Genomic DNA, 68,532 nt, shown 5'->3' on the forward strand with positions numbered 1-68,532 from the left:
CCGGCTTCACCCTGCTCCTGAGCCCGGCTGCCCCAAAACCCCAATCCCAAAAGGGCTGTGAGGATGGGGGCAGCCCCTCGCAAAGCCCCCTCCGCACGCGGCTGTGACAGCCCAGCGCCGGGCACGCTGCCCGCCCGGACCCCCGCACCCACACAGCCCCAATGCCCGCGAGGCCCCTTTCCCCCCCCCGCAAGCACGGGTGTCACCGTGCCACCTCGCTCCCCCCCATGGGGACGCGATGGGCCGGGCAGCTCCCGCCAGCATCCCGCTCCCGCAGAAGAGAGGAGCGTTTTCCCCGCATCCCAGGGGCAGGATGTGTCCCCCCCTGCCCGGGCATGGCGAGGGGGGGCAAAGCACACGGGCAGCTGCCAGCGCTGCCTTCACGGCCACCGGCAGGACCCCCGACCCAACTCCTTCCCCCCGCACTGGGACGGACGGACACATCACCACCCAGGAGCTGTGACAGCCCCAACACTGCCGCGGGCCACCCCCTATGCAGACCCCCCCCCCGCACCAGGGGAGCCCCCGCATCCCCTGCAAAGCATCCCCCAACCCCAAACAGGGTGCGACACCCGGCGTCTCCGGCACACGGTTCTCACCCGGCGGCACTTCTCGCTACGGGGACGCGCGTGGCCGTGTCGGGGGGTCGGGGGCCAGCGGTGCTCCGGGGCGGCGAGGTGCCGGCGCAGGCTGCTCAGCCAGATGCAGCGGGGCTCGGGCGAGCTGCAGTCCACCCCGACGGCGCGCTCCAAACGCCAGCCCTTGCCGGCGCGCTCCACGCTCCACAGCCCTTTGCTCACCACCACCATGGGACTGGGGGCCGGTGAGGGCCGGGGGGGGACCCGCAGCACCCGCCGGGACCCCCACTCCCCTCCACCAACGCTCTCCTCCAGCATGCGGCCGTGGTCCGGGTCCGGCTTCGGCGAGCGCGGTGCAGCGGTTGGGGCTCTCAGCCGGCGGCCGGCACGGCCATGGGCTCACCACCTCCTTCGCCGGCTTCGGCCCCCGAGTTGGGCAGCGCGGCGGCGGGGGCCGGCTGCCGGGGGCGGCACGGGGCCAGCTGCGCCGTCTCGCATGGCTCGGGTGATGTGCGGCGCTCCCAGCCCGGCGATGCTGCACGCACACTCGCTCGCACGCTCGCTCACACCCCCCGCGAGCAACACAACCCCGGTGCCACCGGCGGCAGCCGGCCCCCACCCTGCCACCCGCACCGCGCCGGGATGGACGGAGGGTGGGATGGACAGAGGGGTGGATGGAGGGTGGGATGGATGGATGGGGGTTGGATGGAGGGGTGGATAGAGGGTGGGATGGACAGAGGGTGGGATGGACAGAGGGGTGGACGGAGGGAGGGAGGGATGGAGGGAGGGGTGGATGGATGGAGGGTGGGGTGGACAGAGGGTGGGATGGACGGACAGAGGGAGGGAGGGACGGATGGACGGACTGGGGCCCCAGCTGCTGGCAGGGATCAGCGCGCCCAACCCACCGCCCCCCGCGCCGAGCCAGCCCCCCACCGCCTGCGGTGTCACTTTGCCCGGACTTTCCCCTTTTTTTTTTTTTCTTTCTTTCTTTCTTTCTTTTTTTTAATCCACCCACTTCTTCCTCCATCACCCCGGGCAGCATCCCACCCTCCCCGCTTCCTCCTCTCTCTCCTCCCGGCCCCTTCCTTCCTTCCTTCCTCCCTTCGCTCTCCGCAGGGCACCGGGCGATACCGGGGACAGGAGCTGGGGGGGGCCGCCAGTGTCACCCCTGCTCAGCCAGGACATGGGCCACCACGGGGCTCTGTGTGGGGCTCTGTGGGGGCTCCGGGACACCCCCCATCCCCTCTCTGCCCCCAGCACCCAGCAGAGCCCACGCAGTGGGGACACGTATCCGGCCCCAGGCTCTGCTGTCACAGCCCCCCGGGGACTGACACAGCCCCCCGCCCCCCCTGCTCAGTGCCTGTGGCACCTCCGAGGACATTTCCCACCAGAAGCCAAAACCAAAAGCCCCCCCCATCCCCATCTCCCATTTTGGGGAACACCCCAGGCCACGGGCACGGCGGGTCCCTAATGTCCCCCAGGCACGGAGCACCCCCAGCCCCCCCCCCCCCAGTTCAATCCTGCCCACAGACAAGACAGCCAACCGCCCTCAGGGGCTCCCGCTGCTCGGGGGGGGGACAAATCACCCTTCCCCACAGCCCCCCTTCGTGCCTCCCGAGCCGCTCGCCACCGTGGCGGCCAAAACATGGGAATACGGAAAAGAGGAGCGCCTTGGTGAGCCCGGCACCCGCGGGCGCCCGAGCCAGGCAGGGGCTGGGGGTGGGCAGCGTCCCCCTGCCCGGCCTGTCCCCATCCCAGCTTGGGGGGGGGGGGCGGGGGGGTCCCACGCCGCATTCCTGCCATGCTGGAGGCCGAGGAGAGAGGCACGTGCGGCCACGCCGGGGAAATGCCGGGCATTGCTGGGATTGCTGCCCGCAGCCTCGGCCGGCCGCCCCGCTGGCCGCAGCCCCCTCCTCTCCTCTGCCCCCCCTCCACCCCACCGGAGCGGGACCAGCCCGTCCGTCCCGATGCCACCCAACCTCCCGCAGCCACCAGCCGGGGACAGCAGTGAGGGGACAGTCGCCAGGGGGGGGGATGCCACACAGCCCCCCCTGCCCGCTGGCAGTGCTTTGGCGCTCAGCATGTCTACCCCCACCGCCGTGCCCCGGCTCTGCCCCAAAACGGCCCCAGCGCCTGCCCTCAGCCCTGCCAAGGCGGGGGGGGGGGGGGGGTGGCTCGACTGGCTCGGTGGCAACCGTGTCCCCAAGGGACCTGGCTGTGCACCCCCAGTGCGCCCCAGGACACCATCCCGCTGCCCCCCGCGCCGGCAGCCTGGGGAGGAATTGGGATGGAGACACCCAAATCCCTGCCATCACCTTCCTCCCCGGGTCACCACCCCGGGGGAGGGCACCCTGATGTCACCCGCTGCATGTGCCGGGGGTCTTCCCCACGGGAGCCACCCCAGGGGGAAGCCCCATGCCCCCCCCCCCTCGCCTGGGGACAGCAGCCCGCGGAGCTGGTGGCACGTCCCGGCAAGCAGAGCCGCTCAGCCACGGCAGCGAGACAGGGATGGCACAGCTGTCGGTGCGAGCAGCGCCCGGGGGGGGAGTTCAGGGAGGGGGCGGGGGGGGGAGAGCAGCGTGCGGTGGTGGGTTGGCTCCAGCCGGGGGTCCCGGGGCGGCTGGAGGAGCACCGGCTGCCCTGGGGACGGTGGGACTGATCCTGCCACCTCCGCTCACGCCTCTCCTGGTAGGGCTGGGCGAGCAGGCAGGAGCTGCCCCAGCAGCTTGGGGGGATGGAAAAGGGGTCCCCGGCCCCCCGGGGGTTGGGGGGGGGGACGGCGAGGGTGGGGGTGTCAAGGGGAGGAGGGGCCCCAGGATCGTTCCCCCCACAGCCCAAAGCAGGAAAGGTCAGGCGGCGTTCGCAGCGGGGCAGATTCCACCCGGAGGAATGCGAGCGCGCCTGGACGCCTTCCAAAATACTGGTGTTTTGCACAGGAGTGTCCTAAATACGCAGCCAAACAGGAGCAAGGGGGAAGGCAGCGCGCTCCCGGCATGCATCGCCGCCACCGCCGCCACCGCCACCGCCACGCCGGGGCAGGCGCGCAGGCGTGGGGACGTGCGCCCGCGCTGCCGCCATCGCCTCCCTGCCTGCACCCCCCCAGCCCAACCTGCTGGGAAACTGAGGCACGGAGGAGCCGTCTCAAGGCAGCGCTGCCGTTACTGGAAGGGGGGAGGTCTCCATGTTCCGCACCGATGTCACCCCCCTGCCCCATAGCTGCTGCTCCCGGAGCGCTCCCACCCTGCTCGGACCCCGGTGACACCCCCAGGACGGACCTGGTGGTCCTGGATGGGGAAGAAGGAGGTGACACCCGCCACCTCCCACCATGTCCTGGCCCCACCAGCTGCGGCCGTGGGTCCCGGCCAGCGCGGCCAGCACAACCCCTGGCACGCGGCGAGGATAACGTCACGCTTGGGGCAGGAACAGAGGACAGAGGGACAGGCAGCTGCCCGTCCTGCCGCCACCACGGCGTGCCGGGTTCAGCCCTCGCCTCCCTCCTCCGGCACCGTTTGCCGCGCGGCAAGGAGGTTTCTGCGGCACGGAGCCGGCAGCGCAGAGAGCCAGGGGGCTGCGGCGGGGGGGGGGCAAACACTAATCCCTCCCGAACGGCCAGCTGAGATTAGGGTCAGAAAAATGAGGTTTTAATAGGATTTTCAGGGAGGAGAAAGCCATGTTGAGACAATAACCGATTTCCAGCCCTTATATGGCAAAGCCGCTGCCTGCTCCCACCTGCGGCAGGTCCCGGAGGGGATGGGGGTCCCACCGGCCCCCCTCGCTCCAGGCCAGCTCAGGCAGCATTTGGGGAGGCAGCACCCCCAAAGAGAGTCGAGAGCGACACTTCCCTGTGGGCAGGGGCTGCCTGCACCCACCCACCGGTCACGGGCGAAGGGGGGATGCTCCGGCAGCACGACCTGGCCCGGGGGACGTGGTGGCAGGAGACGGTGGGGGGACAACGCACAGGTGATGGCACCGGGAACCGCTCGCCCGGCTGTGCCCCCGCCTGCGGGATTACCGCCCCGCAGGAGAAAGCATTTTAATTCTCTTTAACCCAAACCAGAGCTGAGGAGCTTTGCAGCTCAGCGGGGATTTGGGGGCTCACTTGCACACAGCCGGCGCGTGGCACCCCCACCGCCCGGGACACCCCGGCACGGCACGGCACGGCTGCATCCCCCGGGGGAGCCGGAGGGAGGTGATGCACATCCCACGCGGGAGCAGCGGCACCGGGAGCCGGGAGGCAGCAACACCTCGGTGACGGAGAGAAACCCCCCCCAGGTGCCCCCCCAGTAACCTCCCGGGCTGCCAGCAGCCCCCGTGCCACATCCCAGCCTGGGCAGGGACTTACCGGGATGGATGAACCACCCGTAGGCATGGTGGGAAGCCCAGGGATGGCTTTTGGCTCAGGGATGGACAGAGTTTGCTCTGAGCATCCACTACGATGCCCGACAGTCTCCTCCGTCCCCAGTGGCCTCGGGACCACCCCGCTGCCAGCAGCACCCACACCCAGCCACTCGCAGCCCCGCTGTGCGGCACGCCTCGCAGGGGAACCGGGCACAGCCACCGGGGCCCACGGCTGCCGTGCGGGGAGTGGGGCTCCCCATCCTCACGGCCGGGGCCGGCGCAGGACAGGGGTGCCGCGGGAGGCGCAGCGCTGGCAGCACCCAGTGGTCGGCCAGGCGCTGCCAAGAGCGCAGGGACCGGCCGGGGACCCCCACCCGCATCCCCATCACCCGATGCGGCCAGGAGGAGGGTGACGCCACCCCGGTGACACCGAGCCAAGCACCAAAGAGCGGCAAGGAGGCCGGAGGAGCCGCAAACTGGCTCTCTGACATTCCTCCCGCTCCGGTTTGGGTGTTAACGCGGGGAAGGAAATCGCCTTGTTCCTTCCCAACGCCAACTTTTATCTTGACAGCGTCTCCTTCGCAGCCCCGTCCTCAGCCCACACCGGGTCCCCGCTTGGCTCCATCCCCTCCCGGCCACACCGTGACCAAACCGAGCTCCCTCCCGGCAGCCGCCACGCCGGGGACACCAGCTCCGGCTCCGCGGGGCTCTCGTTCCTGCCGTGTCTCAAAGCGGCAGCTCCGGAGGGCTCCGGCTTGCCCGGACGGTGGTCCCTGGTGCCCCATGGAGAGAAATTCAGAGACCCTCATCCCATTTCCTATCCTCTCCTCGCCCGGCTGCCAGCCCTGGTGCCCACCGCAGCTCTCCGGCCACGTGGCTGCGCCTGCGCTGGTCCCCCCTGGTTGCTGGCGTCCCTGGTTGAGCTCCCGGGGCAGCAGCGGCATCCCCGTTCGCAGCCGTACCAGTAGCTGATGCCACCGCATCAGTGCGAGCCTGTACACGCGCAGCCTGCCCACGCTGCCGGCTCACGTGCCACCTCGGCTCACGGCCCCGCACCACCATGCCCGGGCAGGATGCGGCTCTGCCCGCGAGAAGCCCGCCACAGCACCTCCGCCCCGCAGCGCAGCCACCCGGGGGGGACAGACCTGCGGGGCCAAGGGGATGCTCGTGGCTTCCCAGGGCCACATCCCGGGGGACCTCTGCCAGCGCGGGACAGCGGGAGGTGGGGTTGGGGACACGGTGGCCCCCTGTGGCACTGCTGGTGCCACCGCCCTGCGGCGAAGCCCCGCGGCATCCCCTGCCCCAGCCCCCTCCCTCCCGGGTGCTGCGGGTCCCCAGCCGGCACGGCTCGTCCCGATCACACGGTGCCGGCGCAGAAGGTGGCTCCGAGGAGGGGACGAGGACTGGGGACACACGCCGGAGCCACACCAGGTCCGAGCTCAGCAGGGATGTGCCCGATGGCCGCGGCGCTGGCTCGCCAGAGAGGCCGGGAAAGCCCGACCCAGCGCGACAGCGAGGGGGAGGTTTATCGCCCAGCCCACGGGGAAGCGAGACGGAGCCTCGGGGCAGGGGGGACGAGGGCTCGCTGCCTTCATCCCCAGCTCCTCCTCCTCATTCTCTACCCTGTCCCAAAAACGGCGTTATCAGCAGCGAGCCCTAGAAAAGTAACAGGATTCCGTTTCCTGTTTTTCCCATGGAAACCCTCAAATAGAAGCTGGCCTCATTATTGCAATTTTTTGGGTCTTTTTTTTTTTTTTTTTTTTTTTTTTTTTTTCCAGCAGGGCTAACAATGAGCCATTTCCTCCGGCGGCTCCGAGAGGCACCTTGCGCTCCGCTCCCGCTTCTCCGCGGCGGAAAAAAAATCCTACCCGGGGAGGTCAGGGGAAGGCTGCCTGCTCCTTCCAGCCCCTGCCTCGCTCAAGGCCGGGGGGCCCGGGGTGGGGGCCGTGGCCGTGAACCCCTCCCACACGCGGGGGACCCCCCTCGCACCTCCATGGGGTGCTGCCCAGGGACAAGGGCCAGCCCGAGGGCTGGGAGGGAGCACAGGGGTGGGGGATGCTCGGATGGGGTGGGGATGCACACGAGTGCCAAATCCTGCATCCCTCGCCGGGCGGTAAAGATAAAAAATACGAGCGGGGTCCTGAGCCACCCTCCAGCCACAGAAAGGACGGCAGGGCAGCTTTGGGGACGTGGCTTTGGGGACAGCCGTGCTCCGGCAGCACCTCCTGCCCCGCTGGAGCTCCAGCGCCGACACCTCATGGCTTTTTACAACATTTTTTACGCAGCCCAAATGCATCCATAAGCCAAATGGCCACCCGGGGACATCAGCGTCCCGGTACTGGTGCCATACCAGTCACCGCCAGCCCCGGCACGGACCACGCTTCACCCCGAAAGCACTGGCACCGCAGCCCGGCCCCCCGCCTCGCACGGCAAAAAGAAAAAGAAAAAAAAAAAAAAAAAAAAAGAGCCCACTATGTGCCACAATAGCGCGATTGTCCCCCAGAGCCACCGGGCTCCGTCCCACCCGCCCCGGGGCTGCCCCACGCGCTCGGCCCCATCAAGGGACCCACTGTTGCCGTCGGGGTGGCTGGGCGGCGGGTCGGGGGGGGGCGATGCCTGCTGTGGGCACCCCCACGCCTGCACCCCGGGGTGCGCGGCCGCAGCTCTGCGGGTGCTGTGCCGGCAGTGCCACTGGCGGTGGGTATTTTAAGGCAGAGCCAGTCCTGCCCCACGGGTGGCAGGGAAGGGGGGGGGGAACCAGGACCCCAGGACCTCCCTGGCTGCCCGTGGAGGGGGCAACCCGGCCCCCCCGGGGGCTGTGCCGGTGGCCGGACTCGGGGATTACGGCAGGAACCCACTCCCTACACCGGCTCCGGCGCAGCTCACGGCAGCCCCGGCTCCCCCCTGCCGCACCGGGGTCTCAAGCGAGCAACGGGTCCCAGAGCAAGAGCAGCATCGGTCCCCCATGTTTCATTTTGGCCACTTTGCGATGACTCCCAGCCCGGGTTTCCACCTCCTTTTCCCCGGGGAGAGCCCAGCTCCGGCTCTCCCCTGTAGCTCCCAAGCTTCTTCCCAGTACGGTTGGGGAGCAGGATCGATCCCCCCTCCCCCCCCAAATCCCACCATCCTCCCACCCTGGGAAACCAGCTTGCTCCAGGAACTGGGGACCCCGCGGCTTCGCACGGCGCAGACCAAACCCCACCGGGCACGCGGCCGGTTCCCAGCGAGGCGGCGGCACCGACCGACCCGCCGGACCGCGACGCCGTGGGCCTTGCGACACCGCAGCCGCGTCGGCGGAGGAGTGCGCGCGGCGGCGTGGCCCGAGAAGGCAATTAGGGAAGACTTAATGAAATCCTGGGGATAAGCAGCCGCGGAAAAGGAGTCAGCCGCTTCGGGTGCTCTGAGCCAGCGCCGGAGACGGTTTGGGATGCGGCCAGGAGGTCGGCGGCAGGTTTGAAGCAGCCACCGCGGTTTGCAACCTGGGGCATCCCAAGGCGGGATGGCTCCTGGAAAGCCGGACGGGTTTTGGGAGCGGGCGGCGCGGCACGGCACAGCTCGCGCAGCCGGCCCCGCCGCTGGCGGCCTGGAGGCAGCCAGGTCGATATTTTCCAACTTGAGAGCTTAAAATAGGTCATCTATCTCCATTCCTTTTTAAATCAGGTCTTGCTGCCTGCTGAAGACAAACTTGGTTTATTAATGGGATGGCACCGACTTGAAACCTAATCTTTTTTTTTTTTTTTTTTTTTTTTTTTTCCTCCCCTTTAATGAGTATAAAAGGCCGTCCCTGGTGGGGCTCGGTGGCTTCCCAGCATCACCCCCCCGTCCCTCCGTGTTTTCTTCCAGCGAGTGGCTCCGCACGAACCGGGGAGAAGCCCTGACCGACGGTGCCACGCACTCCCGGTACCCGGTCACGGAGCACCCGCACGGACCCCGGTGGCACCCACGTGAGCCAGCCCCCCCGCTCCCAACCCAAACCGAGAGCTGTCACCAAATCACACATCCCCCCCCGCACCATCAAACCCCCAAAGACTGCAGTCCCCGAGCCCTAAATAATGCCCGGCGGCGGTTCCTTGGCATTCGGCGCTGCCGATGATGGCGCCCAGGCAGCGCTGCCAGCTCCGGGGTGGGGGGGTCAGGACACTACCCATCACCCAGCAGTCCCCCTGCGGCGCGCGCGATGGGTGCCAGAGCTCCCGGCCGGGCACAGCGCGTGACACACGTCAAGGTTAAAACCGCAGCGGCGGTGAGGTCGGAGCCCTCCGTGCAGCCAAGGGGGGGACTCGCAGCTCCAAAAAAAAAAAAAACCCAACAAACCAACCCATGCCACCAACCCGGACCCCGGCACGGCATCACGCCGCGTGCCCCGAGCCGGCGCCGGTGCCAGGTTTCACGCTTGCAAGGCGGGATTGCGGCAGCAGCCCCGAGCACAGGCTTTTCCTGTCTTTCAAGTTCAGGGTTCAGAAAGAAAGAAAGGGAGAAAACAAAACAAAAAAAAAAAAAAAAAAAGGAAAAAAGAAAAGGCATTAAGAAACTCCGTTCACCGAGCAGCGCTGGTAAATAGGGACGGAGGCAGCGGCCACGCGGGGACGAGGGCAGAAGCCACACCGGCCAAAGGCTCGGGGACGGCGGGGCGCAGTCCCTGCCACGCAGCCCCGGGGGCGGCCGTCGGGCGGGATTTCTGCTTACGCGGCACAAAATCCTCACCGGGAGGATTGCAAAGCGCCTTCCTCACCGCCGTCCTCCCCGCACGCGCGGGGGGAGGCAGCGGTGGGTAAATAACTTTCCCTCTCTGCCCCCAAGTCCCCCAGTGCCCCAAGTCCCCCAGCGAGCGGGGGGGGGCACAGAGGCGGGCACTGAGCAAAGCCCCCACGCTGCAGGCGCTGACCCCCCCACAGGAGGGCACATTTCACCCCAAAATGCAGCAGAAGAGCACATTTTGTGACTTGAACACCCCCCACCTCCACCCCCCCCCCCCCCCCCGGAAAACCGGAACGCCAGCGCTCAGCGGTACGGAGTAAGCAGGGAGGAATCCGAGGAGAAACCATGATTAATGCTCAGCCGCTGCAACGAGCAGCACTCCTCATATCTGAACCATTTCGCACACCCCAATTAATCCTTTGAGGCCGGTTATTAGCCCCATCGCCGGGCCGGGGAAGCCGAGTTCAAATAACCAGGAACTAAAGGAACAGAGGCCAAATTCAGCTCTGGGGCGAGGACGTGCAACCTCTGCTCAAATTAGCAGGCGTTGGGGCCAGCGCGGCACCGCGGCCCGCATCCCTGCCCCGGCGTGCCCCCCGCCACCAAACCCCGGCCCCAGGTCCCTCAGCGCCGTCCCCATCCCCACCCGACGCCTTCGCTGGGATTTGGCACGAAACGGGCAGGAAATAGGGTTTTAAGCCGGCGGTCGGGTCGGCTTTCCTTGGCACCACGCTGCTCCCAGGGCAGACGGGAATCGTCCCAGCGTCCTGCGCTCCGGCACCACCGGGCGATGCCGGTGCCCGTGCCATGGGTGAGCCGTCCTGCAAACACCCGCACTGCTTCCAGGCTGCTCGGAGGTGGGGGAGTGAGACACGGGGGTAGGACAGGACCTCGAGGGGCCATGGGGACATGGGGGGGGGTATCTGCTGCCTGCCCAGCGCCGGGAGCCGGCAGGGATGGAGCCGGCAGGGATGGAGCAGCCAGACCCACAAGGAGACAGCCCAGCCGGGAGTTTCGGAGTAAACACGCGTAGGTGTTTGCGGGTCTTGTCCCGGCGAAGGGGAAGCCCAGCCCCAGGGTCTCGCCTCCAGCCCCGTGGATGGATCCCGGCGCCTCAGCCGCACCGCCCTGCCACGACGCCACCCTGGCTGGGCACCGGGGACGAGCCACCGCAGCCAGCATCGCCCGTGGCACGCGGCCCGGCGTGGGCGGCCAGACCCCCTCCAGCCCTGCTGCCCCTCACCTCAGGGTGACAGCTCTGCCCTGGTCCTGTCCCCGGGGTGCCCGGCTATCGCCCAGCACCGCTGCCAGACCTCAGCGCCGTGCACAGCCCAGCACCACCAGTGCCCCCAGTCCCTGCTTCCCCGTGCCCCCAGCATCTCCCAGTTCCCCCAGTCCCTGCTCCTCCGCGCCCCCAGCATCTCCCAGTTCCCCCAGTCCCTGCTCCTCCGCACCCCCAGTACCTCCCAGTTCCCCCATCCCTGCTCCTCCTCACCCCCACTATCTCCCAGTCCCTGCTCCTCCACATCCCCAGTACCTCCCAGTTCCCCCAGTCCCTGCTCCGCCGCACCCCCACTATCTCCCAGTCCTTGCTCCCCCGTGCCCCCAGCACCTCCCAATTCCTGCTCCCCCGAGCCCCCAGTACCTCCCAGTTCCCCCAGTCTCCGCTCCCCCGCGCCCCCAGCACCTCCCAGTTCCCCCAGTCTCCGCTCCCCCGCGCCCCCAGCATCTCCCAGTTCCCCCAGTCCCCGCTCCCCCGCGCCCCCAGCATCTCCCAGTTCCCCCAGTCCCCGCGCCCCAGTATCCCCCCGTCCCCCCAGCGCCGCTCACCGCGGGGGCGGGCGGCGGGATCCCGACCAGGCAGAAGGCGATCCCATTCATCGGGGCTCGGCTCGGCCCGGTTAAGGCACGGTCCGGTCCGGTGCGGTCCGGTACGGCCCGGCCCCGCACGATCCGGTCCGGCTGGGCTCGGGCTGGGCTGGGTTGGGGCTGGGCCGGCCCCGGCCCCGGTTGCGGCTCCGCCTCCTCCGGGCGCCCGCGGCGGCGGGCGGGAGCGGGCGGAGCGCGGCACGGCACGGCCCGCCCCGGCGGGAGGGACCGCGGCCACCGGCAGCGCGACAGCGGGACTGGAACCGGCACTGACGGAGCACCGCTATGGGGACCAGAGCGGGCACAGGCGGGGGACACCCCGGGACCGGGATGGGCGGGGGACACCCGGGGACCGGGACAGGGATGGGAGACCCGGGGATGGGTAGGGGACATCCAAGGACCAGGCAAGGGACACCCAGGGACCAGGACCGGACAACGGATATCAGGGGACTGGGACATGGATGGGACACCCAGCGACCAGGCAAGGGACACCCGGGGACGGGGAAAGGGATGGGACACCCGGGGATGGGTAGGGGACACCCCGGGACCAGGACCAGAATAGGGATATCAGGGGACTGGGACACGGATGGGACACCAAGGGACAAGCAACAAGCAAGGGACATTCAGGGACCAGGACAGGGATGGACAGGGGACACCCAAGGACCGGGACCAGGCAAGAGACATCCAGAAACGAGGACAGGGATGGGACACCCACGGACCAGGGCCAGGCAGGGGACACCCAGCGACCAGGACAGAGCCAGGCAGGGGACACACAGGACAGGATAAGTCAGGACAGAGGGACACGGACTGGGAGCAGAACCGACCAGCATGGGCACAGAGGGAGCGGGCAGAGGGACCGCAGGACAGGGACAGCTGGACGGGGACCAGCGGGGCAAGGCCGAGGCCAGGCGGTGTGGGAGGAGGAGCGCGGAAGGACACACGGACAGGAAACGCCAGGACAGGGGGACAGGACTGACGGGGACTGGCACAGGCAGACACGGAGACGGAAACACCCGGGTTGGGGCTGACGGAGAGACAAAGGCTGACACAGACCCGTGGGGAAAGGAAACGGCGAAGACGGGAAACAGCAGGACAGACGGACACAGCCTGGCCTGGCGGACAGAGGGACAGGGACAGCCGGACCAGGCCTGGCCCGGCTCAGACCGCTTGGACCGCAGAAGAGCATCCATCCCGAAGCCGTCATTAAGCAGCCGCCAAGTAAATTAACTCCCACACCCGAGTCTCGGGGTGCAAACGGCACCTCAAAGGCGCTTTGGTGGCGGCAGGTGGCCACGCCGCCGCGGCGCGAGCCCTGAGTCACCGCGGGCTCAGCCGAGGCACGCGGCGGGCACGGCCGGGACCCGGTGTCAGCCCTGGGGTGGTGGTGGGGACAACTCCGGAGGGGAAACGGAGCCGCATGTGACGGGAAAGCGGGAGGAGGCGCAGGAAACCAGGGAGGAATGACGGCGGCGGCCCGCGGGGACGCACGGACACAGGGTGGAGGAGGACAGACAGCCGTGGCAGCACCGGGGTTTGGCCGGGGGCCAACAGGGCCGAACCCAACAGGGGCTGAACCCAAGGGGGGTTCGGCCCAGGGTGCAGCGGGATGGTCTCCCAGTCTCCCACCGCAGCACCCGGAGACGGCTCCTCCGTTGCTGGTGGGTGTCACCGTCCCCACCCCGGAGCCCGGCGGGGGACAGGGCTCCATGCGCAGGGCAACGGGGTGAGCGGTGGGGGCTGGCGGCTGGCCGGCGTAAATCCACAGAGCAGCGCAGGGAGGATGCTCGTGCCAGGCCAGCGCCGGACACGCGGTGCAGCCCGGGCTCATGCCAAGGGCTCCGGCACAGCCACGCGATGTCCCTGCGCCCGGGATGGCGCTGGCCCCCACCTGCACACCAACCCCCTCCTGAGAAGCCGTTTCCCTGCCCGCAGCCCGAGGTTTGCCGGCGCTGCCGCGCACACCCCGGGGATGCCAGCCCGTGCCACGCTGCACGGACCCCCCCACCCCCCGCTGAGCGCCAAGTTTTCCGTGACACAATTAAGAAAGTCTGTGTCAACAACGACTTCCTCCGGGCGCCCGGAGAAACCTCAGCACCACCAGAAAAAATAAATGATCCGGCCGGCGGTGGCGGCTGCCGCGGAAGCGCCAGGAACTCGGGGCTGGAGAGAGGCTGTGGGGCCTGATCCTGCTTACGGGCACGTCCCGCCTGGCCGGCGGCTCCCGCAGCGCTGCTCACCCTCCGCACACTTCACGCGCGGCCGCAGACACGCAACCACAAGTGGACGGTACAGTCGGCCACGCCAGGATGCCGAAACAGCCGCCCTGGTGTACGGCATCCACCACCCCGGGGTACAGCACCCACAGCAACAGGGGGGTGGGATGGGGCATCCTGTGCTCTGGAAACACCCGCGGGGGACCCACGGGAGCACTGCCACCACCGCTGTCCCCTGCCCCGGCCGCGGGAACCGTCCCAGCAGCTGGAGGGAACAAACGGTCGGATGCGAGTGACGGGACGTTTCCTACCCGCGAGGACGCAGCCGGACGCCCGCACCCCGTCTCCGGCCACCCTCCGCCCACGCTCAGCACCCCCCGGCCCTGCGGCGGGTCCCTCTGTCCCCAGTCCCCCCCATGCCTTGGCCACCTCCTGCCTGCGGTGGAGCAGAGCGGCTCTGGGTCCCGCCGGGACGCGCTGGCCGGTTGCCCTGTGCCCTGGCCCTGCCCGGCCACCGCAGGACTTGCCAGCCCGGCCGGCTCCACCGCCGCCTCTCTCCAGAGAGACTTTCCAGGAAAAGTGTGTCGTGTACCCCCCAGACAGTTCTGGCACCGAGGACCGACCCGACCAACGTCCAGCCTTTCCCGGCGGCCGGGCAATGGGAAGGAGGGGAGTCATCCCCCGGCTGCGCCCACCGGCCACCCGCTCCCGTTCTCCACTTGGCTCCTGGCAGCCCTTGTTTTGTCCCCCCATGAGGGGATGCACGGTGACATCCTGCCTGAGCTCCCCCCGGCAGCCCCCCCCGGGCCGGGCACAGAGGAGGCAGGACCCGGCCACGGACCCCGGGACCCCTGTGTGGCCTCCCCAGTGCCACCCCTCCCCAGGGAGGTGACACGACCTGAGCTGGCCGCGGTGGCCCTGACCCCTGTGCGAGGTCCAGGGACGAACCCTACAGCGAGGTCAGGGAGAAGCGGCCGTCCCCCGCGAGGGGGGACACCCGTTTTGGGGTGCGCGGTCTGGGTGGGGGGCTCAAGGAGATTCCCCAACCCCCAGCCCTGCTCCTGCGGCCACTTTTCCACGGGGGTCCCCGAGGAGCCCTCCCTCCCTCCCTCCTCCCAACCCTCTTTGTCTCCCCCGGCCCCACCCCGGCCCCCAGACCCCATCTGCAGCCCCCCGGGGGACACCCCTACGTGCGGGGGACAGGATGGCACCCACCGCCCCGGCGGGGCGTCCCCGAGCCCGGAGCTGCCATCGCCGCTCACCCCACACCCCATTCCGTAACCATCCACCCGAAAATCACCCTCCTGGCTCCCCCCGCCGCCGCCCCCCTCGCTGCCCACCCTGCCCGGTTTGGCACAGCACATCCGCCACATCTCCATGTCCCCCACTGTCCCCCCTCCCCAGCCCCTGCTCCGGCCCAAATCCCGGCAGCCGGAGAAGCAGTATAGGGGGGACCACGAGCCCCCCGGCAGCCGGAGAAGGGGAGCGGGGGGGATGACGAGCCCCCCGCCCTCCCGGGCTGCCGCTCCCTGCGGAGCCGTTTCCTCGCCGCAGACAAAGGGAGCGAGAAGGGAATCCCAGCTGGGCGATGGGTTTTAACCTAATCCTACGAATTAAAAGGAAGAAAAGCAAAAGCAGGGCGCCGGAGCGGGGCCGGCGCGGGCGGAGGGGCAGCGGCGTCAGGGCCGGGCACGGCGGCAGCACCGCACGGCCACCGCTTCCCCGAGGCCGGCGCAGGACCGTGCCCTGCCCGTGGCAGCAGGGATGGGGTGAGAGCGGGGATGGGGAGAGGGACCCCCGGCGTTGGGTGCCCCATAGGGGTTGGGGGGGTCTCAGGCAGACCCCGCTCGCCGCGGCAAAGCCGGTGCGCGCCCCGGTGCTCAGCACCCTCCCGGCCCCCAGCAGACGCCTCCCGGCCGAGAGCTCCTCTTCCCCTCTCGGCAGCCGCCGCGGCACGAAGCCATTTTGAGCCGGCGGCAGCGAGATGAAAGGGTTACGGCCCCAACCCCTCCTTCCCCTGCCCGCCAGCGGGTCTGTCGGGGGATAAACAAGAGCGAGGCCAGGGGGATCTGGCATGGCATCGGCGAGGAAACCCGGCGGCGAGGCAGAGCGAAGCAGGGCAGCACGGCACCGGGGGGGCTGGCACGGACTCACACGCTCATCCCACATCAGGGAGGGGCTGAAATCCCGCTGGGAATTGGGGGACCCCTCGCTCCGTGCATCCCCGGCTGCCGCGACCCATCGCGAGGCGGGAGGGCGGCTGGTCAGGGCTGCCCCCGCGGCCCGATCCTGCCCGCCCTGCCCGGGTACCGCCAAGGCACATGCCAACCTGCTGCCGCTCACGGCCTAAAATCACCACGGCTCCTCCAAAAGGCGTCGCCACCAATCAGGGCGGCGGGGAAGGCGTGCGGGCTGCTCGGGAGCTCCTCTGCATTGCAGCTGGATGCACGCAAAGGGGGATTTTTATTATGGTTTGTTTTTTTTCCCCCCCCCAGCGGGGAAAGCAAACCCGGCGACACGCCGAGCGGACTGATGCTCGTCGCCCCCGGGAGGATGCGGTACCCGGGATGCAGCCCCGCCGGTGGGGATGTCAACCCATCACGTGCAGCCCCCACGTTGGCTTTCGCCGCTCCAGTGGGGCGGATGCGCGCGAGCTCCCGGGGGTCCGGCGGGGCCGGCAAAGGCGCCGGCGCGTGCTCGCCCACGCTGCGCGCACCCCCCACACCGCCTCCCCAGCCACAGCCCTTCCCCAGGTCGGGGGGGGGGGGGGGGGGCTCACAAGCACGCGGCCCCCAACGTGCAGCAAAACCTCGCCGCGTGCTGGGGACGTGTGGTGCCCAAAGCGGTGGCTGTGCCCCGGTCCCCGGTGCAGCCCCAGACTGGGAGCAGGGGAAGGGGGGGAGGGGGGGGCACACACGAGGCATTAAATCCTCCCCCAAGATCTGGGACGAGCCAGAAGGATGGCGGCGAAAACGCGAGGCAGAGCCCGAGGGGCGCCGAGGCTGCGGGAAGGGAGCTGGACCCCTCGCCTGGGTGCACAGCGGTGGGGTGGGGGGAGATGCTCTGAGCGGGAATAACCCCCCCCTACACACACACACACACACCCCCAGAGAGCCGCACTGGGAAAGCCCAGTCCACGCAGAGCCCCAGCGCAGCGGGACCGAGAGCACCCACGGCTGCGGGTGGGCACTGGGGAGGGACATCGCAGCCCGGCCCGGGCCCGGCGGCCAGGACAGCTCTGGAGGCGTTGGCTGGTGACGAACAGGACAGAGAGACAGAGGAAAGACGAACAGACGTAGCCTCATCTGAGCCCCCCCGAGCTTTTTCCACACCCCACGGCGGCTCCAGCCCCTTCGCTGAGCAGAAACCCCCTCCCCAAACCCCGCTGCTCGCAGCGAGCGGGGCCAGGCGCACCTCGGGCTGCGATGGAAACCTGTGGCAGAGCGGGGACCGTCCCCTCCCGGCCACCCGTCCCCTCCACCTTGAACGAGGGGCCACAAACCATCCCCGTGATGGGCACCTGGGCAGGGCGAGCACCCACGGGTGCCCACGCACATGCCACAGCCGGTGGGTGGGAGCGCTGGTGGCGGTGGGGCAGGGACGGGACACGGGGGACCAGGGCGGGCAGGGGCTCAGCCCCAGGGCTGCGCACCCCGGCAGCGGGTGGGTGTCGGGGGGGGGGGGTCCTGGTTGAAGCAGGGGGGTGATGCTGGGGGTCCCAGCTCGGTGATCTGGGGGCAACTGGTAGGCGATGCTGAGGTGGGGCGCAGGCGATGCTGGGGGGTGATGGGGGGGTGGCAGAACCTGGGGGTGCTGGGGAAGGTGGGTGGGGACCCGGGAAGGCAAAAGCGGGTCCCGGAGCAGCAGGTGGGGGGCACGGGGGTGGCAGGCGGGGTCCCCTCCGGCGGGGGGCGACCGGGGGTCCCCGGTACGAGGCTTTCCCCAGCCCGGGCTCCCCGCACCGGCGCCGCGCCCCTGGATGCTGGACCCGTCCCGTCCCCGCCGCGGCGCTGCCGGTGCCGGTCGCTCCTACCTGCTCCATGGGGCCGCTCAGGGCGCCGGTGCGGCGGATCGGCCGCGGGCCATGGGCCGGTGCCGGTAAGCGGAGCCGGCGCGCCCCGGTGCGGCCCCGCTGCTGCTGCTGCCGCCGCCGCCGCCGCCGCCGCCTCTCGCCGCCGCCGCCCACGCCCGGCGCCGCCCGGCGCATCCCGGGAGCGGCGTCATGTGAGCGGCGGCGGCGGCGGCGGCGGCGGCGGCGGGAGGGGGCCCCGCCCGACCCCACCCGGGGCTCCGCCGCCGCCCTCCCCCCGGGCTCCCCCTCCATCCCAGTCCCCCTCCGGCCCCCCTCCTCCATCCCCCCCCCATCCTGCCATCCATCCTTCCATCCCAGCCCCGCATCCTGCCTCCCGCCTTTCCCTGCCCCTCCTCATCCTCCTTCCTCCCCTCCATCCCTCCACCCCTCCTCACCCCTTCATCCTTCCATCCAGCTCCCAAGCATCCTCCCCGCCACCCATCCGTCCATCCTCCATGTTCCTATCCATCCCCACTCATCTTTCCTTTCTCCTGCCCATTCACACATCCTCTGTCCGTCCGTCCATCATCCCTCCATCCATCCTCTGTCTGTCCTTCTCTCCATCCATCCATCCCTCCTTCTTCCATCTTCCCATCAATCCCCATTCATCCCTCCTTTCTCCTGCCCTTCCACACATCCTCTGTCCATCCCTCCATCTGTTCATCCATTATCCATCCATCCATCCATCCTCTGTCCATCCATCCCTCCTTCTTCCATCTTCCCATCCATCCCCATTCATCCCTCCTTTCTCCTGCCCTTCCACACATCCTCTGTCCATCCCTCCATCTGTTCATCCATTATCCATCCATCCATCCATCCTCTGTCCATCCATCCCTCCTTCTTCCATCTTCCCATCCATCCCCATTCATCCCTCCTTTCTCCTGCCCATCCACACATCCTCTGTCCATCCCTCCATCTGTTCATCCATCCATCCATCCATCCATCCATCCATCCATCCATCCTCTGTCCATCCATCCCTCCTTCTTCCATCTTCCCATCAATCCCCATTCATCCCTCCTTTCTCCTGCCCATCCACATATCCTCTGTCCATCTCTCCATCTGTTCATCCATCCATCCATCCATCCATCCATCCATCCATCCATCCATCCATCCTCTGTCCATCCATCCCTCCTTCTTCCATCTTCCCATCCATCCCCATTAATCCCTCCTTTCTCCTGCCAATCCACACATCCTCTGTCCCTCCATCCCCCCATCCTCTCTCCCCACAGCCCATCCACCCAAACCTCCCCCCCATCCATCCCACCCCCTCCTCACCCCCCACCTCCCTCCTTCCCCCAGCCCTCCCTCCTCCCGCTCACCCAACTCCCTTCTCCCAGCGGTCCCCGGCGGCTGCAGCGGTCCCACGGCTGCCGGGGCTGGTGGCTGTGCCCGGGGTCGGGGTGGCAGCGGGCGGGTGACGCCGGCTGCCCCCCCCGCGAGCGGCGGAGCTCGTGGCCCCTGGCCGAGCCGCGGCGTTTCCCAGCGCGGCGGCCAAGCCCTCCAGCCTGGGTAAATATTAGCTCGGAGGCAGCGCCGGTGCCAGGCCCAGCGCGGCTCGGTGACCCGCTGGGGCACTGCCAGCACCCTGCCTGCCCCGGCCAGGAGCACCCGGCCCCGCGCCCGGCTTCGGCTCCCCGGGCACGGCCCCATGCTCTGCCTTGGCTCCCCTTCCACCCTTCCACGGCCCCGTATCGTGCCTCAGTTTCCCTTCCACGGCCCCACATCTGCCCCGGTGCCTCGGGACGAGTGAGGATGAGGAGGGTCAGAGCACCCACCCCATCCCCTCTGCACAGTCCAGCCCCAAGCTGGTGCCACACTGGGGGGGTCAGGATGCCCCGTACCCCACCTCCCAATCAGTCCAGTCTCGGGGTTCAGGCCGAGGAGGGGAGTTCAGGGTGGGGGAGCAGCACAGTGACACCCCAAAGGACTATTTTGGCCGGGGACTCTGCCAGGCTGGGACATGGCACTGGGTGGGCAGCACCGGGAGCCAGTGATGCTCGACACCCACCCCCCCCCCCGCATCCCCCCGCCTCACCCGACCCAGGGCACCCTGCTTGGCCCTGGGGACCCATCGGGGCTGGGGGGCGGGTGGGGGTCCCGGGGGCCCCATGCAGCAGCAGCACCCCCAGGGCCGGGGGTGGGGGTCCGAGCGGGGAGCGCGGGTGGGAAGAAAGCTGCTTTTGTCTGGGGGCTCCGAAGCTCTGCCGGGGAGCGGGGGAAATTTGCTGCTTTCTGATGCTAATGAGATGTTAAAAATAAGCTCTGCGCAGCGCAGCCATGTTGGGGCTTTTCCGGGGCGGCTTCGGAGGCAGCCGGACAAAGGGGCTTTATAGGGCTGCGGGGGGCACCGAGGGGGTGCCCCATCGCTGTTCCGGGGGGCCCACGGCACCTCCCAGCACAACCCTCCTTCCCCAGGGCTGGGGGAACCCCAAAACCTCCCCATTCCCCTCCTCTCCCCGGAGCATCCTGATCCGCGGGGTCCACGGGCAGCGATGGAGGGGGGCCCTTGGCATCCCATGGCTCCAACCCCCCCCTCCCCTGCCCCCCCAAAACTCAGACCAATGGAGGAAAAAATTCCCAGGAGGCCCCAGATGTCGGATCCCGCCTGGAGTGGCCGTCTGGCCCCGTCAATGGGCCCTTTGTCCCCACGCAGAGCCCCGTCCCCGGGGACCGTGCCCACGGCCAGGGCACAGCGGGGCCAACCCTGGGGCCAGGAGGGATGGGGGTCCCGCAGCCCTGCTGCACCCCAAAACCCCCTTGCTGCCCCACACCCAGCGATGGAGGAGGAGGAGGAGGGGAGGGGGGGGGGATGCAGCCCCCCCCCCCAGCGCTCTGAGCCCCCCCCACACGTACGCAGCAGCCGGGGGGGGAGGGGGGGGGCGCATCGCCCGCTTCAGCCCCATTCTGTCGCTCCGCAGCCTTTGATCTGCCAAACTCGGGGGCGTTCAAAGCGCCTCGGTGGCGGGCAGGGAGCGGGGGGAGCACCGCACGTGGCTCCCGCAGCCGGGGAGGGGGGACAAGGCTAAGTTGGGGGGTGGGAGCGGGACCCCGAGGTCCCCATCCCTCGGAGTCCCCCATCCCTTGGGGTCCCTATCTCCTTACAGGGATGCTGCAAGGAGGGGGGGAAAGCATCCCCCGGGTCAGACCCCAAACCCCTGGGGGGGGGGGACGACATCAGGAGCTCCGGATTTGAGACAACACACAGCGCATAGAACAATTTCCAATGATTTTATTTCAAACCCCCGCTCTCTTCCCTTCCCACCCCCCAACAAAAAAACAAACAAACCAACCAACCAACCAACAAAAAACCAACCAAAACCCATCAATCAAAACGACGATAGAAATGAGTTACAAACACCGAAGTCAGCTCTCCCTCACTGACGACTTACAAAATTAAAAAAAAAAAAAAAGGGGGAAAAAAAAAAAAAAAAGAAAAAAAAGGGAACTTCACGCCAGCTTCCCCCACAGGACCTGCAGCAGTTACTAACGTCTCCACACGAGAGGCCAAACATGCCTATTAATACAATATATACAGACAAATCCACCGGTACAGCCCCAGGCTCCCCCCTCCCCATCCCCAAAAATAACCAAACACACCCAAAAGTGCATTTGTTGTGTTTATATCAAAAACATTTTTTTCTTCTTCTGAAAGATTGGCCTGCAAGTCTGTTTTTACCATTTAGTAACTTTTTAATATAGTTTACGAAAATAAATTATACAGCAACTATTTTAATAAATTAAGCACACACCAAAAAAAGAAAAAAAAAAAATCAAATAATAATTAAGCAAAAGCTGCATTTCTACCAAAGGGTGATTCGACGGTCCCGGCGCTGAGAGCAGTGCGAGGTCCTGCGCTCGGAGCTGCCCTGATCTGCTCCTTCCTCCTCTAAAGGCGAGTCAGGATCCGGCGTCACTCAGTGCCCAACAGTGATTTTTCGGAGCGAAGCCCTGGCTGGGGTGGGGAGCATCCCCCGGGGGGGGTACCCGGGAGCTTGCTGCTGTTCTGGGCGCTGGTTGTGCTTTTTGAGCTGGAGGCACGGTGGGGGGCAGCGCCGCTGAGACCCCCCTAATCTCGGGGGATGGCGGGGAGAGGGGGGGTCCCGCCTGCCCCGTCTCACCTGGAAGACAGTGGATGGGGAGCGCATGGGGGGGCTGCTGGGAGCCCCCGATAAACCCCTCCATCCCTGGAAGGGGAAGGGGGCTCGGGCGGGTGTCAGGGTCCCCGAGGAGCCCTCCGACGGGTGGGCTCAGACCCCACGGCCGAGGGTACAATCATCCCAAGGGCGGATCTTAACCACCACGAGCAAAGGCCACCACCGGCCCGTTCCCTTCCAACTGGAAGCGGGAAGATCCTTCCCCTTTTGGCAAACCGCTTTTCCAACCGTTTCCTCCCCAAAAATGCTGCCGGACAAGATGTCAGCCCCAACCATCACAGCCCCGCGCATCTCCCCGCACCCACGCGCTCCTTCGGGCGCACGTCCCGGTAAGGCAGGTCCCCGTTCAAACCCGCTTTTAGGGTTTAAGAGCTGCCCCGATACGCGAGCGCCACGTGCCCGATGCTTTCAGCCCCACCGATTCCCTCTCGCGTGAGCGGCTCAGGTGGTTCCCGCTCTGCCCGCAGCACATCCCACCCCAGCCAAGCTAAGGATGAATTCCACCTCCCCCCCCCCCCCCAACACTTCTTTTAGCCCCAAAGAGGTCAATGCTGAGCTGAAAACTTCCACGTGAGAAAGCCGCCCCCGGCTCATCCGAATTTCAGGATGCAGGAGTGAGCCGGGTCCTTCCCTACGCCTCGAAAAGGGCTGGAGGGAGTGGGAGGGGGTGGGGGGGAGGGGGGACCCCGCAGAGAGCAGTCGGCTCCAGCAAACCCCGTCCTGGGATCCCACCGACCCGATACGCGGCTGACGGCTGCACCCATCCAGCCAGAAAAGCACCATCTCCAGCCGAAAATGGAGCTTTTTCCATGGGTACTTTTTGCACTTTGGTAGTTTTTATGGTCCGTTTCACTGTTCATCTGCCTCCTCCGGTCCTCGATGGAGGGAGGAGGATGGCGATGACCTCTGCAGAATTCAAGGTTGGACCAAAGAGGCTATAAATTTTTTTTTTTTTTTTTTTTTTCCAAATCAGCAGGATGAGAGCAGCCTCCAGAACCAACCTACAAAACCATTCCAGGCAGGACACAAACCTTCGGCATTCCTCCCCAAACGGGGACTCACCTCTGGGAGATGTCACCCGTGGCCACGAAGACCATCGCCCCCTCGGCAGAGACCCCTCCGTTTGCTCCGCTGGCGTCCAGCCACCAAAAAAAAAAAGCTCCGGACCTTTTCCGTGCCCAAACAGCAGATCAGGTCCGGGAATAGCTTTGTTTGGAACGGATTTCAAGAGGCGGCTGTTAACTACAATTAACTTTGGGATCTCCTCCAGCACTCTCGGCCACGGGCAGCCCCCCCCCGCCTGTCGTGGAGCGAGGAGAAGGCTGAGGAGCATCCGCCACCTCCACGGCGGAGCCCACCCCACCCCACCGCGGCTGCGGATCCATCGGAGGGTCTCGTGCAGCGACAGCGGACACCCAACGCATCAGTGGGACGCGCTGGTGTCCCACCATCCCCTACCCGACACCCCCTGAGAACGGTCCCTCCCTCGTTTCCGCTGCTGGCCCCCCTCCGGGGAGGGCTGTCCCTGCCACGCACAGGGTTCAAGTGACAGCAGAAGCGCCGGCACGTTGGGAGAAATCCTCCCAAGGACAGTGACAGCCGACCGCATCCGTATAATTCAAGTATCGCCCCTAAAGTTTGGCCGCTTCTTCGACAGCTCCGAACGCCGCAGAGCATCCCCATCCACCCCCGTGGGGAGCTCTGGGGGGGGGGGGACACGGGGGACGGAGAAGTGCAGGACAGCTCTCCCGACCCACCGCGGAGCAGCGTTGTGCGTTTTCAGCCCAGGCAAGCCCAGCGTCGGCAGGACGGGCTCCGCGCGCATTCCCAGTGCCCGGCCAGCACCAGCTTTCCCTGCTCTGCTCTCCCCTCCCAACCTGGCCTGCGCCTCTCCAGCCCGGGACGGGGAAGGAAGGAGCCAAAATACCGTTGTTGCCGTGACGCTAAGGAGAGGACCGGCTTCTCCCCGGCTCCGGCAAGGGGAGACTCACAGCTCCCCCACTTCACGCGTCCCGCAGCCCATCACCAGCCCACGCCACGGCATCCTTCGCCTCCGGCGCCTCTTGTTGGAGGGAAGCGTGCCCGGAGATGCGCGCCGAGTGCGCTGCTCTTCGCCGGCACCGAGTTGGGACCCTTCGGGTGCCGGAGCGGGCTCGGCTCGCGGGAAGGTTTTTTCCCTTGCGGCATATGGATAAAGTTGGAAGATTCAAATCTTCAGCACACGGAGAGCCGAGAGGCAGCGGGGCCGCGGGCGCCGATATCCGAGTTTCACCTGCACAAGTACAGACGCGTTTTGCCCCACCGCCGACACCCGCTGTGCGCTTTAATCGAAGCAGTCGCATTTATTCGTGGGCTCCGCTGATAAGTTGGTGCGCGCCGTAGGTCTGCGGCCGAGGGGAGGGAAGGCGGCAGCGGTGGAGGGATGAACGCCGGTCCCCGCGCGGAGGGGGGACGGTGGCTGTAGCCCAGATGAGCTCCGGTTTCACCAGGGTGAGGATATGCCGCTCAGCGCGTCTCGGGGCAGCTCCTCCGTCCTGATAACCACCGCCCCAACAGCGCAACGCAAAGTCAGTAGCGAGTAGTGTCCGATGAGGTATTTCCACAGATTTTGAAGCTTCGTTATTAGTTTTTCCATTCGGAAGCCAAATCCTTTTTGAAAAATAAACACACTTTTTCTCCGAGGCCAAAAGCGAGGGCAGAGGTGGCGGTGAAGAACGGGGTGGGGGGGTCAGGGTTTGTTAGCACCCTTCGTGGCGACGCTTGGCAAGAGGCAGACGATCAGAAGTTTCCCAGGCTGTTTTAAGGTCCGCGCGACCGTGCCTAAATTCGAGGAGGCGGATCATTCTGCGGGGCCAAGGCCAAAGCCCTGGCAGCTGCCGAGCCACCGCCGGCAGCTCGGAGGGCACTGACCGCGGACCCGCACGCGGCGGCGCGTTCTCAGCCTGCGCTGCTGCGGGACGGAGCCTCTCCTCCGCCGGGGCCGAGAGCAACACACTCGCTCGTTTAAATACAGGAGGAAAGATGCTCCTCCGGCCTTCTCAGCATCACTCCGGGGAAAGTTTGAACTTGAAACACAAACTCTCTGCGGTTGCTGCGGTGGATGAAACCAGCGGACGGGGATTTGAAGGGGGTGGGGGGGGGGGGATTTGAGCCAGGGCCAAGCCCAGAAACACAGCAGGAGCTCCCACCCCTCCTGGCTTTGCTGTTCCTGAGCTGCTGGTGGTTCCATGGACATCCCAGGAAGAGGAGGAAGCAGCAAGCAAGCAAGCTTGAAGAGATCAGATGCCATTCTGGAAGAACCCTGGGTCATCTTGTTTCTTGCTCCAAGTCACCCCCAAAGACGCCTCTTAATGCCCCGACGACTCCCCATGAGGATCCTTCACAGCTCCGCGGAACACCACTTCATTCACAGCTTCTGGACGCGGCCAGAGAAAGGCTAAAAGTGCACCTCCCACCGCTCTGCACGACCGAGGTGGCTGCGGCAAGCACCTCGGGGCCACGGGCAAGCACCTCGGGGCCACGGGCAAGCACCTCGGGGCCACGGGCAAGCACCTCGGGGCCACGGGCAAGCACCTCGGGGCCACGGACTGCTGCAGCAGTTACAGCAACGCCTTTGCCGCTTTCCTTCCACTTACCGCAGGGGTTCAGCGACATCTTCCAGTGTTTGCCGAGGGACCAGACGCCCCCCGCGGAGCAGCAGCCCCCGCTCCCCAGCGCGGCGGGAGCCCCTCCCTTTGGCAGAAGGGCTCCAGGACACACACAACGGCTCAGGCGCTCTTCCCTTCCTTGGACCCAACTCAAAAGCATCCAGGACCACCCCGCAGATCCAGTCGCAACGCTCAGCTGCCCCAGGATAGGTTCGGGTCCTCTTCTCCCCAAAATCCCAGAAAGCAGAGGAGGCGGGCGGCTGTTGGGAGCTCCCCAGAGGTTATTCCACATAGCTGCACGCGATTCTGGCTCAGTTTGTCTCCAAACAGCTCGGCGGCGGCATCCCCTCCTGGGGAGGGCCAAAGACCGGTCCTGCCGTAACGCCTGGAGCGGATGATCTTCCCAGAGAGTCCCCTTTGTCTCTCTCCCCCCATTTTGAGGTTTCCAAGGGAGGATAATAAAATTCAGCTGATCATAAGACAGTATTTCTCATGCTGAAAATAAAACCAGGGGGGGAAGAAAGGGGAGGAAAAAAAAAAAAAAAAAAAAGGACATAAAAAATAAAACTTTCAAAAAATTCTAAATAGTGCCGTGACATTCTTTGTTCTGCAAGGAGTCCGCGAGCTGCGCTCAGCCGTCCCCGAGACCCCTCTCCCTCAGCCGGCAGCCGAGGCTCTCCTTCCCGTTCCGCTGTGCTTCTTAGGAGCCTTGAACCCTCTTCTCTGTACAAAAGAGCTTGAGAGAGCAGAAGCGGCACCGCAGAAGCAGCTTCACCGTCGCGTGCCTCCTTCCCACCACAGCCCGGCTCGGGCTACAGGATGGCGACAATCAAATTCCTATTGGGAAGAGAGAAGGGGAGAGGGATCAAATGTCCCGCTTGATGCGGCATGGTCTGCCCCAGACTTGCGGGGGCACAAACACGCACGGGAAAGCGGCACGAGCCCCGTTCCCCGCCCCGAGGGAAGCCGGGAAGTGGGAAAAGACGTGGAGCGAACGGCCACGACGTCTTCGGGAGGGTTCTGTGCTTCCTTCGCAATCGGAGGGAACAGAGCGATTTACGTTTGACCCCCCACCGGGGACGGGGCACGGAGCAGCGGGCCACACGTACCATCAGTGACAGCAACAAGAGGGGGGAGGTACCCTCGCTACGTGGAGGATTCGGTCTCCTGCTTCTGTTTGGAGATGAGCTGAGCCTCCTTCAGCGACAGATACACCTCCTCCTGCGGGTCGTAGTAGTAGAACTTGCGGATGTAGGAGATGAGGGGCCTGGGGGAGGTACGGGCAGAGGTTTTAACGCTGAGCCACAACCCCGCCGACCTCCACAAAGCACAACCAGAACCTCTCCAACCCACCCAGCACCGTCTCCTCCCGCAGGAACAGGCTGCGGCACCGGCAGGTAACACCTCACTTCTGAGCCGGTCACCGCTCCCGGTGCTCGGCAATGCCAAGCACAGCTCCAGGCTGGGCCGGGAATGGCGGGAGAGCCGCCCTGAGGAGAAGGCCCTGGGGGTGCTGATGGACGAGAAGCTCACCGTGAGCCGGCCATGCGCCATCGCAGCCCAGAGGGCCGACCGCATCCCGGGCTGCGCCCCCCGCAGCGTGGCCGGCAGGGCGAGGGGGGGTTGTGCCCCTCTGCTCTACTCTGGTGAGGCCCCACCTGGAGCACTGCCTCCAGCTCGGGAGCCCCCAACATAGGAAAGACACGGAGCTGTTGGAGCGGGGCCAGAGGAGGCCCCGGAGATGCTGGGAGGGCTGGAGCCCCTCTGCCGGGAGGACAGGCTGGGAGAGTTGGGGGGAGGTCAGCCTGGAGAAGAGAAGGCTCCGGGGAGACATCAGAGTCCCTTCCAGCGCCTAAAGGGGCTCCAGGAGAGCTGGGGAGGGACTCTGGATCAGGGAGGGGAGAGATGGGACGAGGGCGAATGGCTTCAAACTGGAAGAGGGGAGATTCAGATGAGATATCAGGAGGAAATTCTGTACTGTGGGGGCGGTGAGCCCCCGGCGCAGGGTGCCCCGAGAAGCTGTGGCTGCCCCATCCCTGGAGGTGTTCAAGGCCGGGTTGGACGGGGCTGGGAGCGACCTGGGCTGGGGGGAGGTGTCCCTGCCTTGGGTTGGAACCCAACTCAACGATCTTCAAGGTCCCTTCCAACCCAACCCATTCTATGACTCTATGCATCCCTACACACCACAGGACGTTCACCTTGCTGTGCCAAGGCTGAAGAAGTCAACTACGCCCTCCCAGAGCCCTCGATGCAGACATAGACACCGTCTCACGGCCTGCTGCGGTGAGGGTCAAGGAGGAAACCAGCGAGACTCGTCCCCAGCCCAGTCCTCGAGACTTACTTGGGCAGCGGGAGCTCGGGGATGTGGTCTATTCGGACCAACTGCCTGATCCGAAAGCGGCAAAGGTGCTGAAGGGATTTGACGTTGCTGAACCTGGAGACTGGATACAGGAGCTGGACAGGCGTTGGAGGGAGACCTTTGGAAAAAAAAACAATATTGGAGATAAGTGTTCTATTAGAAAAGAACCACTACCGATTCAGAAAGGGAGAGGCGGCGCTTGGGCACAGGAGCGCTCTGCGAGGCGGTGTCCGACAGCCCATCTCCCCGGGAACCCACCGCTTCAGCGGTGCAAAATTTTGGCTGCAAAATACCTCCAGCCTTCCTAACAGGGCACCGACACTTCTGATGTGATGGGGTGGCCGCGGAAAAGCAGACCCTGGGACGCTGCGAGCTCCAAACCGCCCCGCTCCCCCCAGGGCTGGCAGCCGAAGCATCACTTTAAGATGGAGAAGCGACAGAGTTTTGCAAGGATGGAGAAGAAAGCCAAAGCAGAAGGCGAGGCAGCATGACCGGCACGTAGGCTTCGCTCTGCATAACCCTTTGGGCAGCTCTAGCGAGGCGTTACAGAGCTGGGGGATTCGGTCAGCTGCGGCTGAGCCAGAGCTGCTCATTCTTGGGGTCACGAGGCTGTGCACAAAGGCAGCTTCGCTCCAGCCGGCTCCCCACGCAGGGAGCGACCTCGCAGGGCTGAGAGCCAGCGGCATCCCGCCGCCTCTCCCCGTCCCCCCCACCCCCCAGCCCCACAACCTCCTCCTCCCCCAAAAGTTAAGAGCAACAATCCAGCCCACGGCACCGAGAGGTCGGCAGGAGCACCAGGAAGGATCTTTGGGAGCCGGGTTCATGCACAGCACAAGGTTTTATCTGTCTGTACAGAGGGATTCAAAGCTAGTTACGCTCTAACCCCCCCCCCCCCCCCACCGCCGGCTCGTCTCCGAGGGCAGCGGAGTGAAAGGAGAAAAGGGAACGCTCTTCACACTAAGATGGGCTCAAAACTGCTGCAGGCAGCTCAGGAAGCTGCGAGCCAGCTTTTGAGAAAGCAAAGAAGAGCGATCAATTGAAGGCTGGATTCTCTCCCCCCTTCCTTATTCTCCTACCAAAAAGGAATTAGCCGCTGGGAGCTCAGCCAGCGGCTCCGGGGACGCAGCCCGAGCTGCGCGCGCTGCGCTCAGCCACACGCAACGCCGCCAGGCGCGAGCTGGGGACAGCCCCCTCCTCCCGCAGCACTTCACAGTTCGGCAGGAGAACGGCACTAACGAGCACACTGGGGAGATGTAGGTCCTAAATATACTCCCGCTAAAAAAAAAAAAAATAAAATAAAAAAAAAAAAAAATCCAGGCAGCAGCGTGAGATTTTGTTTTTCAAGGATCGAGGCGCAGCGGCGCCAAGAAGCGCCCGGGTCCAACGCCGCACGCGGATGGAGCGGTGCAGGACCCGGAGCAGCACGGCGGGCTGGCAGCTCCGAGGGGCGCCGGGCAGCAAGGGACCCCTCAGCGGGTGCCCACCGCTGGTTTTGGGGGGGGTTATGTTATTTTCTGATGATATTTTTCTAAAGCAAGTCCTTTCTAAGGTATTTGCCCGGAGCCCTAAGCCCTCAAAGCCTTATTCTACAGGGGCAAAGATCTCGACGTCAGGAAGGTAAAAGCATCTTTCAGTTGAAATGACTTTCTGAAGGCCGGGTACGCTGCAAAAGCAGCTTTACAGCACTCTCCTCCCCAAAGCACGGCCAACGTCATAAATCAGTTTTCCAGTTATTGGCGGTCTCTGCAGCAGAGGGCAACACTGAACAGATCCGGGCTGCGACTCCCGCGCCGCTGGGAACCCTGAGAAGGGAACCCCCGTGTCCTCCCCTCCCGTCTCCTCTACGCCACAAACAATTTGGGCTGAATCCTCTCCACGCCGCAGTGCCACGGAGCGGTCGCTGTGGCCACCAGGGCTCGCGGGCGCGGTGGCAATACCGTTAAGGAGCAAATTTACTATGATTTCACTCGGGGATTTACCGCAGCAATCCTCACACCCCTCTCGCTCCTGCCCCTCTCTGCTTCGCTGCCGCCACCCGCCTCACCTCGGCAGCGCTCCCATTCCCGCTCGGTTTTGTTCAAAGCATCACCGCTCACCCGCCCCCCCCCAAATTCTGTCCCGTGCTGTCGCCGGCTCGCACAAGTAAGGGGCATATTTGCCTATTTGGCAGACTCTTCCCTTCCTTCCACACCGGATTTCTTTGGCTAGCTTTCCGCTACACCAGGACAGACAAGAGAAAACCAGAAAAAAAAAAAAAAAAAAAAAATAGATACAGAAGATACCGGTCCTGTTGGCTGCCCGGATTTAGCAGGAGGGAGACGCGAACCCATTTAACGAACGGGAGTTTGACGGCCGGGGAAAGGAGCTCTCCGCAACCCCAACCGCCTGCAATCAAACATGCTTCAACAAAGCTCCCCTAACGCTCCCTCCTCGCTTGCAAGCGCCTGCCTGTCGACGGGCTCTGCCATCACGGTCCCGTCCCCCCCCAGGGACTCTGAATCCACAGGATCTGTCGCTCGAGGCTCACTTTGAGCTCACAACTCGGAGACGCTCCCACGCGCTCCGCTTAACGTCTCCCCCCTCGACAGCCCCAGGTGGGTCTCAGCTTACGGGAGAACTGGGAAACTACAAAGGGTGGAGTGGTTCCTAAGAAGAGCAGTACTGAGACTGGGGGAGGGAAGAAAGAGTTTCAGTAGTCAAATAATTGCTTGTTGAGGCAGTAGCTTTCCAGTCTCCAGCTCCATTTGTCCTAGGGCGATAGGATCGCCTCCCCACACTGCCGGAAAGCAAGGTTTGGGAAGTCTCCTTACCACCACGAGTAAGCGGTGCAGCTGCCGAGCGACAGATCTGCTCCTCAGGAACCCTCTGAGAAGTCAGCGGGTGCGGGGGCAGAGCAGGGCACTGAGCGCAGCAGACCAAATCCCCGTTCATCTGCCTCTCGCCGGCGCACCAGCAGAGCAAAACATGCCCCGGACCCAGAGGGGGAGACTCACCTGGAACCCTGGATCGGAGGAAGTAAAGAAACTTCCCGTTTTTGGAGTGCATGATCGCTCTCTTTATGAACTCCACCACAGACTGGCAGCGGTCTTCAAACTTGGGATGGCACCACAGGCTGAAGGTCCCTTCCAAGAGAAAAGAAAAGGTTTCGCGTTACAGGAGCACGGGTGGCAAGGGGAGAGACGGCGTCACGGGTCTGATGTTCTCGAGGACCAGGGGAATGCCCCAGGCGGGCTACTTCTCCTGCAGCTGGGACGAGGCAGGGCACCAAGAGGAAACACCAGTGGCACCAAGAGGAAACACCAGTGGCACCAAGAGGAAACACCAGTGGCACCAAGAGGAAACACCAGTGGCACCAAGAGGAAACACCAGTGGCACCAGCTTGCAGGATCGCTCTTCCACTGGAACCAGTGCTCTCCAAGAGGCCGAGGATACGCAGAAAGACACGACGACGTGACCACTGTAACCCCAGCACGGCCACAGGTCCTGCTTGCCCGAACTCGCAAACAGCCTGCGACCACCGCTGGGGCCAAAGCGTCAACTGCCAAAAACGTGCAGAGCACGAGCAGATACCGCGGCTCCGCCGCAGCGTCCCGTCAACAGCCCTCCCGAAGCCTGAGAGCGGCTCAGCCCACACACAGAGGTAGGTTAAAGAGCGGCGACGCAGGCGCGGGGGGCCTCTGCCAGCCCCACGGCTGTCCGGGATCCCATTGCAGAGCAGGCACGGGAGCAGCTCCACGTTCTTGCCAGCTGTTTCACAACACCCGAATTCAAATTACTGCCAAGCTAGAACCAGGGTTGAGCTACACCGACACGGTCCCCCCCCCTCCGCCGCCACCCGACACGCCGTACGCATTGAGCTCCAGTGGCAAACAAGGAAACCGGAGATGGGCAGCACAGGGCGAGCAGGTCCTCTAACCTGTTTGCGGACGTCTAAATAGGTTAGCGTGCGCCTCGAGTCAGACCAGTCTCTCGATTTTTGTGTTGCAAACAGACGCCCCCTCGGAGCAGAGCGCTGTTCATCCCCCCCCTTAACTGCCAAAGCGCTGCCTACACCCCCCCCCACATCTCCCTTTCTACCTACAGGTTTGTAAGCGCTTCAGCAAGAGCACAGAGCTTCACCAGGAGCACCAGAACGGGGAAAGAAGGGCTCAGTTTAGGACGGAGCCCATGCGGAGCCAGACCCAGGCTCACGCCCGCGGGGAGGCAAATTCCAGCGGGAGGCGCGTGACAGCGCCCATCTGCGCAGGCACCAGTCACCCAGAGCCAGAGAGGCGGCGGAGAGACTTGGAAAACACCCCGCATCCACAGAAATCCCTCGTACTAAAGAGAAGGCACAGCCAAACTGGAAGCGCCCAGTAAAAATTTCAGGCCAGGTAGTTTTTGGAGGAGCAGCTCCCCCAGCAGCATCGCAGGCTCCGCAGCGCCAACCTCCTACAGAAAGACTAGAGGCGGCAGCGCTGCAGGATGTCCGGCACTCGCGGCTTTCTATGGGGCGGGCAGCAACCAGCAACGGAGGGATCCAAAACACACCTCCTCTCCGCGCAGCTAGGTCTGGTAGGTTTTACCGGGAAAAGATACCTCTCGCCCCAGCCACGGACCAGTTTGGGAGCAACAGTCTCGGCCTCGGGGATCAGCGAGAACAAAAAGAAGTAATTCTTCTCAGGAACTGGCAATCTCACATCCAAACAAGCCCTTAAAAGTGGCCGGAAGATGCGAAGGACAAAGCACGGGCACCAACATCCCCAGCCTGCCTAGGGGGGGGAAAAAAAAAAAAAAAAAAAAAAAAGAAAAAACCACACGGAGAAATTCCATTTTCTTCCTCTCATCTACCTGGAACCCGGAGGTCGGGCGGTTCTCTCTTCACCGTTCCCCCAGCCTCGCCATTCCTCATCTTCATCGCTTTACCAAAGTGCTCAGGGCTGCAGTTTTCCACGCGGCCGCAGCACATTCAGCCCGCGGCGGCCGGTCCTGGCCAGGGATGGGGGGGGGGGGAGCAGAGCGCTGCCGCCGCAGACCAAAGCGCTGCACCCAAACCCGAAATCCTTCACGCCATGCCACGGCCGGGAGCGCTGCTCGGGGGAAGGCGGCAGCGCCTGGCTAAGGAAGCTCTGAGAACGGATGTATCCCGGCCCCGAAATCAGAAAGCGGATCGGCAGCAGGAGAATTTTGCTCCAAAACTCGATTATGAAAAAGCATCCACTGCGCAGGCAGCCTCCCGCCTCCTCCAGCTGCAAGAGCTTCTTGCAAATTCTGTAAGGCCAGGGTGATGAAACCCCTTCCTTCTCACACAGTGGTCAGGGGGGAGAGGGGAACTGGCTCCCGACGCCGGGGCATCCTCCCATCAGAGGGGCTCAAGCCCAGAATTGCCGCCAGGTTTCTCGGCGATGCGAGCAGGGATGGAAGAAGACAACAGCGGCATCCCCCAGGCAAGGGCAAAAAGGCGAAAAAAAGACGAGCTTTGCTCCGAAAGCTGCAGAAACCAGGTTGGCCGGGTAGGCATCCTTTGGAGGCACATTTAATGACGAGGCTCTACAGGCAGCTGTCGTTAGACATCGCCCACTGGTTACGGGGCAGCTGCCCCACGCGTTGAGCCTCTCGGGCGTTTCACTCGCCCCGAGGACAGCATCTGTACCAGGGGTCGGCGCAGAAAACCACAGGCGAAGACGAGCGGACAAAGCGCGTGGGGGAGGCGAGAAGCGGCCCGGGCAGGGGGGCGAGCGCAGCAGGAAGAACGGGCGCAAACAGCGTGCCAGGAGTTCTCGGAACGAAAACCCACCGCGGCGGCGGAGCTAAAGCCTCAGCCCGGGACAGAGCGCAGCGGGTCCCGCTGTGCCGAGCGTCCCCCGGACAGGGGGAGAAGGCGGCAAGGTGACGAGCTGCCACCTCAAGAGCTCATCTCGCGTTTCGCAGGGAAACGGGCTTCGCCCAGCGACTCAGGGGGATCCCCAAGACCTCACCATCATCATTTGCTTCGAGTCCCGTTTTCCACCTGCTGAGGACAGGCAGAGGGAACTCCCGTATTCCCCAATTTTTCCAGAGTTATAAGGAGAGTTGCTGCTTTGAGGCACAAGAAGCAAAGTCAAACGCAGCTTCGAAGGCCTCTTGCAGGACCTCAACGCAAGGGCGAGGACACGTCACTGCTGCTCTCCCTCTTCTGCCACCTCTGTGCCCAGAGCACCGCTTTGGGACCTTGCGATCGGACTGGTCCCCAGCCACAGAGCTCCGCTGTCACCAGCATCCCCAGAGCCCCCCGCGGCTCTTACCTCTGTAGTGCTCCATCCTGGTGTGATGGGTGATGCCCTGCGACCGAAAGCTGAGGCTCAGGATGTAACGAGGGTCAGAACTGTCTCGGACCAGAAAGGACCCATCCGGCTTCCCCTTCAGCTTCATCTCTGCGTCCTCCCAGTTCATCGGTCCCCAGTACCAGCCGCACTAGGAAGAGAGACAGAGAGAACATCAGCAGATGCTATCAGCAACCAAACACAGCATGATTTGCTCTGGCTGTTAATTCCCTTTAAATGCCAGAAATGGAAGAGTCTGGTCATACCCACCCAGGAGTATGGATGGTTGGGACTCGCTGCTCCTGGGTGAGAGCGCACCATCACATCCCTTACGCCACCCAGAAGTGGCAAAAAAGCAGATGAGACTACGACAGCCCTCCCACGCACAACGAAATGCTTCTCTAGACTCAAAGACCTCAGCGGGAGAAAGGCAGGAGGGTTTGGTTTGTTTTTTTTTTTTTTCCAGTCCTATCCTAATCTTATGCTCCCAGCTCTGTACAAGGGATGATCGGTCCCCAAAACCAGCCTAGACCCACAGTCTTTTCCTTCTGGCTGCCACCCCCGTCCCCCTCCCTGTTACCTTCTCCAGCTCTCGCAGGCTGGCGGCGAAGCTGCTGGAGTCCGGGCGGTAGAGCGGACACTGCAGGTGCGGGGCGGGCTGGCCGGGCATCGCCTCCATCGGCCTCAGCGGGACAATGCGCGGGAAGGCGTCTGCAGAGGGAGAGACAGCCCGGGCCACGGTCACTCACGGGGAGCTCACTCCATCCATCCATCCATCCATCCATCCATCCATCCATCCATCCATCCCTCCCCTCGCGCGACTCTAGAGGTCAGGGCAGAGCTGCAGCATGCAGAGGGAAGCCGGGCTGACCGATGGAAGGACAACGTCCTTGCGAAGGACACAGCGGGAGTCACTACCTGGCTCTTCCAAGGCGACTAATTCAGTGCCTTCACCTGCTCTTTCCTTACGCTGGCTCGCAGGGGAGGCGAGGGAAGCGCCAGGCGGCACGGACTGGGAGGTATGAACACCTCTCCTGTGAGGACAGGCTGAAGGTTGGGGGGTTCAGCCTGGAGAAAAGAAGGCTCCGTGGAGACCTCAGAGCCCCTTCCAGTGCCTAAAGGGGCTCCAGGAGAGCTGGGGAGGGACTTGTTACAAGGGCATGGAGTGATGGGATGAGGGGGGATGGCTTCAAACTGGAAGAGGGGAGATTCAGATGAGATATTAGGTGGAAATTTTTCACTTTAAGGGTGGTGAGCCCCTGGCGCAGGGTGCCCCGAGGAGCTGTGGCTGCCCCATCCCTGGAGGTGGTCAAGGCCGGGTTGGACGGGGCTGGGAGCAACCTGGGCTGGGGGGAGGTGGCCCTGCCCAGGGCAGGGGGTGGCACTGGATGGCCTTCAAGGTCCCTTCCCACCCAAAGCATTCTGTGATTCTAACACACATCCTGAAAAAAGGGCAGTTAAAACCCTCTGGGCCCTGAAGGAAACCAAAAGCAAATGGGTAAATGTGCAGGCAACATCCGCGTGTGCCGTGCCGCCGGACCGCGCGCCAGGCTGGCCGTCACAGCCGGGGGTCCCGTGCCAAACCCCGCGCCCGCGGCTCCTTCCTGACACTGCTGACCCTCACTAACACCTCCTCTGACACAGCGCGCACTGGGGACTGCGCTTCCTCCACGAGGAGCCCAAGAAAACGGGAGATGCTGAACTGAGGATAAAGGTGGTGAAATCACGAGCTTCAGCAAAACTACTGTGGGCAACGAGAGCCGCACTGCGCGGAAACCAGAGCCTTGACACAACGGTAGGTGAGCGCCCAGCAGCGTAGGACCGCGTGTCCCCACGGGGGCGACGCAGGCAGCGCCGCGGCTCTTAAAGCCCAAAGTCTGCCAAGAAACGACCACCCCAAAATCCAGATCCCTGAAGGGAAAGGCAGAGCCTCGCTGCTAAAGCTAAGCTGACCTGGGGCATGGGGCGGAGGAGGCGGAGGCAGAGGGAAAGACTGCAGGGAGGAGCCCATCGGACCCACTAGGACAGACGTAGGCAGCGTCCCACTGATATCATCTAGGAGAGAACAGAGGCAAGACAGAGATTCAGAAAACAGGAAAGCGAAGCTCCGCGCCGCCGAGCGCCTGAGAACGCAGCCCGAGCGAACCCGTGCTCCGGGGAGGACGCGAAGATGGAGCTTCCCACCGGCGGCTCCTCATCCTCCTTGCGCTGCTGAGCGCGGGCGGCTGCTGCTGCTTCACACCAGCCCAGACCCTCGCACCCGTGCCCACGCCGCTGGAGGGACGGAGCGCGCCCGCTCGCCCTGCGTGGAGCACGCAGGCAGCTGGCAGCACGGGCATTTAGAGGAGATATTTCATGGACCCGGCCCGCGGGACGTGCAGCGTAAGGTGCTGCTCGCCGAGGTTGACTTCACCCCTCCTCCTAAGCTGCTGCGGCTCAGAGGAGCGCCTCCAGAGGAGGATGCGGAGCAGCGAAGCCAGGCTCCCGCTGCAGCAGCCTCCCGTCCCACCGACCAGAGGGCGCAGAAGGGACCCGGCATCGCTGGTGACGGGTAGGACAGAGGAGGGGGTGGGGAAAGCTTCCAAAAAGCAGCAGAACCGCTATGAAACCAGCGCGGTGCGTCCCACCTCGCGCAGCTCCACAACTGCCCTCTTCTCAAGAGAAACTCTTGAAGACTTCAACGGAAAGCAAGAAATCCTCTGCTGGGGAAGAGCGAGCAGGCGCGCTACGGGCTCCGGGAGCAGGCACCAAGCCAAGGGTCCCCGGCAGTTCCCGCGCTCCCGGAGGCACGCACGGCAGAGGATGCTCCGGGGACGGTACCTAGCAGGCTGAGGCTCCTTCGCGGCGGAGGCGGTGGAGTCGGAGGGTGAGGGGAGGTCAGTCCTCGCTGAGAGATGTCCACGTCCACTAGCGACACCGTTTCACCTGAAGGTTGGTGGAGCAAGACTGTTAGCATGGCAGCTCCTCCGGGACCCGCGGGGGCCGAGCGCGGGGGGAGAGGGGAAGGGGCAGGAACCTCCGCAGGGTTTGGGGGACGATCTCATTAGCTGTTTTCAAATCCAGTTTCCCCGCTGCGACCCTTTGGAGACATCGATCGACCCTGCGACCGCAGCCCAAAGGTCAGGCAGAAGGGAATGACGGACACCGGTCCGTGTCCCTGACTCCCGTCCCAGTCCAGCACCAGCAGGACGGGATGAGGAAGGCACCACGAGACCTTTTCAGCGGAGCTCATCAACGGGGCACAGCGCTGGCACTCTGTGTAACGCCTGGGAAACGGTTTGGCACAGCACCCGCTGGCACACCACTCGGGTAACGCTCCAGTCCGGGTTTGCCTATCGATGCCTCAGGTAATCAAACAGAAATACTTTTTGCCCCAAAGGCCATGAGGGCACCGGCTCTTAAAATTAATTAAGGGAGAGCTGGACAGGCTTTTACATTAAATAACTGGAAATCACTGAAGGCTAAAGGCTTTGGATCCAGGATACCGCTTAGTTTGTGTCGTTATTTCACCCAAGACATCTAACTTGACACCAGAAAAGCTTAAAATTAGTCTAAAATTGTGGGAGAGAAACAAAGCCACCAAATCAAGGTCAAAGCATCCGCCTCAACGTTGGACTGACACAGAGTCGGAAGGAAAACACCTAAATCCCAAAGGCATAAATCCCACCACGGCATTATTCCTCCCCCCCCAAAAAAAAAAAGAAAAAAAAAAAAAAAAAAAAATCAGCCTAACCAGGCTCTGCTGAACCACCGACGCAAACCAAACCATCCCCAACACCCGACCCACGGTCTCAAGGACAACGAAATCCGGCTGCCTCAGATTTCAATTCCTGTGGGCAGGGAACTCCTCTTCTGCTCCAGATTCCAAGAGGGGAGTGACGCCGTGCGTCCGCGTAAGCGCCTCACGACGGACTTACCCCGCATTACACAGGACAACATTGACTCGGCTTCCTCCTGCTTTTAAAAGTCCCGTCTATTAATAAGCCACCTTAAGAGCAGTATTTAGGGTTGGTATTACCCGAGGTACCTTCTCCCCGGGGGACTTATGGGTGTGCGCGCGCACGCATGCCCACAGCCACTCTTTCACTTCCACACCTTAAAAATAAAGTGGCCGCGTAGGTCGGGGCCGCCTTCGTCTCGTACGAAGAAAACCAGAAGGCGACCGGACTGAGAGGGGTTGCAGGAACGCAGCCCTCCGGCCCTTCCCGCGGCAGCAGGAGCCGCGGCGGCAGCCTGCGCGGCACGTACGGAGCCAGCACCTCCGGGAGGTCGGGCAAGACGCTGACCGCCTTCCCAAAGACCTCGGCTCGCCCCACAGGCTAACCCGAAAGCGAATCGCCAAGAAACTCAGGCGGGTCGGGCCGGGGATTTGGCTCCTATCTTGCTTCGGTGGTCCCACTCTCCGAAAAATCCCCTCTCCAGCAGCCAGGGGAGAAACCGCGACCGCAGCGGCACGAGACCGGAGAAGTCAATGAGAAACCAAAGCAATTCAAATCCGGACATTCACTTTGGGGACACTTCAACAGTCTTCAGCAAAGGAAAAACTCTTAGGAGGGCACTGCCAGTATTCCACCAACTGGCAAAAACTGGCATAAGCAATTTTAAAAATAGTTAATGGGGTAAACTAACAATTAATCAAATCGACCTCCCAAATTTAAAGAAAGAACTCGTCAACCCCGGGTTCTCCTCTGCAGTTTCTTTTGAGGAAAAGCAGCTCCGCACACACGTCCCCGTACCCCCATCACACGGAATTACAGGTTCGATACCCACAACTCCCCCTACCAACAGCCGACAACGCGGCAGAAGCCGCTTTTGCGCTTACCGGCTTTGATTTGCCGAATAAACGCCGCGGGGCAGAGCAGAAGCCCCACCACGGCCGAGTTACCCCCCAGCGACTCCACTGCTGCAAAGAGCAGCTCCCCACAGAGGGCTTCGCCCCACTCAGGAGCACAACCCGCGGGCGCCGAGTCACCCTCCGCGGCCCCACACCCCCACCAGCAGCAGGAGACGGCTTCCAGCTCTACCCACCGGCTCCTCCCGGCACCGCCATCACCACACAATCACCTTTGGCTTCCTCCGCTCTGCAATAAGGCCCTCGACGGGAATCTGCTTTAACTCGACCTTCCTCACAAGCCACATAAAACCCCACGCGGCCGATAAAGACCCCCTCGTGACTTTTAGGTTCTGAGTGGCGCGAGTCTGGAGATGGGATTCTCCCGAGGAAGCCCCAGGCCCCGCCGGCAAGGAGGATTTTGACTACGAGCCCACCCCGCGAGAGGCAGATGGCCGTGACCGGGAGCTTCTCGGCACTGCAGCTCTCAGCCGCCAGCGGAGCAGGACTTCCCCCTCGCACCGTTTACAAAGCGGCCGATTTCCCCTCCGCCGAGCAGAAAAGGGAAGGGCAGAAACCGGCAGGACACAGGGACGGGGAGGGGAAAACACGCAGTGCCCCACAAAAGAGGTCTCGGTTCCCATGGCTGTCACGCAGGAGAGCCGCCGGCGCGCGCGGTCCCGGCGGGAAGCGGGACTTGGTCGGAGCCCCTCTCAAAGCGCGGGAGGAGAGCGCCAAACCGCACTTGACCTACAGAGGATTTTTCCAAACCGCTCGGATGCCAACAGCCCCGCGTGGAGGAATGCCCTCCCTCTCCGAGAGCGCAACTCAAACTCCCGTTGCAACAGGAGGAATTGCAAAACGCTGACGCGCAACAGCCGCGTCCTTCACAGCTCCTCTTGTTGGGGGTTTGAGGCCGAGCGGGACGGAGGGGCTCCTCACGGGGATCCCGGTTTGCGCGCGGAGGCCACGTTCAGCGCCTGCGGTTAAGCGCCCGCTGCTCTTATCACCGCAAAATGAAAAGCCGTCTTCCCAAATCCTTACCTGTGAAGAGGGGGCTGAACACAACCGGGGAAAAGGCACTTTGAGTTCTTGTCAGTCTGTGTTTCCTGCTGGAAATAAGAAAAACACCGTCAGGAGAGATGAGGAGACAGCGCGTCCCACCGGAAGAAAACACCGTTTGACCTTCTCAAAGCAGGAGAACCTTCCCCATTCTTTACAGAAGCTCGGGAGCGCTCGACGCGGCGCGTTTACTCGACTCCCAGCGCGGTGCTTTGGCCGAAGTAGGGCAGTCAACCAGCAAAGCTAGGTCTGCGTCCTGCTACGGAGCAAACCCCTAACTAGGTAATTAACACAGTCTTTCAGAAAAAAAAAAAAAAACAAACCCCAAGCAAGTATGGTAACCGGCGCCAAGAAGCTGTTTCCCAACAGACGTCACGCTATTGCCCTGGCTCAGGCATTGCCAAACGCCTTCGACAAACAGGTTGGGTCCCTGCGCAATTAGGGGTTGTGCCCGGAGCGAGCGCACCGCCTGCCCTCGCGCCGCCTTGGGAGGCCACCGGCTCCCCAAAAGCTTTCAAAACACAAGCGAAGGGGCGGGCGAGCTAAACCCGGAGCCGTCGGGATGGATGGGAACGGCTAAAAACGCACCACCGATGGAAACCCGGGAATACCGGCGCTTCCCGCGACGCCTGCTTTCCAAAGCAGCAGTTTTACACGGACGCTGTAGTCACCCCTGTGCTCTCCCCACGCAAAACCACTCCTTCCAGCGCCTTCCCCGCCACAGTGCTGAAGGGCTTTACCCACATCCAGGCAGAGAAAACGCTGGTAAACTGAGGCACGGGGTATGGCACCCCCAGAGCTTGAATCCGCGGTTGGGGCGAGTGGAGAAACGTGTCCCCGGTGCCAGAAGCTCACTCCCACCTCAGAGGGGAGCAGGAGAACAAAGCCGAGCACCAGCGCAGCTCTCGTGCGCCACAGCTTTGGCAAAGGTCTTTCCAGCATCCGCAGCACCGGGCGGTCCGTATCCGTCTGCAGGTCCGTACCGGGCCAGACCAGGTGACTCCAAGTTAAATAGCGCAACTTCACCGCGCCGGCCAGAGAAACGGGTCCCGGTGCACCCAGGCAAGAGACTGCACCACCACGATCTACGGCAGCTCACAGACCAGCTCTGCTCACCGCCCAAAAGACCACCCCACGACAAGCAGGCCGCTACGGGGCTGACGCCGTTCCTCCTGGACGTCCTCCTCGCCCTCCAACCTCCTCCCAGCAAGCGGCTGACCCTGAACCCTACGCCCGTCTCCCGCTCCCGACGCCCGGCTCTGCCCGCAGCCTCCTGCGAAACCCGGACAGAGCTTCAGGTTCAAAACCAGCTCCGAGCGAGGAGAGCCGCCCGTCGGGAAGGCTCGCGCCCAGCAGATGCAATCCCACCGCCCGCCAGGGAGAAGAAAGCCGAGCTGCAGCCTCAGACGGCCGTGCCCCGCCGAGCCCCGGGCGCGCAGAGCTGATGGGTGCACCCTCATCCTCCTCCTCAGCAGACCAAAGGCTTCTCTTGGTCGTGTCCAGGACACCTCACCGGGTCACACAGCTGCGAATAAACGTTTAATATTATAAGTCCGCAGATGAAAATACTAAGAACACTCATCGTCCTGATACATAAAACCCCATCAAAACGTTCGGAAGGGTTTTCATTTTAAGCCTCTCGCACCTATTTGAGGGTTGGATTTTTTTCCCCCCAAAGGAGAACAATTCACCGATCCGCAGCCACACGTGCGCACACACAAAACTACACTTCTGGACTAATATCAACCGACCTTATAATAGAGTAACAGCTCCGTTCCCCCCCACTAAGCCAGACGGAAAGGAGCATTGCTGGCATTTCGCTGTTACCGAAACAGCCACGTTTTATGCCAACGTTTTACAGTCACTGATTTCTGAGATTTCTCATTTCCAACAAGCTCGCACCAGCAGCAGGGAGAGAGCGGGAAACGATTCACATGGACGGAATCCTCCACTTCCCAACTCCGTCTCCACCAAAACGACGCACTTCCATTCTTCCTCCTCCTGCCCTCAAGTTCCGCAGCACCCAAACAACGCTGAAACCCCGGGAGAAGAAATTACGCGTGAGCGGTACCTGAACGCTGCTGGGTCGGATCAGCGCAGCAGAGCTGGAGAAAGCCAAAGGTGGATATCACCATCCAGGAACGCCACGGACACATTCTGCACAGATTCACGCACACCCAACTGGGAAACCCCTCGAGCTCCATCAAATAAGGAATTTTGGGGTCAGTTACCCGCCAGTTCTGCAACAGCCGCAGTTACCGCCTTTGCGGACAGCACTTCCCACGGTGATGCCTTCACCCACCCCCAGGCACCGTCCTGTTAACACGAAGGCAAGTCTCCCCCGGCCACCCAGGCTGGCTCCCCGCTACTTTAGGCACATAATAATACAGAGACACGTTAAAACCCCCCCAATGTCACCACTACAGCTCACTGGCCGGACCGGGGTACCAGCCTGGCAAGCGACCTGCGGCAGATGCAGCTGCAGCTCCGGTGCGCCTGCGCCCATCCGCCTGCAGAACCGCTGCCCGTAACCCCATCCCCCCTCCCTCCACCCACCGCTGCAGCACAAACCGCTTCCAAAAAAAGAGCGGTTCCGCTGATACAACCTTTAAATACCGCCAGCCAGGCCCTGGGTGAGAAGCTACACATCAGCATCTCCTCGTGCAGTCCCTCAGCCTCTTGGCAGCTCAGCAGAGCCCAACTACGGAGTTCAGCCAACGGGGCCGGTTCCTTTCCTAACCGCTGCCGCGGGCGGGCGGGAGGCAAAGCTGCGCCACGCCGCCGCCAGGACCGGCACCGCGATGGGAAGCTCGGGCAGCAACTCCAAATACCAGGAATTCTGCTTCTTGCAGGCTTTTAAATAAAGAGGCGGACTGGATAACACCCACCGCAGACCACGGGAGCGCCCCTCACCGCCAGCCCGCAGAGACCTGCCAGGCAGGGACAAGAGGTCGCGGGAATTAACCCCAAAGTTGCTCTGAGCCCACCAAAAGTGGCTCTGAGCCACAGGCGACCGCGGCAGCGACTCACGGCGAACGCCAGACCCGTCCTATATTAATGGGGGCCGCACGCCGGGAGGCGGCAACCCCCAGCTTTGAGCAGAACCGAGGAAAGCTTTTTTCGGTTTTTCCCTCCCCAGCCGAGCAACGCAGATGGGCGCAGAGCAGCCGACAGCCTTCGCTGGCGTGGCGCTACGTCTAGCAAAGACCAGGGCAGAAAATCAAGTTACTGCACTACTTATCTCTGAACCGAGAGACCAGCGCACCGGGAAAGGGGAGAGAAAGAAAAGCAGCACCTGCTGAGGCCAAACGTTTACCTCCCAGCGAGCCCAAACCGTGTTTAAGCCGCTCCCGGGAGCCCGGGCATCCCAGCGCCCCGCATCCCTCCTCCTCGAGGAGAGCGGGGCCAGCGGGGACCGTCCCCACAAGGCGCAGCCTCCCGCCAGGAGAGATGCCGGCGCCGAGCACACCCGCATCCCACCGGCACGGGAGCTGTGCCTCCGCAGGAGCGAAAACGGTCGTGTCCAAAGGATCCATCCATCCCTCGTCGGCAGGAGGGCACTCCGGGAACTGGAAGCAGCAAAGTCGTCGCCGAACCGCAAGAGTTGCTGCATCAGGCACCTTGAAGTAACCTTTGTTAAAACATCACCTAATTAGCGCGGGGGAGTTGTACGATGCCAAAGCACGAGGAGTGACCGTTAAACTCCCCGACACGGCGCTTCTCCGCTCCCACACCACTGCCAGCTCTGCACCCCACCATCCCAGCGCCGGGGGAGACTCCTCCCTCTCAAGTGCGAGGACCAAATAAACCACTAGCCCAGTAGGAAAACGTTATGCCATTGCAGGCAACTCGGCCCGTTACCGTCTGAGGCCCATTTAACCGCTTGTGGGGAATGACGCCGTTGTCTGAATCTGCCTCCCCACCCCACACGCTCAAGCGGAGCTCCTCATGGGCGCACGAGCTCTCGGGAGGACTCAGACACCCAGAGCGGCTGCAGGGCTGGGAGGTGACGCAGGGATTGAGGCCGCCCCAGCTCAGAGCCATCCCCTGCTTCAGAGGAGGGGTAATTTTGGCCTCCGCTACAGCCTAACTGCCTTTCGGGCCACCAAAGTCCCCGTCACCCCAAGCCAGTGCTGCGGGTCACACCAGACCCGAGGTCAGCATCCTCAGAGCCTGCCTGGAAAAGGATTCCTGCTTGCCCATCAACAGGTCTTCAGCTGCACGGAGGAGGCAACACACCCCAAAAGCCTCACAGGAGGTTAATTAACCCCGTGGGGAAAGGACCGCGCTGCAACATTCAGAGTCCATTCAATTATTCAATGCTGCTCCAGGGCCGGCTCTCCCTGCCAACTCCGCCGGGAATTTCAGTTCTGCTGCTGGAAACGCTACAGAAAGTGGTTTGTGGAGCACAGGAGGCTCACCCCGACCGGAGCCAGTGGGGACAGAGCACCCCTTCTGCTGGAACACGGGGCTGGAGCACTGCCAGCAGCCGAGGAGCGCCGGCACCGATGGAGCAGGGCAGAGGAACAGGGTCCCACACCAACAGCTCCCGGGATTCGTCCCTCCAGCCTCCCTAACGCAGCAGCCAGCCCACCTCCGGCTGCCAACGCTGCCTCCGGCCACGTCCTGCCGCGGAGCACCCGGGGAGAGCACCCACCACCCACCCAGGCCAGAACCCGGCTGCGACACCCACGAACCTCAGGAAACCATTCGGTGAGACGTGGGAGGGTGAGAGGCAGCACCAGCCCCTCGGGTCGCAGCACCGTGTCACCGGCGGCCGCTGCCGGGGCACATCACCTCCTCGCTGGGCCAGTGCCCACAGCGCCCCACGGCTGCAGCGGTTCCCCGGAGCCACCCGCCACCTCACCGGTCCCACTCCCCAACATTTTTGCACCATCCCCTTTGCGGATGCCGGGCCTGGAGCTGTGCGTTCCTCCTCTGCCCGCCTCTCCAGCTGTGCTCCAGCTGTGCTGGCCAACCCCGTGTGACAGATGAGGCCACGGCAGCCGCTCCGCAGAGGGCTGAGCCCAGCTCGGAGCCGGGGGATGGCCACGGTGCCCGTCTGCGGGATGGCACCAGTGTCTCCCGGTCATCCGCCACCTCCGACAAGGTGTCACCGCACCGGTGTCCCTCCTCCCGCCCCGGTGCTGTGGGGCCACACCATCTCACGCCCGGTCTTCCCACCGGTGACAGCCCCATCAACGCGGGCGGCTGCTCCCCGCGACCCCCCTCCTGCCACCCCAAAACCACCCCCGGGCCGGGGAAGAAGGGGGAACCCCACTAAGCCCCCGGGGCCGCGCATCCCCCCCGTACCTGCCCGTGTCCTGCTCTCGGCCGCGGGCCCCGCAGACGTCGGTCAGGCTACCGGCCGAGGCGGGCAGCTCCCCGGTGCGGCGGCCCTCGGTGGTGGCCCCGGCGGCGTCCCCGGTGGCCGAACCTCCGCTGCAGCTCTTGGTACGGAAGAGGCGACTGAGGCGGATCTTCAACGAGCCCTTCCTGGCGCCGGGACCGGCTCCCCCGGGGGCGGCGGGCGGCGGCGCGGGGCCGGTACCGGCAGCACCTCTCCCGGTAGGGCGGGCGGCTCCGCGACCGGGGGAACCGGGCTCCTCCTCGGAGCAGCTACCGGTCTCGTCGGGCTCCAGCGCTTCCAGCACCAGCAAAGCGTCGCTGGTCTCCTCGGCGGCGGGCCCGGCGGGCGGCGGCGGGCCGAGGCAGGGGCAGGGGCAGCCCGCCGGTCCCTTGGCGCCCAGCCCGGCCGGCCGCAGCCCCAGCGCCGCCAGCTGCAGCTCCAGCCCGCCCGCCGCCGCCTTGGGCTCCAGGGCGCAGCGGTGCCGGGGACAGAGCAGCTCTCCGCCGCCGCCGCCCGCCGGGCCCCCGCCTCCCGCCGCCGGGCCGCCCTCCTCTCCGGGCCGCCCCTCCGCCGCGTTGCGGAACACCATCAGCTGCGGCGGCGGTCGCGGGGCCCGCAAACCCCCGCCTCCCGGTAACGCCACCGTCGGCAACCGCCCGCCGCCGCCGGGGCCCAACGGCCCCGCGCCCGCCGCGCCGGTAACGGCGCCGCCCGCCGCGCCCGCCTCCGGCCCGGCCCCATAGCCCAGCAGGCGGCTGAGCACCCGGTAGGAGGCCGCGGCGGCGGCCGCCGCCTCCCCCTCCCGCAGCTCGGCGCGCTGCATGGCTACAGCCGCCGCATGGCGGACCGGGCCGGACCCGGCCGCCGCCGCCGCCCTCACACGGCCGCCGCCGCCGCTCCCTCCCTCCTCCGCGGCGACGGCCGCGCGCCGCCACGCCCCCCCACTTCCGCCGCCGGCCACGCCCCTTTGCCGCCTAGCCACGCCTCCCCGTCGACTTTAGCCACGCCTCCCCGTCGACTTTAGCCACGCCTCCCCGCTGCATGTAGCCACGCCCAGTGCTGAAGCCCCGCCCCCCTCCGCGTTCTTCCCCCCTCCTCCACGTGGAGCGCGGATCGTTCCCACAGCCACGGGCGGCCCCGGGGGGGGGGGGGGGGGGCGCGGACAGTGGGGCCCGTGGGGCAGCGGCGGCGGGCGGGGAGGATGGAGATGTGGCCCAGGGGACTCTTCCCCCCGCCCCCCTCGGACCGCGGGGTGTGGTAGGGGAAACTGAGGCAGAGCCACCCAGCAGCCTCCTATTGCGAGCCCTGCACGGCTCTTGCGGGCAGTGTGTCCCGCTGGAGGAGAGGGGACGGCGACCAGTTCTCCCCACACCTGTGTGGAGGCTGGTGAAGAGGGAGGTCAGCATTTCTTCAGCCTGGGGGGGTGTGTGGATCGGAGCAGCCTCCCGTGCCTCAGTTTCCCCTCTGCGAGCAGGGCAGTGCTGCGTGGGACACAGGACGTCATGTCTCAGTTTGGTGGGGGCGGGCATCAGCCCCTGCCGTGGGGATCGTGCTTGTGCGCACCCCCATACCACACTCGCCACCTTCAGCCCAACAGGGACATCCCCCTGTATGCCATCCCCCCCCCGCCCCATCTCCGTCCCGTGGCCGGGGGGGCCGGGCGCTGCGGGCTTGAAGCTCAGGACCATATGGGGAACCAGCGGGCGACCTTCTTTCCCCCCCCCCCCTCCGGCTGCTGAGGGGGCCGCGGGGAGGGGGATGCTGGGAGGAAAATTCCCGGCCCCGTTGCCATGGCTTCCCATCAGGATGCGCTTGCATCATGGCCAGCCCGAGGGGGCCGGGGGTGCGGGGGTCCCCACGGGGCTCAGGGCGGGGGGCTCCCCGGCAGCGCGGCCTGCCCGAGCGGGAGCGCGGGGGCGGGCGGGGGGGGCTCCGGGCGGGCAGCGCCAGCAGATGAACACGTTTTGGAGCCGGTGACGTCTGCTCCGGCATCGCCGAGGGAGGAAAACAGGCGGCAGAGCGTGAGTCCGGCCCCACGGAGCAGAGCAGGCTCATGGCCGGCTTGGGCACCGTGCCCACCATGCCCCCCCCCGGCCGGCCGGTGGGGGCCAGGGGGCTCCGCTGAGCCCCGGCCATGGGGCCGTGGTGGTGGCCGCTGCTCTGGTGCTTTCACGCTGCACTGGTCCACGGCACCACCCTCGCGGGGAGCCAGCGCCCACAGGAGAGACCCCCGCAGCCGGCAGGATGGTCCCCAGCCCCGTCATCCTCATGGTCACCCACGCCGGAGCCGGGAGCATCGGGGGACCCCGAGGGCTCGGCAGCGGCGCTGGCTTTCCTGCAGACAGGCGATGCGCAGCGGCTGGCTCGGGTCAACTGCAGCCGGGACGTCGCGGTGGGGGCACCCGGCCCCGGCCCCCCCCCGGCGCTGCGTGTCGCCCTGCGTGCCGCCCCCGAGGCGCTGGCCCACACCGCCAACTTCCTCAACATGCTCTTCCAGACCAACGACATCCGCGAGGCCAGCGTGGCCGAGGACGTGGAGTGGTACCAGGCGCTGGTCCGCAGCCTGGCGGAAGGGCACCCATGGGTGCGCCGGGCGGTGCTCGCCCTCGACGCCCACCCGCTGGCCGCCAAGCCCCGGCTGATGCTGCAGGCCACCAAGGGGGACAGCGAGATCCTGCTGCAGGACGTCTCCGCCGCCGCCCCCAGTCTTGGCAACCTCAGCTGGGACAACGAGTGGTTCAACGCCCTCAAGTCCCAGCGGAACCCCCTCCTCCGCAAGCGCCTGCTCAGCAATGACCTGCGCAGCATGGAGACCCCCAAGTGGCAGCGGGGTGACAGCTACGTGGGGGAGCCGGGCCACGTGCGGTGGTCCCCACCGTTCCTCGAGTGCCGGGACGGCAAGTTCCTGCCCGCCTGGGTGGTCACGCTCTCCTCCGCCTTCTACGGGCTCAAGCCGGACCTCAGCCCTGAGTTCAAGTAAGTGGTACCCGGAGGGTCTTGGGGGGGTGTAAGAGGGCCGTGGGGTGCCCCCTGTGCCTGCTGGGGGGTGCAGCCAGAGGCATCACCCTGGGGTGCAGGCAGGAGGGTGCAGGGGGTGTGCCAGCCCCCTGCCTGCGTCCCCATGCATGGGGGGGTGAGGGGGGAGCGTGCGTGCGTGGGTATTTGCACGTCCACAGGCACGGAGCGGCCCCCACTCCCACCTCGGGCATCCCCGTGCTGCCCACCTCGGGCTGCCACCCCCAACCTCCCCCCCGCCGTGGGGTGGGTGAGCTGGGACGGGGTCCCTCCTGGGAGCTGGGGGGCGTCCCTGGGCTGGTGGGTCCCTGCCACACCACGGGCACCCCCCGGGCGAGGAGCCACGGCGGGAGGCACTGGGGAGGGAAAGGGGCAGCTGGGTTGAGTCCCGGGGGGGGGACATGGCCCCATTTCCAAGGGGGCAGCCCCGTCCCCCTCGGAGCACCCAGGGAAGAGATTCGGTCCCGCAGGGCGAGGGGTGACACGCAGGGGCCACCCCAGCAGCTCCTATTTGCCAATCGGTTGCGTTAAAGCCCCTCTTGAGAGGCGGAATTCACACCCCGGAGCTGCTGCCACTGCCCCTGTCCCTGTCCCTGTCCCTGTCCCTGTCCCTGTCCCTGTCCCTGTCCCTGTCCCTGTCCCTGTCCCAGCTCCAGCCTCCCCCAGACACCGCTCCGAGGGGGGACATCCCCGGCTGGGGGTCCAGGGACATTGTGGACACTTCATGTTGCCCCACTAGCCCGTGCACTGGCCCCAGCCCACCCCTGCGGCTGCCTGCCCCAGAGGCAGCGGTGGGGCACAGCCACGTGGGGTGGGGGGCACACGGTGGGCACAGGGACGCCGTGTGTGGCCCCCGGGGCCGACCCCATCCCTCTGCGCAGGGGCGTCGTGCGGGTGGACATCGAGCTGCGGGACGTGGCCATCGACCAGTGCTCCAGTGGGCCGGGCTGGTTCGCGGACACGCACCGCTGCGACCTCAACAGCACCCAGGTATCGGCCACCGGCACCCAGCACCCCGCGCCCCGTCCCATCACCCGGCGGGGTTGGGGCTCCCCGACACCAAACCCTCCCCGTCCCCTGGCCGGGCTGTCCCTGCTGCTTGTCCCTCACTCCGGGCTGAGCTTTATCCTCTCCTGGACAATCCATCTGCTTCGTTCAGCTGCTCTCGGCACCGCAGCCGAGAGGTTTATTGTGCAAATCTCCCTTCCCCACTGCCAGCAGCAGCGTGTGACCCGGCTGCTCCCTGCCCGGGCACCGCGGGGGACGCCCGGGCTCTGGGGGCCGGCAGCCGATGGGCGAATCACCCCGACCAGCAGCCCCCGGTGCCCACCTGGGTGAGCCGGTGATGCCTGAGCCGTGTTTCAGGGCTCGGCACCACCGGCAGCATCCCCAACCAGGGCAAACCCCACAGCTCCCCCAGTTCAGTGCGGATCGGGGTCCCACCCCGAAGGCAAAAAGCCATCCCCAAGTGGGAAAGGCGTCACCAGCTTCTCTCTCCCGCCAGCGATGCCCTCCGGAGGGACGGGCTCTGCCGTCGGGCATCTCTCCAGAAAACAACAATACCCAGAAAAACCGCCAGCCCGGCCCGTTCGGGGCAGGATGCGGCCGCGGGGGATTAGGGCGGCGGTGCCCTGCCTGCTGCTGCCGTCACGGCCGGGCAGGATTAGTGCGCTCTGCTGCATTAGGTGTCCATTTAGGTTTTAGGGAGGGATTTGGGGGTCAAGCTTTGGCTTTTAATTCTTAAATGTTTAACCACTGATTCCTCCTGGGTGTGGGGGAGGACGGCGTGGGGTCGGGTACCCGCGAGGTGGGGGGGAGGGGGGGGGGATACGGGGTGCAGGATGTGCCCTCGCCCTTCTGCGAGCCTCAGCCTGTCTCCTTCAGTGTGTCCCCCAGGAGAGCCGCGGCTTCGTCCTCGGGAGGTACCTGTGCCGGTGCAAGCCGGGCTTTTACGGTGCCGGCGGAGTGGCCAGCGGTGCCCGGGCAGGTGGGTGCCGTGCCCAGCCCCGGGGTCCCCGTTTCACATGGCTACGGCAGCGGGGTCCGGGGCTGGCGGGGGGCTTTGGGAAGCCCAAGCACATGCCCTGGCAAGGAAAGTGCCACCGAGCCGGGGATGTGGTGGCCTCACTTGGCCATCGCTCTGTCCCCAGGGGCAGCGGGGAACGCGGCGGGGGAGGACGGGGGGTCCCGGCTGGCGTGCCGGCCCTGCCGCCAGGGATGTGCCACCTGCGAGGACGACGCGCCCTGCCTGATCCAGGAGGACCGGGCGCTGCGGGCGGCCGTCCTCTCCTGCCAGGCCTGCTGCATGCTGGCCGTCTTCCTCAGCATGCTCATCTCCTACCACTTCCGACACAGCAAGGCAAGGCGGCCCCCCCGCTCCTCCCCCTCCCACCCCCAAACCCCACCGTCTCAGGGGGGGGACTCTCGGGGGTGGGGGGGATGCGTCACAGCAGCGGGAAGGATGTCACAGCCCGGCACGCTGGGGGGGGATCTCCCTGCCCTGGCTCCATCCCCGCCGGGCACCGGCCGAGGGTCCCGGCTGCACCCTCACCCCTCTGTCCCTGCAGAGGATCCGGGCGTCAGGAGTCGTCCTCCTGGAGACGATCCTCTTCGGGTCCCTCCTCCTCTACTTCCCCGTGAGTATCCAGCCGTCACCGGGGGCTGAAAACCTCTGGCCTGGGGTTTAAGAGCGTTTTCAGCCTGGCGGGCTGCCCCCCCGCCCCGGGTGAGGGCATCGAGCTGGCCCCAAGCAGGGCATGGGCACAATTCCGCCTAATTGTTAATTTTGCTGGCACAGCCCTCGGCGGCTGCGGTATAAACCTTCTCGGGAAACCAAATCCCTTTTCTCCCGCTGGCAGCGGGAATTAATCCCTGCCCAAATCCCCTCTCCCTCCCGCAAGAGCTGCGGCGGATGCTGTCGAGCCGAGGGGGAAGGGTGACAGCGGGGCCGGCCCGCAAGCGGGTGGTTTCCGTGTCTCCGGTGCTCGCTGCCCCCCCAGGCAGGCAGGATCCATCCCGCTGCCGCCTGCCGACCCCTCTCTCCCGCCGCCGCAGGTGTTCATCCTCTACTTCAAGCCGAGCATCTTCCGCTGCATCGTCCTGCGCTGGGTGCGCATGCTCGGCTTCGCCATCGTCTACGGCACCATCACCCTCAAGCTGTACAGGTAGACGGGATGGGGTGGGAGAGGGACGCTTGGGACCCCCGCAGCGGGGACGGGCTGGGGGCTCACCCCTCCGCGCGCTCGCAGGGTGCTGAAGGTGTTCCTGTCCCGCACGGCCCAGCGGGTGCCCTACGTGTCGAGCGGGCGGGTGCTGAAGATGCTGGGGCTGATCCTGCTCCTGGTGCTGTGGTTCCTGGCGGCCTGGACCATCGGGATGCTGGAGAACGTCGACAAGAACATCCCGCTGGTGATCCGCACCCAAACCACCCACGGGCTCTACTTCTACATCTGCAGCCACGACCGCTGGGACTACATGATGGTGATCGGTGAGATCGGCCCCCGGGTGTTCCGGGGGGGGGTCCCCACAGCCCCAGGACCCCATCCCATAAATGCGACATGTGGGGTTTTAATTTCCTGGTGCGTTTAACCTGCCGGGAGCCTGCAAGCAGGGCCGGGGCGCCCCAGCTGCCCCCCGCCTTCTCCTCTGAGCATCCCCAGGACTCGCCCTGGTGTGGGGTAAATCACCCGGCGCAGGCGGTGAGTCCCGGTGGCCTTCGGGAAGGCTGTGCTGGAGGATGCTCCGCACCGGACCCAGCGCCAACCACAGCATGTGCCAACGGCAGCCGGGGTGACTGTGTTGGGATGGATGCACCCCAGGGGAGGTCCCGGCGGGCAGCAGCACCCACCCCACAGCTCAGCACCCAGCGGTGCCGCCTGGGAAAACACACTGAGAGCAGCAGGGTGACGGGTACGGGCGCTCAGCATCGCTCCCCCGCTCTCTCCCGCAGCCGAAATGCTCTTCCTGCTGTGGGGCAGCTTCCTGTGCTACGCCACGCGCGCCGTGCCCTCCGCCTTCCACGAGCCCCGCTACATGGGCATCGCGCTCCACAACGAGCTCATGATCTCGGCCACCTTCCATGTCGTCAGGTAGGGCCGGCGGGGCCACCACAGGGCTGGGAACCGAGATTCCCGTCCCCGGCGATGCGGAGGAAACGGTGGCAAATCCCCGAAGCCAGCGGGTTCCCTGCGTGGGTCCCCGGGCAGGGTGGAGGCTGTGGGGTCTGGAGGTGGGGAGGGGGCTGCGGGTGCCTCGGGGGGACCCGGCGCTGCCCTTCTCGCCCCTTCCAGGTTCATCATGGTGCCCTCGCTGCACCCCGACTGGACCCTGCTGCTCTTCTTCGCTCACACCCACGGCACCATCACCATGACCCTGGCACTGCTCTTCATCCCGAAGGTAACGCTCGGCACGGGGACTCGGGGAGATGGGGCTGGGGTTCCCCGGCGTTTCGGGGACCCCCTCGGCGAGCTCGCCTCTCGCCACCCCCAGTTCCTGCACGCCGGCTCGCCGCTGCGGGAGGAGATCGCGGCCGAGGTCTACGAGGACGAGCTGGACATGCGGCACTCGGGCTCCTGCCTGAACAGCAGCATCGCGTCCGCCTGGAGCGAGCACAGTCTCGACCCCGATGACATTCGGGTGGGTGGCACACTCAGGACCTTCTTTTGACGCTAGCTATGCAGCCCCGCGCAGAGTAAGAGGTGCCTTTTGCAATCTTTCTCCTGATGCAAAGCAGATGGTGGGGGGAGAAGGGGGTGCAGGGGGAACTGCCACCGGTGGGGAAAGCCGCTGTGTCCCCTGGGTCAGAGGGACGGGCAGCGCGGGGGCTTGGGGACACGGGGACAGCCTGGCCTTAGGGGCCAAGCTGGGGCTTTGCGGGGTCTTCCCACCCGCCGCCCCCGTGCGGTCCCATCGTACGTGCTCTCCTCTCTCTCCCCTCTCTCTGCCATGTCCCCCCCGCCCGCGGCGTGCAGGAGGAGCTGAAGAAGCTGTACAGGCAGCTGGAGGCGCACAAGACGCGGAGGATGGCAGCCAACAACCCCCACCTCTCCAAGAAGCGCAGCTCCCGCCGCAGCCTGGGCCGCTCCATCGTGCGCCGCGTCGCCGAGCTGCCCGAGGCGGTGGCACGCCGGAGCAGCGGCGGGGAGCGGGTGGGCACCCCGGCACGCCGCAGTTCCTCGGCCAAGTGGCTCCCTGACGCCGGCGGTGCCACCCCGCGGATGCGGGATGACGGTTCCCGGCGCCGTGCCGCAACCCTGCGCGAGACCCGCGGCACCCAGGGTCCCGTGCGGGAGCCCCCGGGAGGCTCACCCACTCCCGGGTCCCCCATGTTGGGGAGGAAGACGATGGCCATGACGGCCTCGGAGCAATCCGACAGCGAGTCCCTCGACGCCGCCCCGCTTGTGTGCAAGTCAGCCAGTGCCCACAACCTGGTGGGGCACGGAGCACCCCCCCGGCCCTGCGCAGCCCCCCTGCAGAAGTCGCTCAGCGTCGTTGCCGGTGCCCGGGAGGAGGCCCTGCTCGCTGCCAGCCGCGCTGCGCGGGAGAAGTGGCACGCCAACCGGCACCCATCCGCCCCGTCCTCGGAGCCCCCCACGGGCCAGGGACCCCCCAAGGAAGCCGGGAAGCCCCAAAGCCCCGGTGCAGCTGATGCCCTCCCACCAGCCGGCTCCATCCCCGCCGAGGGGTGCCCCCAGGAGGACATGTCCCCCCCGGGCGATGGCAAGGTGCAGAAACACGTCACCTACGCACCCATCAAGAGCGTCAGTGTCGACAGCTCCCACCTCCCGGGGCGGGTGCGGGTGGCAGTGAGGAGGACCCCACCGCCGCCCCCCGTCCGGTACCAGAGCCTGGTGCGGCGTGAGGCACCGGCCGGGGACAGCACAGAGCCAGCAGAGCCACCCCCGGACACCCCAGCACGGACAGGAGAGCCAGAGGGGACACAGGAGGGGACACAGGAGGGGACAGCGGAGGAAGAACCCGAGCGTGCGTCCCCCCCGGCAGGGAAGGGCAGGCTGCTGACCTCAGTCTCCATCCCGGCGCAGGTCTGCCCCTGGGAGCTGGTCCAGGAGGAGATCCTGCGCCAAAAGCAAAAAGCCGCTGAAGCAGCAGAATCGGGGACCCCCGGTGATGCAGCAGCCACCCCCCCCAGCCTCAAGCCACCCTCCCAGAAGACCTCCCTCCGTGGCCTGGGACTCGCCATCAAAGCCTTCAGCCGCGCCAGGGGGAAAAGCACCCTGAAGGGGAAGAGAGAGGGCGAGGGGAGCCTCAGGAAGAGGGGGCGCGAGCGGGAGGGGGGCAGCAGGAGGGAGAGGCCCAGCCTGGCCGAGACATCGGCCGTGTCCCTCGGGGCGATCGGCCGAGACCCCGTTGCCAAAAGCCCTGAGTGGAGCAGGCAGAGGCCCGGCAGCGAGCCCACCGCCCACCCCTGGCAGGGGCAGATGGTCTCCTGCCAGCGCAACAACAACGCCGGCACCGCCTGGGAAGCCGCAGGCTGGGGGTACGGCAGGGAAGAGGCAGAAGGACAGAGGGACAGCCCAGCCCTGGGGATGGGCGATGGTGAGAAACTGGCAGAGGAGCCCAGTGCTCCCCAGGGGGACACGGATGCTGGCAGGAGCCTGGGGCCACCCCCGGGGGTGCACAAGACCCCACTCAGTGTCAGCCACCAAGAAGGAGCCGAACATCCCCGTGAAACCCCAGCGGTGGCTGGCAGCAGGAAAGCACAGATACGTCCCCAAGGGACCGAGGTTCCCGTGGCGGAGCCAGGGAAGGATGCTCCTGCGGCCACCGTGAGGCTGATGGCACCGAAGGAAGGGGTGGCCGGGCTGGCCGAAGGGCTCCAGAGGGGCAGCAGATCCATCCGCCGCCAGGACCACACAGAGGTGGAGCAGCCGAGTGCAAAACTCATCACAGGCAGCCCCCACCCACCCACCGCCGGTGTGCGGAGAGTGGCTGCGGAGAAGCCGGGGGCTGAGGTTTGTCCCTGGGGAGCCCCGGGTGTCCCAGCAGGAAAAGGAGCCTTGTTGCGCCAGGAGGCGATTGCTTCCCAGGAGGAAAACGGGGTCCCGCCGGGCAGGGAGAGCCCAGCCAAGGCGTTGGAGAAGGCGGGCAGCCAGCCCGAGCCCCTTGGTCCCGTGGGGAGCCGGGACACCGAGAGGGTCCCTGCAAAGAGCCAGAGTGTGGACGTGGGGACAGCCAGCAGCACCAGGAGTAGGCAGGCAGGGGTCTGTCCTGGGGAAACCCAGGCAGATCCCAGAATTAAAATAGAAATTTGCCCCTGGGAGGAGAGTGAGAGCGAGCGCTGGGGGCCAGGGAGAGCCCCGGGGAAGGGCGGCAGCGAGGGGGATCCCGGCTACCCCAGGGAAGAGCCAGGCACAGAGAAGCCACCACCAAAAACCCCAGAGCTGCCCAAAGCGGCTTTGAAGACAGCGGGCAGCACAGAGGGCAGGATGGCTGAGGTTTGTCCATGGGAGAGCAGGGAAGGGGAAAGGGCCACGAGAGCAGAAATCTGCCCCTGGGAGGTGGAGGAGGCTCCGCCGGAGCAAGAGAAGCAGGAAGGAGAGAGGAGGGGGCTGGCCAAGTGGGTGAAGAGCATCAGAACAAAATCGTTAGTTTTGCTGAGGGCGCAGGAGAGCGGGAGCAGCCTGCAAGCGGCCGGCCGGCCCTGGGGCAGCACTGGCAGCGAGGGACCCCCACCGAAACCTGCTCCCAGAAGCTCTGAGCTGCCAGAAGTGACCTCGAGGAGCCCAAGGAGCTCACGGGCTTCAGTTTGTCCCTGGGAAGTGGCTGGAGATGACAGTGATGCAGAAGTTTGCCCTTGGGAAAAGAGAACAGCCTTTTCCAATGCAGGAAAACTAGATGATGGTGAAGTTTCCCAGGTGAAAAACTGGGTTTCCCCACAGAGAGCGGCCCCGAGAGGCACGAGAGAGACAGCTCCAGCTGCAGACAAGGGGAGCAGCCAGCGAGGATCTCCCAGTTCCAGGGAAGGTGCAGAGCAGCTCGGTATGGGTCCCGTGGCAAAACACCCAGCTCTGCCCAAAACATCCCCCAAGCAAGCAGGAACCACGGATAGCAAAAAGGTCAGCATTTGTCCATGGGAAGAAGAGGATCAGCCACTTCCTAAAACAGAAATCTGCCCTTGGGAAGAGCCTGCAGCTCCATCGGGGAAGGAGAGACCCAGTCAGGACACACGTGGGACTTCCAAAGGGGAAAATAAACCAGGATCCAGAGGACTTGAAGATATCAAAGCAAAGCTGGCGGAGATGGGTGGCCGTCAGTCTGAGCGCAGGGACACCAGTGTCTTTGCAAAGCTCCTTAGGAAAAGCCTGGAATGCTCAAAAGCAGAGTCCAAGACATCCCAGAGCGTGGAGAGCATAAAGGAGGAGGTCTGTCCCTGGGAGAGCTTGGACACGGAACAGCCCCCAGAAAAGCCTCGTGCCAGGAGCCCAGCGCTGCCCAAATCACCTTCAAAGAAATCCCAGAGCATGGATAGCCTCAAGGCAGAGATCTGTCCTTGGGAGGTTCAGGAGCTCGAGTCCACCGATAAGGCAGAAATCTGCCCCTGGGAGGCAGCTGCTCCACCATCAAGTAAAGAGAAATCAAGACAGGAGAAAGATGGTCGATCCACAGTGAGCAAAAGCCCTTCTAAAAGTCATGGTCTCCACAAAGAGATTGGAGATAGCAGAGCTGGAAAGAAGGAGAAAGCAAGCACAGACCGAGAGTCCATCTGCCCCTGGGAGAGCATGGACATGGACAGCCCCTCCACAGGGTACAGGGCAAAAAGCCCAGAGCTGCTGAAAGCCACCACTACGAAATCTGAGAGCGCGGGGAGCATGAAGGCTGAGGTCTGTCCCTGGGAGAGCCTGAGCATGGAGCAGTCCCCAGAACAACCCCGCGCCAGGAGCCCGGTGCTGCCCAAATCACCTTCAAAGAAATCCCAGAGCGTGGAGAGCCTCAAGGCAGAGATCTGTCCTTGGGAGGTTCAGGAGCTCGAGTCCACCGATAAGGCAGAAATCTGCCCCTGGGAGACGGCTGCACCTCCCTCTGACCAAGCAAAGGCAAAGCAGGGTCCGGGGGGGGCTTCAAAGGGGGACAAGCGCATCACGCGCCAGGCAGCGATAGCCAGCCCGGTGAGATGCCTGGAGAAGGGCAGCACCGAGCGAGACGCCATCTGTCCCTGGGAGAGCCTGGGCATGGATCAGACCCCAGAACAAACCTGCGCCAGGAGCCCGGCACTGCCCAAATCGCCTTCAAAGAAATCCCAGAGCATGGAGAGCCTCAAGGCAGAGATCTGTCCTTGGGAGTTTCAGGAGATCGAAGCTGGTGGCAAAACAGAAATCTGCCCCTGGGAGAGCATGGACATGGACAGCCCCTCCACAGGGTACAGGACAAAAAGCCCAGAGCTGCTGAAAGCCACCACTAAGAAATCTGAGAGCGCGGGGAGCATGAAGGCTGAGGTCTGTCCCTGGGAGAGCCTGAGCATGGTGCAGTCCCCAGAACAACCCCGCGCCAGGAGCCCGGTGCTGCCCAAATCGCCTTCAAAGAAATCCCAGAGCGTGGAGAGCCTCAAGGCGGAGATCTGTCCTTGGGAGTTTCAGGAGATCGAAGCTGGTGGCAAAATGGAAATCTGTCCCTGGGAGAGCATGGACATGGAGGGCTCCTCCACAGGGTACAGGGCAAAAAGCCCAGAGCTGCTGAAAGCCACCACTAAGAAATCTGAGAGCGCGGGGAGCATGAAGGCTGAGGTCTGTCCCTGGGAGAGCCTGGGCATGGAGCAGCTCCCAGGAAAACCCTGTGCCAGGAGCCCGGTGCTGCCCAAATCGCCTTCAAGGAAATCCCAGAGCGTGGAGAGCCTCAAGGCGGAGATCTGTCCTTGGGAGTTTCAGGAGATCGAAGCTGGTGGCAAAATGGAAATCTGCCCCTGGGAGAGCATGGACATGGAGGGCTCCTCCACAGGGTACAGGGCAAAAAGCCCAGAGCTGCTGAAAGCCACCACTACGAAATCTGAGAGCACGGGGAGCATGAAGGCTGAGGTCTGTCCCTGGGAGAGCCTGAGCATGGAGCAGTCCCCAGAACAACCCCGCGCCAGGAGCCCGGTGCTGCCCAAATCACCTTCAAAGAAATCCCAGAGCGTGGAGAGCCTCAAGGCAGAGATCTGTCCTTGGGAGTTTCAGGAGATCGAGTCCACTGACAAAGCAGAAATCTGCCCCTGGGAGACGGCTGCACCTCCCTCTGACCAAGCAAAGGCAAAGCAGGGTCCGGGGGGGGCTTCAAAGGGGGACAAGCGCATCACGCGCCAGGCAGCGATAGCCAGCCCGGTGAGATGCCTGGAGAAGGGCAGCACCGAGCGAGACGCCATCTGTCCCTGGGAGAGCCTGGGCATGGATCAGACCCCAGAACAAACCCGCGCCAGGAGCCCGGCACTGCCCAAATCGCCTTCAAAGAAATCCCAGAGTGTGGAGAGCCTCAAGGCAGAGATCTGTCCTTGGGAGTTTCAGGAGATCGAAGCTGGTGGCAAAACAGAAATCTGCCCCTGGGAGAGCACAGACATGAAGGGCTCCTCCACAGGGTACAGGACAAAAAGCCCAGAGCTGCTGAAAGCCACCACTAAGAAATCTGAGAGCACCGGGAGCATGAAGGCTGAGGTCTGTCCCTGGGAGAGTATGAGCATGGAGCAGCTCCCAGGAAAACCCTGTGCCAGGAGCCCGGTGCTGCCCAAATCTCCTTCAAAGAAATCCCAGAGCGTGGAGAGCCTCAAGGCGGAGATCTGTCCTTGGGAGGTTCAGGAGCTTGTGTCCAGTGACAAAGCAGAAATCTGCCCCTGGGAGAACCTCAGAACTGCAATGCAGAAAGAGCCATCCAAGAAGTCCGACAGCACAGAGAGCAGGAAATCTGATATTTGCCCCTGGGAAGCAGCAGAGCCCACAGGCTTGGAGAAGGAAAGCTTCAAACCAGGCATGCACCCAGAGGGAGCTGACAGAGCATCCCCCACAGGGACAGGAAAGTCAAAGCCAGCGGCAGGAGCCAGTGCTGTGTCTCCAACAGCACTGCTGAAAAAATTCAAGGGCAGATCTTATGGCGATGCTGAGCACAAGCCCCTTTGCCGCATGCTGCCAGGCATCCGGTCCCTGTGGGTTCCCAGCGCAGAGCTGCTGCCTTGGGAAGTGAGCATGGACAGCGGCCCCAACCCCAGTGGTAGCATAGCCGAGGTTTGTCCCTGGGAAGCAGAAGAGGCTCCACCAGCATCTGGCAAGACCAGCGCAGACACGAGGAAAACCTCCGAGGTATGTCCGTGGGAGGTGGAGAGTGTGGATCCCTCCCCGACCCTCCACAGGCAGGGCAGAGCCGGGGCCAGTCCCCAGGACAGGGGCAGGGGGGCGAGTGAAGCCCAACCCGACGTCTGCCCATGGGAGGACGAGTAGCTCCCTCCATCTGGCCACCAGCTGGGTGCAGACATGGCTTTCATGAACAGAAAGTCTTAAGCTGACTTCTGATGAACAGCCCAGATGAGGACAGAAGTGTCCACCAAAGCCAACAGCATGGCCACACTCCCAGCGGGCTCCAGTGGTGGCCGTCAACCAGCCAGGCTTGGGGACCAATGCAGCGAGGGGACAGTTAACATCTCCTGCCTTCATCGAAGCACTTAAGCCAGGCAGCAGCCTGCCAACGCCACCCATCGCTTACTCACGGGTACCTGGCCCAGCGCAGGGCCCCCCTTGGTCCAAGCAGGGCACCAGAATATATTAAAACACCCGTGGCGCCAGTCTCGCTCGCTTCCACCAACACAGCAGACGCAAAGCTACGGCTTGCTAGCTAGAGATGCTCACCCGCAAGCTCTGCAGCAGTTGAACATCCTCCTACCGCACGGGGAGGTTTGTGCCTCTGGCACAGTGAGGAACGGCTTGCCTGGCACCCTGAAATACCCAGTCCCGCAGCCTCAGCAAGCTGGACACTGAAACAAGGGAAAAGTCAAACCAGGGGCAGCAACGATGTGATTGGGAGGAAAACAACTTTCCAGAGTTCCTGCAGCCCAGCTGATCTCTCTCAGTGCTGCTGTCACCTCCATTTTATGCCAGAGTGGTTCCTGTAAGCAGCGCTAGGACCAGGCAGGTTCTGAAGCCTGGGGTAGAGCGCCCTTGTTCCCAGCCAGCCCCACATTTTGTTTCCTTGACACAAAGTCATTTATTTTTAAATGTCCTCTGAAGTCACCAAGCCAGCCACAGGACTTCCATGCACGCCAAGCAAACCTTTCTGCTCCGTTTTGGTCCAGCAACGCCAGCCCAGTTCTTCAGCACTGCACCTCGGCAATACCCACCATCACCTCTATTCCATCTCTTGACCTGGGTGGGATAAACCAACCTTCAGGCCACTCCACTGCTCTGCTTGTAGAAACCTCCGCATCCATGAAAGCCGAGAAGGTTATTCCCGCTACTAACCTTCCCTCTGACTAACTTTACGGCACTGCTACACTTCTAATTCTTGCAGCAACTGAGCTGTAAAGGTGTTTGTCTTAACAAACAATGCCACTTAACTTTTCAAAGCACTTTGTTGTTACTAGTTTCTTATTTGCTCGTACCGTGTGTGCGTGTGTATACATTCACCTTGCGTACAAACATGCCCAGGGCTCACCTTCCCATCACAGGAGAGTTTTTTCTATCAACATTCCCACCGGCACTAGCAAGCCTTCACTTTTACAGCCCATCTGTAGAAGTGCTGGATGCCTTTTGTCATCCCACATTTCAACTTCTCCCTGTATTCGCAAGACCCATTCCTTTGGGGCAGATGCCAATAGACTCTTCTATGGCAGAGAAGATGCCGAGACCATGGAGGCACTAAGACCTCCAGAGCATCAGACGGGGCTCCTGGGTTTGCCGTTACTCCAGCCTTCCCACTCACAAAGGCACAAGGGAAGGGATGAGGCCATACGTGAGTGGAAAAGCCTCAGGATCAGGAAGGTAGCAGCTGGGAAACAAAAAAGCCTCCGAACTCCCCAGATTTGTCCCTCTGCTCTGCTTAGATGGAAGCAAATAAAAACAGACAACAGAAGGTTTCAGTTCTCCCTCTGATCTCCATGCAAGGCTGGGGCTCAGGGCTCATCCTGCCGTTCCTTTGTCGTTTACTTCCACTCTCCTTAGAAAGTGGCGTTGCTGTAGCGTGCTGTCTGTGGTCTTCAGCGCTGAATGTCAAATGATCATCCAATTGTGTAAGTAAGTGTACATACAGAAAATAAAAAGTATTATCTACAAAGTGCACACTTAGTGGCTGATTTATGGGGTGTGGGTAAGACACTAAATACGCTCAAGAGGTACAACAGAAAATAGTGAGGCTGTAAAGGAAACGCAGGAACAGAAGCGGTTCAGTTGCAGAGCTCTGAATATTGGCAAAGGAGATGGCGAGCCACACATGGCTAGACTGGAAGGAAAGGACGTTCTCCCCAAAAAGCCAGCCACTCCACCAGAAAACATGCTCTTTCCATTCACAACCACAGCTGAAGAACCTTGTCTGTAGGTCTTGCTTGAGGAATCACATCCATACCTGCTTGTAAGCTGCCTGAGTCGCACCAGACACAAACCAGGCAGCTCACGCTAATTTATTTTAGCTCCTAGCCCAACTCGCATATGCCGGAGCACTGAATCGCTCTTCAGCTCATGAATGAAGCGTAGGCAGAAGGCTCAATATAGTAGGTTCTTTCAGGAAAGGCAGACAGATTGTGACACCCTTCTGATTTCCAAAAAGATTAAAGGGATTCCGTCGCTGGCTCCTCTTCTAACAGAGCATAAAGATGATATTCTGCCCTTTCAAAAGAACATCATTCACAAGAAACACTGAACAACTCTGCAAGCGTAAGGAGCCATAACTCTTCCACTGCATACTCTGTAAAATCTCTTTCAAGGAAGAAGGAAAAAAATGCACTTAACTCTCACAAGCTCTGGAAAATGGCTGAGCTAAAAAGCAAAACAAGGTTGAAAAATAAAATGCTTCATTGTTTGATGACTAGTGAATATTTTGCTCGCTGACTAGGAGTAAATGGAACTTATCTGAGCAAAGTAGAGTAAGAACAGATTAGCAGAGCGCACCGGCTTACTCCCAGCCATAGGAAAAGGTAAGCTGTGGGTAAGTGTCTCCCCGTCCCACACAGCCTGCAAAACCAGGGGACCCGATGCGAATGTCATCATGGCCACAGGATGGTGCCAGCCACTCGCTAACATCCCACTGCTGAATCCATGAGCAGTTGTAACAAATGCACCAAAACCCATCAGCTATGAGAAATGCTGCCTTAGGAGTCAACAAATTTTATTAAATTATCAGTGCTGTGCTGCAGCCCCTTTGGGAAGGCTTGGCCCTTAACAAGCACCCATTCAGCAGGAGTCCAACTGCAGTACCCACCCAGCAGAATTTGATTTACAGTGTGCTTGCTGCTCTTCCCTGTTTTCTGTTAAAAAAAAGAAAAAAAAAAAAAAAGAAAGAGAGAAGCCTGGGGATCAGTACAGAGAGGGAAAGAGGATAGGAAAAGAAAGTGCCAACACCTGCTGCTGCAAGTTTTATTGAAAGCCCACCAGGTCTATGACACCTCCCATGGAAGTGTCAAGATATTCCATGTCTGGACATACTTCTGCTGCCAAAAGCTCTCACGATGCAAGTTCAGGGCAGAGGTTAGCCTAGAGACCGATCTTGAAGAGAACAGACTTCTCATCTTCACAGAAACACAGAGAAGGTTAAGCTGCAGCACACAAAGTCTACTTGGACCGAGTAAAGCTCTTCTCAGAGCTCATCCGAATCCCCCTCCCAGGCCCCTCTCACTCCATTAAAGACAACTTCTTAGTGACTGGAGTTAATTTCTGAAGCCGCTCTGTTTGTTGACTGCACACGGGAAGGGGACAGCCATATCCAACCCGCTACCTCCACAGACATTCTCCACTTATTCCATCCAGGGTTGTTTGCACTGCCGTCTCTGCACAGGCTCTGGAACTTCCTACTTCATCTCTTGCGAGTGATCCAATGTTGGGGCAGGAATCATCACAGTCTGAAAAAGCAAGGAACAAAATCAGCACGACACAGAGCGGCTCTGAACTGCTGTAACAGGAATCCTTCATGTTACAGAGCATGAAAAAGAGTGATCGGGGGTTCTGGCAACACAAAGGACTCGCACAGGAAGGTGACCAGATGGCAGCAACACGGAGGAGGACACAGAGGGGGAATGGGATGACATGCCTTGTACTACACTATAGTTCTCAGCTCCTTCCTCTCTACGACATTTTTAGTAACACAGGAAGACAGAGCACCTGCATCACTCTGCCAGGCTACATACAGGGAGCAGTAACCCCCTAAATTATCACATATGTGTCAAATGCCCTCAGCCTCCTATTACAGCTTCCAGGTTATCCTAATCCAAGTGTGTGTGTATATATATGTGTGTATATATATATATATATAAAAAAAAAATTCCAGATGGAGACGTCAAACACCCTATGGAATTCAGTGAAGTCCTCTGTTGCCCCTGAAAATTAGGTACAGGAAAAATCAGCCAGCTTAAAACCCAACTTGCTGTGTAGTTGAGAGCAGAATCCACATCTCTCTCAAGGTACAGAGACTCATCTTTCATACAGCACTAATGGCTCTAAGTTACCTACAGCAGGCTTTTCCTTTTATTATAGAAACCTCTGGGCAATATCCAACAGCTGGCTGGAAGAAAACACAAGGGCAACCAGGCACAAAACCTTCACAAGCAGCAGAAAAACTATCGGTCATGACTAGGACAGAAGTACACAACTGGCAAAGACCTCCTGGGACTAAGCCCAGCACTTGGCAGTTATAATAAACGATAGCCATCATGAGAGGTGCTAGAGGCTGATAATGCCACACTAATAAATAAGTCTGCTGGTGGATTAATCCACTACTTTCCCATTCCAGGAAACTCAGCTTTGGTTTTGTCCAGAATTAACTAGGGATCTACGAAAGATAGACAGAGGCCATGCTGGTGACTTCTCCTGGCGGCATTACCTTAACAATGGGCTCCTTCGGTGGAGCCCATTCTGGAACAATCTTGCCGTGCATCCTCCATGTGCCGTATGGGTTGACCAAGTACCTCTCAAACACGACATACTCCAAAACGTCCTTGGGCATCTGCTCCCCTCCATACATCAGCCGCCCAAAGCGGTCATAGATTGCCAGAATCTGTAAAAAGAGCCAAGAAACATATGTCGGGCTGGCAGCAGGTTGGAGTCAGTTGGGAAACGCAAGGAGCACAAGGGGATGTACCTGTCGCGTGTGCATCCGCACCGTCACCTGGCCATACAGGTTGCCTCGATTCACAATGCTGTCGCATCGAACGTGAACCACTCTTGGAGGCTCCAGCGACTCCACAAAACTCCACCGGATGGTCTTGTACCTGTTCCCCCGGACCATTTCCTATAAAGAAAAAAATAAGCACTAACTTAATTAGGATGTGAATTGAATGACAAGCAAACTCCTATATGTAATGAAGTATTTATTCATTAGCTATTACTCAGACTTGCGCTTTCCCTCCCTGCTCTGTCTTTATCGTATCCAGAAAAAATGAGACAGACGATCCAGTTTAGGGAGCTTCAGGTTTAGAGACCATGGTAAAAATCAAGGACACGCTACATCCAGATAAACACTTACCGGGTAGCAGCGCTCTGTCACCAGGGAGTGAAGTTTCTGCTTGTTAAAACTGCAAGTGAAAAGCACCCAGTTACTCAAATACACATACAGTAAAGAGGCTTACTCAGAAATTCCTGCTTCCCCAGAGGACACACAATCTACTGGCAAACCAGAAAAAGCAAAATTCTCAGCTATAATCTCAGCATGATATCAGAACATGAGCGCAAGCTGGTTGACAGGACTTCAGGAAAAGACACAACAATATCCTTTGGAAGCCAGTTATGACCTAAATGTTTTATTGATGTTTGGAATTGTAGCTAAGAATGATGCAGTTTTGAAATCTGTTCTACTACTGGAAAGTAGAGCAAGCCAGTGGAGTATCATTTCCTATCCAAACAATTCCCTGCAGCGTGATTCTGAACAGCACCAACCACCCACTCATCTGCTGATAACACTAGTGGTGCAACAGCTCATCTCCTTTGCAGGTCAGGTCAAGACAAATTTTCTGCAACCTGCTTTCCATTATCAAAAGCGAGTGAGTATTGACCAGCTCTCCAAGGCTCTACTTTTCACAGAGATGGGGGCAGAAAGAGGTAAAGTACTTCTTGCAAAAAAGGTACAAGGAAGAAAACCAGAGCATATAAACAAAGAGAAGCGGGTCATACATAACCACATCAGGCAGAGAAGGGGTCTTACTTTGCCAGGCAATTGTGAGCTTCGATGAATATCTCCTGCGCCTTCTCCGGGAACGTTTTAGTGCTGAAATCCGGATCATGATCTTTTACCTTCCGCACACTGAAAAGACAAGAAAAGCTCTACAGCAAGTAAAGAACAACGTGGAAGTGCCTCACGTGTTTCAGATGATGACAGCGATCTTACTCGCTTCAGGCCCAGTTTTTACCAGGGAGCAACTGAGAACTGGAGCCTCTCCACTAAGACATAACCTCTAGGTGCTCATCAAACAAACATAGTGCTGCAAACCCAAAGAATTATCAAGAAAATGAGTGTGCACCACGTCCACTCACACCAGGATAGGTGCCTTGTGTTCATTCTCACACCAGGGACTCCCAGTTAAGTGGTACAACAACAACAATGGACAAAGAACATCAAAAACAAAACGCACCATCTCACCACTGCAAGACAGAACCAAGCAAAACTTCTGCAGAACAGATTAATGAAAAAAGAGGTACGTACGCTAGCTGGGAGGCCGCAGTCTGCTTCAGCTTCTCCATCTTTTGCTTCACCCCATCTTTGGACAGGGAAGTCAAGCGGGCATCACCCTCAGGGGGGATGTATGGGTCTATAATATCAGCTGCGTGAGAGAGAAGAAAAGGTCAGGAGGTGGCTCAAAAAAGCAAAACGCAGGAAGCAAAGAGGCAGCACCCTGGCTGCGGGGGGCTGGAGTAACAGGATTCTTCCCTGAAAATGTTTGTAAGGTGGAACATGAGCACACAGAGAACTGCTAGTCTTAACACAGCTTGTCAGCAGTGACAGGCCCCTGCCCTCTGCTCTCCTTTTCCATACAGCCCAGGCTAGGATAAGACACATTCAGCAGCAGGGAACGCGACCTCCCTTGCTATTCCTTGTCCCTAGGTACGAAGGGGCCAACAGCTTGACACGCTTCTGAGGTAAAGAGAACAGCTGCTATCCCTCACCAGGAGGCAGAGTGTGTAATTCAGCCTATTGCAGACAGACACTGTGCCACCGCTTAAGCTAACTGCTCCATCCTGGTACTTTGCATTAGATTTGCCCTTTAGAATAGAGCAAAGCAGATTTTCTACCACCTGTGCAGGCCAAGTAGAAGGTCCGTTCTATACGTTCCTCAGGAAATACTATCCCCGAAGACTTGAGTCTCTTCTCCTTCTCTTCAGGGGACAGTTCTCTGGCCCATTCGGGGACAAAATACCTCTTCTTCGTTCTCACTGGGACAACAAGACAGGCTGGAGCCGCTCCAGCAGGACGGAGTATGGACTCCGCAGTCTAAGGAAGAGAAATAACAAAGCGTAGAGTTAGCCCAAGAGCCATGAAACATCACCAACGCCTTGCCTTATCTCCCTTCACGCCTCCCAAGCGCAAAGCAGCTGCAAATACACCTTATGCCACTGCTTGTAGCCCTCCCTGTCCCGCGGCCTCCCTACATTCCCTCATCCCTGACTCCCCGCATCCCTTATCCCGTGGCTCCTCAGCCCCCCGCAGCCCCCCTCGGCCCGTTCCCCCCTGTCCCTCCTGCCGTCCCCCGGCCCCGCTGCCGGTCCCCACCTGCCAGCACACCCGCAGGCCCCACCGGCCCAGGCCCGCCTTCATGGCGGCCGCCATCTTCCCGCCGCGCAGCCCGCCGGGACGGGGGCGGGGCCGAGGCGGGGAGGGGCGGGGCCGAGGCGGCCGCGCGCGGAGGGGGCGGGGCCGGCGGGAGCCCGCGCCGCGGCAGCGAGTGGAAAATTCCATCGGTTGCGGGGGGGGGGGAGCGGGGGGAGGCCCCGCCCCGAGCGCGCGGCGGGGGGACCCCGGTGCTGTGCGGGGGGGGCCCGCAGAGTGGTCCAGCGGTGGCCCCGGTGCACAGAGAAAGGGGGTGGGGGAGTTCCCCCCCGTGCCACGTGCGACAGGCGAGGGCCCCCCCCGCACCCCCCCATGCAGGGGCTGTTGGGGGTGTCGGAGCCCCCCAGACCTCCGGACCCCCCAACTTCCCCGGGGGGTGCTGGGGGTGTTGGACCCCCACTTCCACCCCCAGGCCGGCAGAGCCCCCCGGCTTCCCCAGGGGGTGCTGGGGGTGTCGGACCCCCCCCATTTCCCTGGACCTGCGGAGCTCCCCAGCCTCCCTGGGGTTGTTGGACCCCCATGGCCTGAAGAGCCCCCCCCCAGCCTGCCCAAGGGGTGCTGGGGGTGTTGGGCCCCCCCATTTCCCCAGATCTGGGCAGCCCCGCAGTCTGCCTGGGAGGTGCTGGGAGTGTCAGACCCCCTCCCCCTTCCCCCCAGGCCGGCAGAGCCCCCCCCAGCCTGCCCCGGGGGTCCTGCGCACCCCCCCAGCAGCTCCGCTGGGCTGCGGGCGCAGCAGCAGTGGGTGCCTGAGGCACCGCAGCGGGACCGGGGGCTGCCGGTGGAGGGGGGGGCCCAGGGGCCGGGGACCCATCCGAGAGTCCCATCCGAGGGTCCCGCGGGACACCGGGATGCAGCAGCTCCGGGGGCACAGCACTGATGCCCTAAAGCAAACCACGTTTAACCCCCCAAAAATCCTTCCCTTGAAATTCCAGCTCCGGGAGCCCCGTGGCCACTCCAGGGATGCTCAGCAGCTCACAGCTGCCTCGGTCCATCTTGCAGACCCAAAGGCAAACACAACATGGGGGGATGGAGGTGGGGGTGGGGGTGAACCCCCAGGGTGGCCCCATGGGAGAGGGGGGCTCGTCGGGAGGCTCCGGGCTGGCCATGCTCCCAGTTTGCTTTGAGGACTGTT

At 63.2% G+C, this 68,532-nt stretch overlaps 3 protein-coding genes across 3 annotated transcripts; 1 reads left to right on the forward strand and 2 right to left on the reverse strand.

Moving 5' to 3' along the window:
* Positions 1-25,885: 25,885 nt before the first annotated feature.
* SOCS7 (suppressor of cytokine signaling 7) lies at positions 25,886-46,275 on the reverse strand (the record flags this gene model as incomplete). The annotated part of the gene is made up of 10 exons (XM_082494800.1): positions 25,886-26,406; positions 26,679-26,836; positions 27,911-28,046; positions 30,922-31,050; positions 34,192-34,360; positions 34,790-34,920; positions 36,163-36,264; positions 37,030-37,134; positions 40,085-40,152; positions 45,416-46,275. The coding sequence occupies 9 exons, from the start codon at positions 46,273-46,275 to the stop codon at positions 26,716-26,718; spliced, it is 1,821 nt and encodes a 606-aa protein (XP_082350926.1). The 3' UTR covers positions 25,886-26,406; positions 26,679-26,715.
* A 1,311-nt stretch (positions 46,276-47,586) lies between these two features.
* On the forward strand, positions 47,587-59,884 carry GPR179 (G protein-coupled receptor 179; the record flags this gene model as incomplete). The annotated part of the gene is made up of 12 exons (XM_082495027.1): positions 47,587-48,428; positions 49,349-49,457; positions 50,352-50,454; positions 50,624-50,826; positions 51,035-51,103; positions 51,522-51,631; positions 51,716-51,954; positions 52,417-52,555; positions 52,757-52,862; positions 52,956-53,102; positions 53,438-57,113; positions 57,252-59,884. 12 exons carry the CDS (start codon positions 47,587-47,589, stop codon positions 59,882-59,884), a joined length of 8,376 nt encoding a protein of 2,791 aa, XP_082351153.1.
* A 3,106-nt stretch (positions 59,885-62,990) lies between these two features.
* MRPL45 (mitochondrial ribosomal protein L45) lies at positions 62,991-67,410 on the reverse strand. The gene is made up of 8 exons (XM_082494818.1): positions 67,344-67,410; positions 66,869-67,064; positions 66,279-66,396; positions 65,781-65,879; positions 65,106-65,154; positions 64,722-64,871; positions 64,464-64,637; positions 62,991-63,486 (listed from the first exon to the last, which is right to left on the reverse strand). The coding sequence occupies exons 1-8, from the start codon at positions 67,398-67,400 to the stop codon at positions 63,436-63,438; spliced, it is 894 nt and encodes a 297-aa protein (XP_082350944.1). The 5' UTR covers positions 67,401-67,410; the 3' UTR covers positions 62,991-63,435.
* Between the last annotated feature and the right edge of the window lie 1,122 nt (positions 67,411-68,532).

This window comes from Vanellus vanellus (genome assembly GCF_965231255.1).
Source record: "Vanellus vanellus genome assembly, chromosome: 24".
Classification (NCBI taxonomy): Eukaryota; Metazoa; Chordata; class Aves; order Charadriiformes; family Charadriidae; genus Vanellus; species Vanellus vanellus.

Bases quoted from the DNA above. Each gene is read 5' to 3' on its own strand.
- MRPL45 (XM_082494818.1), bottom strand. From the start codon at position 67,400: ATGGCGGCCGCCATGAAGGCGGGCCTGGGCCGGTGGGGCCTGCGGGTG. The intron at 66,397-66,868 runs GTGGTAGAAAAT...TCTCTCACGCAG, and splicing joins CTTCTACTTGGCCTGCACAG to CTGATATTATAGACCCATAC. The intron at 65,880-66,278 runs GTACGTACCTCT...TTGTCTTTTCAG, and splicing joins ACTGCGGCCTCCCAGCTAGC to TGTGCGGAAGGTAAAAGATC.